The 65,279-nt window shown below is 34.2% G+C and overlaps 6 protein-coding genes and 1 non-coding gene across 10 annotated transcripts; 6 read left to right on the forward strand and 1 right to left on the reverse strand.

The window, feature by feature from the left end:
* Positions 1–1,306: 1,306 nt before the first annotated feature.
* LOC101247228 (uncharacterized) lies at positions 1,307–11,096 on the forward strand. Of its 2 annotated transcripts, none has more exons than NM_001307953.1 (4): positions 1,307–1,764; positions 7,206–7,313; positions 7,450–7,725; positions 10,569–11,096. In NM_001307953.1, the coding sequence occupies exons 1-4, from the start codon at positions 1,357–1,359 to the stop codon at positions 10,755–10,757; spliced, it is 981 nt and encodes a 326-aa protein (NP_001294882.1). In that variant the 5' UTR covers positions 1,307–1,356; the 3' UTR covers positions 10,758–11,096. The 2 variants fall into 2 exon arrangements, with proteins under 2 accessions (NP_001294882.1, NP_001294883.1); NM_001307954.1 differs by having other exon boundaries at positions 1,307–1,743.
* Positions 11,097–12,394: 1,298 nt separating this feature from the next.
* On the forward strand, positions 12,395–13,999 carry LOC101246933 (uncharacterized). Its single transcript, XM_004241508.5, has 2 exons — positions 12,395–13,235; positions 13,798–13,999. The coding sequence occupies exons 1-2, from the start codon at positions 12,597–12,599 to the stop codon at positions 13,966–13,968; spliced, it is 810 nt and encodes a 269-aa protein (XP_004241556.1). The 5' UTR covers positions 12,395–12,596; the 3' UTR covers positions 13,969–13,999.
* Positions 14,000–15,142: 1,143 nt separating this feature from the next.
* On the forward strand, positions 15,143–15,224 carry TRNAS-GCU (transfer RNA serine (anticodon GCU)). Its single transcript has one exon. It is a non-coding gene; the product is annotated as a tRNA-Ser (tRNA).
* Positions 15,225–15,774: 550 nt separating this feature from the next.
* Positions 15,775–19,134, forward strand: LOC101246638 (probable myosin-binding protein 5). The gene is made up of 5 exons (XM_004241507.5): positions 15,775–16,313; positions 16,651–17,015; positions 17,293–18,165; positions 18,387–18,611; positions 18,816–19,134. Exons 1-4 carry the CDS (start codon positions 15,943–15,945, stop codon positions 18,608–18,610), a joined length of 1,833 nt encoding a protein of 610 aa, XP_004241555.1. The 5' UTR covers positions 15,775–15,942; the 3' UTR covers position 18,611; positions 18,816–19,134.
* Positions 19,135–19,727: 593 nt separating this feature from the next.
* On the forward strand, positions 19,728–47,458 carry LOC101246063 (transportin MOS14). Of its 3 annotated transcripts, none has more exons than XM_004241505.5 (27): positions 19,728–20,270; positions 23,393–23,470; positions 23,727–23,789; positions 25,623–25,670; positions 25,749–25,895; positions 26,090–26,221; positions 28,243–28,283; positions 30,561–30,652; positions 31,314–31,441; positions 34,546–34,621; positions 34,756–34,876; positions 34,953–35,052; positions 35,282–35,363; positions 38,357–38,439; positions 39,933–40,052; positions 40,157–40,208; positions 41,272–41,427; positions 42,859–42,982; positions 43,106–43,187; positions 43,260–43,348; positions 43,430–43,504; positions 43,596–43,650; positions 44,071–44,190; positions 44,275–44,367; positions 44,438–44,583; positions 46,448–46,625; positions 46,732–47,458. In XM_004241505.5, exons 1-27 carry the CDS (start codon positions 20,148–20,150, stop codon positions 47,008–47,010), a joined length of 2,883 nt encoding a protein of 960 aa, XP_004241553.1. In that variant the 5' UTR covers positions 19,728–20,147; the 3' UTR covers positions 47,011–47,458. The 3 variants fall into 3 exon arrangements, with proteins under 3 accessions (XP_004241553.1, XP_069155510.1, XP_025887443.1); XM_026031658.2 differs by having other exon boundaries at positions 19,812–20,270; positions 25,754–25,895; XM_069299409.1 differs by lacking the exons at positions 46,448–46,625; positions 46,732–47,458 and adding an exon at positions 45,266–45,402.
* A 1,425-nt stretch (positions 47,459–48,883) lies between these two features.
* LOC101246352 (serine/threonine-protein kinase AtPK1/AtPK6) lies at positions 48,884–52,930 on the forward strand. The gene is made up of 6 exons (NM_001320212.1): positions 48,884–49,929; positions 51,442–51,524; positions 51,610–51,730; positions 51,872–52,045; positions 52,261–52,368; positions 52,463–52,930. Exons 1-6 carry the CDS (start codon positions 49,300–49,302, stop codon positions 52,745–52,747), a joined length of 1,401 nt encoding a protein of 466 aa, NP_001307141.1. The 5' UTR covers positions 48,884–49,299; the 3' UTR covers positions 52,748–52,930.
* Positions 52,931–56,758: 3,828 nt separating this feature from the next.
* LOC101261036 (transcription factor MYB1R1) lies at positions 56,759–58,966 on the reverse strand. Its single transcript, NM_001320533.1, has 3 exons — positions 58,549–58,966; positions 57,904–58,112; positions 56,759–57,439 (listed from the first exon to the last, which is right to left on the reverse strand). Exons 1-3 carry the CDS (start codon positions 58,832–58,834, stop codon positions 57,026–57,028), a joined length of 909 nt encoding a protein of 302 aa, NP_001307462.1. The 5' UTR covers positions 58,835–58,966; the 3' UTR covers positions 56,759–57,025.
* Between the last annotated feature and the right edge of the window lie 6,313 nt (positions 58,967–65,279).

Below are 65,279 nucleotides of genomic sequence, written 5' to 3' on the forward strand. Positions count from 1 at the left end.
ACTTATCAACTTTAATCCTTTAACTATGTACTTATCGATTTTAGTCCCTTAACTATAAACTTACCAATTTTAGTCATTTAAGTAATTAAAAGCTTATCAAATTTGGTCTTTATTCATTTTTTATATACAAATAGCATAGGTTTATATTAACGAAATCCATGCCTTTTATATTGTTTATCTCTCAGTTACTTTTTCTTCAAATTAATCTTATGTGACGAACCTTAATCTCCGATTTAAAATAAAATTCACGAGGAAAAAAAATATGAGTTATAATTTTATTCAACAGAGGATAAAATAAACATATTACTATTACAAATGACTTGCATATGTTAAACTTTATTATAAAAAATTTATTATCCGTTAAATTCAAAGTTTGCACTCCAACAACTTCATTAAACGGCTGTTTAATTTTTCAGAAATTGAAATTTATAGAATGATAGATTTGCAATTTTTTGAACTTTTTTTTTTATATAGATCAATTTTATTATTATATTCATTTTATTTTACGTAAAGAATTTTGAGTAAATTAAATAATATCTGCACTAATTAGCATATTCAAGTGCTTAATTTTATCCTCCGTTGAATAAAATTAGGACTTATATCTTCTTTCCTTATTGATTTTATTTTGAATCGTTGACATTATTATTCTTTTCATAAGAGTAGTTTGAAAAAAAAAGACTCGAGAAACAACTTAAAAATGGATTAAAGATTTATTTTATGAAGATTTCGATTGATAGAAATCTAAGCTATTTGTATTAAAAAATGGACAAAGACCAAACTTGACAAGTTTCTGGATACATAAAGAACTAAAATCGGTAAGTTTATAGTCAATGGACTAAAATCTATAAATGTATAGTTAAAAGACCAAAACTGATAAGTTTTTGAATAGCTAAAGAACTAAATGCTTGAAGTGTATAATTAAGAGACCATTTTAGACATATTACTATAATTAAAACACTATTTATGTCATTTTCTCATCACTTTAACAATATTTATTTATTTGTATTTGAGTTGACACACCCTTTAAAAAAAGTACTCTTTTTGTCTAAAAAAAATGACCTATTTTGATTTTAATTTTTTTTTTTAGATCTTGTGGTTCTAAATTAAAGTTATGTCAAATGTATCAAAATACTATTTGATATTGTCGCCTTAAACATGTCATGTGAAAAATTAAAGTTACAATATTACCAAAAAAAAGAGAAGAATCATTCTTTTTAAAACAGAGTAAATAAAAATGAGATATTCTTTTCGAAATGGAGAGAATACCACTTTATTATATACTCATTCATATTCGATATGTATAAATAAGAAAAACTGAAAAGGGAAAATAGAATTGAAAGGGCAAATTGGGCGAAAATGGTGGCACTATCACTGTACAAGGGAAATCTCCACAGAGTACCTGAAACTCCACGGCGATGGCTAGTGCCAACCCCCAAAATCTCTCATAAGGACTTCCAATGTCTCCTCCGTCGCCGGTCCCGAGCCCTCTCTCGCCTCCAAAATCCTCCCGATGTCTCTCCTACCACCGCCACCGCTTCAAACCCTAACCCTAACCTCAAAACTGATACCAAATCCAAACCTGAGGATGAGGTTCCTGTTTCGATTCCAGTGAAGATCGAGAAGGAGGAAGAGGATGTTCGAGTGGAGAATGTGAAAGAGCCGGAGAAATTGGTTGATTCATCTGCTGTCGTGGTTGAACCTAAGCTTGAGGTTTTGGAAAACGATCAGAAATTGGAGGGTCAGGTGAATCCCTCTGGTGTGGAGGTATTGAATTGCAATTATTGATCTATTTTGTTTGTATGGTGTTATCCATGGATTTTGCTGGCTTTAGTTATGATTCGCTTATGCATCTTTCTGTTTTCTCTTAGTAAGGAAGGGATCCCAGCCAATTCAGGGTAGAAGTTAAGGGTGTGTATACCTTACGAAGCTTTTTACCCTTTTTGCGATGAGGCTGCTCCAAGTCTGGACTCTCCAACCATGACCTACAGCTTTTCCTCATTTTTGTTTATTATGTTTAGGAATTCTTAATATATGTCAATAAAAAAATATGTATCAGATGATTTGTAAGAACTAATACTGTTTATTTCTATGGAAGAGCGTAATGATATATGTGTAGTTGGTTTAAGACTAGCATTTTTTTAGCAGAAGCGTCATGTACTGATTAGAGATGAGGAGGTATATTTGCCTGAGGGTTGGGATACTTACATTAGATCTGTTCGGGGGATACTGCTTTCAGAAATTAAGGATAAATGGAGAGACAGTGAATGCTACATGCTACATTGGATTTATGGAGATAGGGAGAAGAGTCGTTCTTTCCGTATAGGGTGCCCATGAAGGTGTGTTTCCTTGCTTGATTAGGGGCGGGTGAAGTGATATTGATGGCTGAGAACATGAGATAGAAAAGGAGCACCTATGTTGGTGTTACATCTACAGATGTTTGGGTGAATACGTAGACCTGTCTCCTGTTACATTTTCAGGTGGTTGTGCACTCATTGTTGGCAATTCTGAATCGTTTGGTGGATACATGAGTATTTGTCAGAGTTTCTCTATATCGGAAGCAATCTGTAATTCCAGACTTTTCACCTACTCGTTTAACCGGAACCCAACATACTAAATTTAAGAGAATATCAAATATGAAGTCGGTCGCTTTCACAAAACTTTAGACGTTCCCAGTTACTTCTTTACTGACACAAGCCAAAACCAAATTTACAAGACCGACACAAGGAGGAAAACTCTAGGATTTAAGCAAAATAATATACTATATTAGTCTAAATAGAATGATGTCCCATGCGAGGTAAGTGCGGAGCTTGTTAGCTCTGTGACTCTGTATGAGTCAAAGTGTCACCCTTAAATGAATTATCTTTGGGGGGGGGGGAGGAGTTGGATTCAGTTGCACTAATTGCGTGAGTAATAACATCAACCATACATTTTATATGGAGCAGGTATACATAAGGAATCATGCAATTTATAAGATCCTCAACTATGTCCTACTTAAATCAATATAGCCTAAGTTGCTCGGGTGTGGTTTCCGATAATGCGGACCTAGAGCTCAAATCCTATATGATCTAAATTTTTAGATTTGGGTATATGGATCCATGTATGGATATGGGAGCGGGGGTTCGGCTAAAAATAATTCAAATAGCTAAAAATAGAGTTATAAAGCCTAAGTTATGAGATATTATATGGACGTCTTGAGATGAAAATGTTGATCAAGAGGAGAAAGAGATAAAAGGAAAAAGAGTGACAATAGAAATTAATATATCCAAGGTATTTCATTTCTTCAATTTCACCTTAATTTTTGTTTTGCGCATATAAATCATTGAATCTGTCCAAATTTCTCCCTCAAATTTGGTTTAAGTATCCCAAATTGGTTGACCATATCGTTTACGGATGCCACACCATCACTCACACCCGTTTCGTGTCGACATGGGTGCGAGAACAAAGGCGAAGAGTCCGTGCAACTTAGGATATAACCATTGTTGTGAAAAGCGCAGAAAAAGCGCGCTTCAAAGCGACACGACCCTTGTGCGCTTTTTTATCTTGAGGCGAGGCGATCTGAAGAAAACTCTCGCTTCAGATGAAGAAGCGACCCTAAGGCAAAAGCGCAATAAAGCGCGCTTTTTATAAAAAAAAAGCGACAATTAGTTTTTTTTTAATAAAAAAATTAGGTTTTTTTTTATAAAAAAATCTGAAATATAACCTTCTCTCTCCTCACGACTCTTTTCCTTCTTTCTCTTCTCGCAACTCTTCTTTCACAACACTTCTTTCCCTTCTTTCTCTCCTCGCAGCTCTTCTTTCACAATACTTCTTTCCCTTCTTTCTCTCCTGACGATCTCGACTGAGTCTGCCTCTTTCTTCAACCTCGACTGTAGGTAACTTTTTGTTCATCTCTTTTTTAGCTAATGTTTATTAGTTCATCTCTATGAGTTTCTTTTCTCCTGAAATATCAATCTTTGCCTGTGCTTCATCTCTTCATCTCTCTGAGTTTCAACTACTCTAGTTTTTTCTTCTTCTTCTCTTCTTTTCTTCATCTCTGCTGCTTGCTCTGTTTCTAATTACTGACTGCTGCCTCCTCTGTTTTTTTTTTCTTCAATTCTTTTGCTTTTTTTTATTTTTTTATTTTGTGATCAGTCTAGCAGCCTTGTTGAAGAATAGGAGTTTGAATCTTTGTGACTTAATTATATTTTTGATTTTTTGCTTTATATGTTATGACTTATGAGTATTTTTGCCTATGTAATTTCTTTCAATCTAAGACTATATTACCTCTATTTAGTTATTTAATATTTTTTATTTTTATACTAAATGTCGCTTTTTTTTTCTAAAAAAAAGCGCGCTTCGCTTCTGTGAAGCAAGCCTTCGTAGCTTTTTTCCGCTTCTCGCTTCCCAAAACACGGATATAACAATTCGTGTGTGAAATAAATGATCAAAATGGATGAAAATATACATTTTAGATCCATTTATCCTTTTCTACTTAATATCCTTATATAGTGGGAGATACATTAACCAAAATCGATGTAAATTTGGACACCACAAGTCTATCATGGCTTTCTGACTATCCCATCAGCTAGGTTCCCTTCTAGAGGGCTCAAGTGTGATATTCATATTACTGGTTCTTTCCTGCTAGTATAGGAAAATATTATACAAGGTGCGACCATGTCTAGTGACCTCAACGTTAGATGATAGTGATCTAGCAAAGCTTACTCCTGAAGTATCTTCCTTACAACAACAACATACCCAGTATGATCCCACATAGTTAGGGTCTAGGGAAGGTAGAGTTTACACAGAACTTAACCCTACCTCAGAGGTATTGAAGTATCTTCCATATAAGACAAAATGTTGTCATATTTTTTTGTGTTAAGAATTTATTCCAATAGTATATATAGCAACTAGGTTTAAGGATAATCAATATGTCAAAGTCATTATAAAGATGATTTTGTACATTTCCAATTGTGGACCATACTTTCACTTGTTCGTGTGCAGGTAATCGATTTGTTTTTTATAAATCGTTTCAATGCAAGAATACAAACTCAAAATTATGCTATAATTGAAATTCAACTATGAAAGAATTATAACTCATAGTACTATTGCTGAAAACTCCAATTTGATAATTGCGTCGTCAAAGTATCAAATATCTTATAATAGGTCATAACTTTGTATCTTAATCATTCATAGAACTTGTGAAATTCCATGTTTTTAGCAATAAGATCTCAATTTCCCAATTCGACTCTAACATTAACTCTTAACATTAAGTCGATGTGGGTTTATTAGTTTGGCTGTATTCTCCATTCTAAAAAAAGTTTATCAGGAATCCTAAATAGCAAATGATGAAACTGCTAGTTCAAGAATAAAGACAAAACTTGTGTTTATATCATGTTACTCCGAGCCAACTTTAAATAAAGTGTTGTCTTAGCAGTTAGCACCGTTTCGGGAAAAATATATTTTCGATCATCAAGTTTGAAACCTAAATCAACTTCTTCCCCAAATTGAAAGCTTCTTTAAAATTCCAGATTATTGCCTCCTCAAATCTCCATTTATGAACAAGGTATTTTAACTTTTGATATAATGTTGAATCTAGTGCTGAATACCTCATTAATTTAAGGTCGCTTCACTCCTATTTCCTACTGTTTTATACCCTAAAGAAGAATTTAGTTAGTTGAATATGGTTTTAAAGAGTGACCTGAATTGTGATTACAGCAAAAAAATTTGCTTCTTCTCCTTTAGCTTGTGCTTAGGTTTTAAAGGTAGTAACTTCTATTTATGATCTTGAAGTTCTTCTTATTTTTTTTTTTGCTTTCTTGCTTCCTTTCCTTTTTTTTTCCTTCTTTCCTGTAGCTCTTGTTTCCCCCTTGCGAAATGCTGTTGGAAAGCTTCCTCTTAAAACCAGTGCTGCTGGCTTTTGTCTCTATTGCCAACCGCTCCTCTTCTTTTTTTCTCCTTTTTTAATAGCCGACGGGTCAAGGATAATGGGCTGGCTATTTTAGTTACTCGCTTATTTTAAATGTGCCAAGTCCAATTCTTTAAGTCATTACACACGTTGTGGGTCAGTGGTTATTTGGTCTCTTTTTTATGGTCCTATCCATTCATCTCGACATGAGCTAGTTTTTGGGGTTGAGTTATGCCGTGGTCCAATTCTTTGTCATGGTACCATAGTCAAGTCCATCCCAATTCATGTTTACCTGATGTTGGGCCTCCCATCTTATATTTTCTTCGCTCCAAAGGTTCAACCTTGAGCGCGTGCGACCGGGGTGGGTGGGTAGGGGGTTGGGGTTAAGGTTACCTAGTCTTTATATGATGTGGGCAATTCTTCCCTCATGAGCTAGCTTTAGGATTGAGTTAGACCCAAGGTTGTTTTTTATTTCAGAAGGTGAACAAGAAGATCGAAGGCGTCGGATGATGCTCCATTAGCCTTTATGTGGGTTATATTGAAAGAGAAAAAATAGGATAACATTTGAAGGGGTTGACAATGACTCTGTTAAATTAAAAAAGTAGCCTCTTGTGTATGATATCTCTTTGGTGTACCTATGAGGTTCCTATTTGTGTAGAAGACCGGATATCTTCTGTTGAGAACCATACATTTGTTTAGGTTTCTATACTTTTTGATATTTGACTTGTATTACCGATTTCCCATCATTGATAGTATTGCTTATTAAATTAATGAAAAAGGAGAAATGGTAAATGAAATTGCCTTATTGAATATATGACAGCTGTTTGAATAGTGCTAATTATGTCGTACACATTTTGATTGAACAGCCTCATTAGCTGCAAAGGCACAATATCTTATGCTAATGCCTTCCTTTTCCTCTTCATTCTTATTTGCTGTCCGTTGGTACCTCTGTTCTTCTCTTACCTCTTATTTGTGCATTCATTCATCTGTATATTATATGTTATTTGGCAGTTGATCCTCTTCTAAAATTTACCAAAAATTGATTAGCCTAGTTCTCTTGACATGGCTCATTGTAGATTATAGTGAATCCTCATATTTATGTCTGAATATATTTTCCCAACTGCCAATGTGGTTAGCAGAGAGCGATAGGATGGGGTTGGAAGGCATCTGATATGCAAAATATATGATTATATAAGTATTATGTTTGAGGTCAGGGTCAACTATACATTTGGTGCATAATTTAGAACAAGGACCAGCTCAAAATTGTTTTCTTCTTGTTTCCATTTAACTTCTTAATTTTTCTTATAACTCTCCTTGGCAGACTAGCAACAAAGAGGATGCAACTGATAATCAGAAAAGAAAGGAGATTGAGGATAAATTACAAGTTCTGAATATGAAAAAGCATGGTTTGGTACAATTACTAAAACAGGTGATCTTAATGTAAAACAATCTGAGGAGGAATTGAAACTTTTACATGATGTCTCATTTTTTATTTGTTCTTATCTGTCAAATTATGTATTACTTAGCATGATCATTTTTTGTTTACAAGTATTGGCTTTTGGCAGATTTTGAATGCAGAAGAGGAGCTGAAGAGACGAAGCATGCAAGGAATGGCAGTGCGGCCATCACCCCCACTTCAAGTGGATACAACAAACGACACTGGATCTATAACTAAACTAAACACACCTAGAATGGGCTTGGATGGTAACCCCATCGGTGAGGTGGATGGAGATGGAGGTGATGATGCATCCAACCAGAACACACTTCCTCGGAATTTGCTTCGTTTGAGCAGTACATCACCATCTTCAGATTCTCAACTGAGGAAGACCCCCTATAATGTGGTAAGTGCCCTATCTATGCGTGCATTGTTACCTTTGGCTTTCATTTGTGGCGCTACACCACCAGGAGTGGAAAAAGAGGGCTTTAATTTTTGTTTCTAATATAATTAATCTAGCAAAGATTTAAAAAGTTTTAAGTAAAGCAACAACATTCAATATGTGCAAGACTGCAAGTTAGTTCATCATATTATTGCTGGTTCACTCCCTTGAACCAAGTCTTCTATTTATCTTCTTCCTCAATGGAGCAGATCTTAATTTTTCTTTCATAGAACCATGTCCAAGGCATCTCGAAATGTGTGCTCTTGGTAACATTTGCTGAAAATTAAGGACCCCATATTGAACTTCTATTGGACATGAGATTTTGTTACAATTGTGTCTCTGTAACTAGTTTTGAGCTGTTCCAATCATTTTCTGCCACTTGTTGGACTAATTGGACCTTGCAATAAATTATGTTGCTACTTTGCACATGCCATAATAAGGGTTAGTGCTTTGACTAAGGGAAGATGATATATGTATATATATATATATGTATATATATATATATTATCTTGTTGTTGCATCAATGGAGAAGTTTATGTGCTATTTTACCTTGTTAATACTAGTTGTAAGAGCAAAAATTACTTTGTGGCCATTTTCTTCAGTGCAAACTGGGAATCAACATGTGGGATGAGGGATTATTGGAGTTATATATCAGCCTTCAACCACTTCCCCTTGATGTGAAATTTTCAGTCCCCTTTCTTTGTGAATAATGGAGTTCCAGAGAATGTACGATGTTCGGAGACTTGAACCAAGAGGTGCATCCTTAGATTACGTTAGGGCAATTAAATACATGTACTATGGAGCAAGGAAACTCAGATCACTTCTCGTTGTGATGGGGTTGCACCAGGGATCGACACATAGCCCATTTCTAGTTACTAACACGACTTATCCTAGGAAAAGTCCATGATATATGCTCTTTGCAGATGACAATGTGGTAATGAGACCAGGACAGAGTTAACAATAGGTGCCTTAACAATATATTGGAAATTTGAGGACAGACGTTGGAGTATAAAGAGTCTGGGTTGAGTAGGACTTAGACAAAATACTTGAAGTTCAAGTTCAATGACGTAAAACACATGGTAGATGTGGAAGTAAGGATTGAAACAAGCAGGGATCAATGATTCAGGAAAATAAGGAGATAGACGAAGATGTTACACATTGTATTGGAGCAGGTGGATGACGTTCACTGTCTTTTATGATAAGATTGTACCACCAAAGCCTTAAGGTAGGTATTACAAAGTGGTGGTCAGACTAGCTATGGACAGAGTGTTGACTAGACAAGAACTCGCATGTATAGAAGATGAGAGTAGTAGAAATGAGAATGTTGAGTTGGATGTTTGGGCATACTAAGATTGAGATTAGGAATGAAGCTATACGCGACATTGTGGGATAGGGCGCCTTGGTGAACAAGATGAGGCATGTGAAGCTGAGATGGTTCGAACATGTGAAGGAAACATGCATGAATACCCCGATTAGGAGCGAGAGGTTGGCTATAGAGGATGTAACATGATGTAGAGGTAGACCGAGAAGTCTCAAAAGAAATGATTAGATAGGACATGACTCATGCAGCTTACCTTTATGAGGACATGACCTTGGCCCTAGATAGGAAGATATGGCGGTCAAAAATTAGGGTAGAAGGTCAGTAGGTCGAACATTGTCTTGTTCTCTCTTACTGTCTTATTCGATTTTAGTATTACATGATTTTTCATTTGCTAACAGCTACCGTTATTTTAAATTTTTTGGTGTTGCTATTGCTCTCTTTATTGATTTCAGCATGACTTTGATTTTAGGATTACATTATTGTATTTGCTTTGCATACTTGTTTTTTATATGCTTTACCTGTGTCGTTTATCTGGTAGATACAACCTCTCTACCTTTCAAAAGGTAGGGGTAAGGCCGTGTACACACCATCCTCCTCAGACCCCACTTGTGGGATTATAACTGGCCCAGTTGAGCTGGGTATGTTTTTATTGGATCTCCAGATGAAGACCAGACAATACTTTTCTTGACAAATTGCTTTACGTGGAAGGCTGCTGATACTGCATTAGTTGCTTACATTTGGTTTTCACTAGACATCTTTTTCATATTATACATAAATATGCAGGCTACACTAGAAACTACTATATAGAATTGGATAATCCGTAGTGAATAAATTTATCTTGGGTCTGTTTTGTTTTCTCACTCCATGTAGCATGGGCACTTTATTAGATACATATTCAAGTATAGTTTAAGGCTCCACCTGCAAGGACTTTTTTAACTTTAACTTCTTCCAATTTTTGCAAAGTGGACTATTTGTTAAATCAAAAGTAGATATATATTAGCAGCTTCAAAAAAAAAAAGTAGATGTATATTAGAATCTAGCTATTAGTAGTCCTTTGTAATTATAATGATGAACAACAATATATTTTCCTAATCATATGTTAGTCGACTTACTAGTTAATTAACTAAATAGTTCTTATTGTATCCTCAGGCTACGTTCCTTTGAGGTCTACTTTGATATATAGGGTGAAATGGTAGGGCAAAGTGACAAGACACTGAAGAAAACAGCTATAAGAAGAAAAGATATGAAAGCAGATGAAGAATTAGTTCTCATAAACCAGTTAAAAAAAAGTCATGAGATTACCATTAAGTAGCTTATCTAGTAAAATTTGAGTCAGGGAGCAGGGAGCTGAACTATACACCACAGATAAAAATCAGTTCATAAAAAATTCAGCCAATTGGTTTATGAGAAAACTAATTCTTAAATAGTATGTAATAAATTTCACTAGTTCAAGAAATCCATTCTCACTTGCTGTCTATTTTTTCAGGTTCCTCTCGCTTCACGATCTGTTGGAGTTACTGTTAGTCCTTCACGGTTTGCACCTCCGGGACAGCAAGGGCAACCTTCAAGTCTCCCCCCAGTGTCCTTATCTGGAACGAACATTGTTGCCTCCTCTCCTTCTCCTGTAGCATCAGGCGGCACTTCAGCATTTCGAGATCGGTTTGCAAGCCCATGAAAATGGGAGTTGTGCTAGTTGTTACTCCTCCTGTCAGCTGGCTTTCTGTTCTCTCAACCTCATTCTAAGTTTCAACTGGCTAATCTATGAAGCTGTAAATTATTCTGTAGTTCCAAATTGGTCATTCGCTGTAACGGTAGCAGTGACGATGCAGTGTCTTTAAGTCTGGTGCCTTCTAGTTGGAAGTATAGTATTTCCGTTAATCTGGCTGGGTGTGTGTCCATCCGATACTTGTGAAGTTTCCCATGGTCATGTTTTTAGTTCTTAAAAGATGTTAGAACTGAATATCCTATGTACATATATTATGCCATTTTGCTTTTAAGTCGTTAAGTTGTATTATCGTGAGTGACGCTTTACTTGTCATCGCTGTGCAATGCCTTCTAAAATCATACAAATACAGTAGGATGTAAGCAATAGCTAGTAAGGAACAACAACTAACACAGTTTAGTTTTACAAGTGGTGTTCGGGTAAAAAAGAATATACTCGATATAGGGAACAATGCTAGTTCTAAAGTCATCAAGAAATTGATATTGGAATAGTAAAGGGGAGGGAGTATTCAAATAGACTAAAATGTTGCTCCATTTGGAGTGTACAAACATTTCAACACTCTGGAAGCAAAGTGGCAAAATTTTCAAAATTCACCAACTACTCAAAGATAGCCTCTGTCGGGGGGTTGGTCTTTGCTGACCGTTTATTTGCTTTTTGTATCAATGATTCACGGGAAACACACAAAATAATCAATTTAATATCAAAGAACAATAAATTAAAGGGATGATAAATTATTTAATACGTTTATAAGTCTGACCATATCAATTTTCTTTTGGTATCAGTAGTCAAAACTTAATAGCTCGATTAATCTGAATTCACGTCGTATCGTAAATCAGAATAACTGTTCCTCAGCCATGCCATGGTCATTTGTCAATTACTTATGCCAGTTAATCATCAACTTGAAAAGACAGGTTGCTTCCTTCAGTGGTGCACTCTTACAAGTAGGTGAAGGAAAGTAATACTAATAACAACAATAATATGCATAGTATAATCGCACTGGAGAGAATAGTATATATGCATATCTTACAACAAATCAGTATTATCATTGAAGTACAAATAAAAAAAAAATTAGTGAGACGACACTCAATTACCTACTAACCTTTTATTCAAATCCATATCTGATCTTTCATAGCGTTCTACCAAAATCATAGCTTTCTACCAAGTTAAAAGTTAGCATCATATTCCTCTAATCATCACTTCCTAAATAGATAAACAAATATATATGGTAGAAGACACATTTCCTTTTACTATTAAAACTTAATGTGAAGTAGTTAACAATGGACATCTCCTATTAGATGAACCAAATTCCAATGGAACCATTTCAGTGACTCCACATGCTTTTTGCACAAAAAAAAAGTATATGATGTCAAAAAGTTCCCCTTTCAGTACTTCTTTATTTTCTTTTATTTTTAAAAACATATTTTTTAAGAATAATTATTTTTAACTATTACTTTAAAAATAATTATTTTTTTCCAATATTTTATCCTCGCATTAAATACTTACCGTCTGAATCATTTTTCCTAGTGCTATAAAATAGTCACATCAATAATTATTTTCTTAATAAATATGTCAAGTTAAACACGTAACCTATTTCTTTTTGATTTGTCCACTTCCTATCCTTCGCACCCGGCGCAATTTAGCTTTATCTCCTCCCTTTAACTCTCTCACAAGTGTTATTCCACTTTATAACTTTCTACAATATCATATCCATCTTTGCCCCAATATCTCCGCTTCCCCTTTTCCCTTTTTACCTTCTTTCATTTCTTTTGACAACTTTATCTCCAAAACAACATGGCACACAACAACAACACCCACAGGCGCATTTTAGCAGCTCCAGACCATAATCCTAAAACTTCCATTTCCATGGATCCCACTCTCAAAAAGCAACCAAAACCCACCCCCTTTACCTCCAAGAGTACTATACACAACATCTCCAATCAATTTTCCCATCTCAATGCAAATCACAAAATCCTTAAATCTGGGCATACATCATATTCACTTGACACACACTTAAACCCCAAATCTTGGACTGATTCATCATGCTCAGCTCTCACCAAGTCAAAGAGCCAACAGGGGAAAACAGAGGCAATTATCAAGAAAGTGCCCCAAAGGGGTAAAGAGTTTCACAAAGAGGTGGATGTTAAAAGGGGTTCTGTTAATTTGTCTAAAAGTCAAGAAATTGAAAAGTTCAAGGGGTTTGATGAGATAAAAAAGCAATCTTTATCAGTTTTATTGAAGAATAATGGAAGGAGGAAATCATTTTGTGGTTCAAAAATTGAGCTGACTGATTTCTTTTCTTGTAGTGGTGTCAAAGTTGTGTCCGTAGATATGCCACCATTTATGCAGGTTCATGCTGTTAATTGTGCAAGAAAGACTCATGATAGCTTGGAAAAGTTTACATCTAAAGCTCTTGCACTTACCCTCAAAAAGGTATACTCTCCGTTTTGATGTATTTGTCTGGTTTTGATTCATTAGAACAGTTTAAAAAGTAAAAAATCTCGTGGTCTTGAAATAGTGTGTATCAAAAAATGTCATTTAATCTTATTGCGTTAAATAGTTGTCAAAACAAAAAGACAATATATATAAACATCACGTTTTAACTTGACGTCGTCAATTGACAATTATAACTTTTAAATTTGAATGTGCACAAGTAGAAATTTGTATAAAATTAAGCAAACGAATACATCCATACTACATAAAATTTTATATCCTACATGTATTATGCTACGTAGGATACTTGTGTTTACTTATTTAATTTTATAAAAGTTTAAGTATTGTCTATTCGTGTACATCCAAAGTTGGAGGATATAGTTCTTCGTTGACGTTAAGTTAAAAATCATGTTTATATATTATGCCAAATAAAAAAGAAACAACAATGACGTACCCCGTCAAATCCCATATCAATTACTCGTAGAAATAGATAGATTATTTTCGAAACGCAGATGGACTGATTTACTGGACTGAATGTGGTTTCTGAATTTTTTTTTTCCAGGAATTTGATGAAGTGTACGGTCCAGCATGGCATTGTATAGTAGGGACCAGTTTTGGTTCTTTTGTAACACATTCTATTGGTGGTTTTATGTATTTTTCTATGGATCATAAGATATATGTACTCCTATTCAAGACTACTGTACAAAAAGCAGAATCTAGTTTTAAATCTTGAGGTGAAATATAGACCAAATTTTTGGTAAAAATGTGGTGTCCATGTAGTTTATTGTATATTTGTTTAAAGGACACAATCGAGTGCAGTCCTATTATTTGCCCTACTTATAATTTCTATACGTCAATTCAATCTCGCTTTCATTACGACAAAAAAAATATTTATTCAAGAGTATGGACTCTTTGCAGAACAGTACGTACATACTCCTATAAGTAATCAAGTAGGGGTATCAAATTACCAATGATTGTGAGGGTTAAAACTCTAATCAAAATTAATTCATATTTAATTTAAAAATTAGTAACGGAATGTAAGGATTAGTGAGGAGGTGGGTAAGCATTGTAATCATTGATGATGTGTCAAATGTTTAACCCAAGTCTTTGCGGAGTCGGGATTTTCAGTGAGAGGTTCAATTTTTTTTTTTTTTTAAAAAGGCAGGTTAAGTAGCCAAAGGGGGTGAACCTATGGTATATACTTTAAAAAAATCATTTAAATTATGTACTTTCTCCGTTTCAAAAAGGAATGACATCCTTTTCTTTTTAATCTGTATAAAAAAAATAATCTCTTTCTTTTTTGAGTAACATTTTAAAATCAACTTTCCACGTGACATGTTTAGGCCACAAGATCAAAGGATATTTTTATACATTTAACCTAACTTATTTTAGGATCACAAGATACGAAAGTTTTCTTTATACTCTTAAATTCCGTGTCAAGTTAAACCAGATCATTCTTTATGAAACGAATTGAGTATAAATAATATACTTTTCCATCGAGGGGTAAATGTCATAGCTATATGGTGGCTCCGGCATTGCATTTATGATGATTTTTTTAAAAAAAAAAAATTGGACTCCAAAAAATGCATCTGGTCATAAAATCTCTGAAAATTCTGAAATTCTAACTTTTCACCATTTTCAGAAATTGAAAAACCACACAAAAAAAAATGTTCACTTTAAATTACTTACAAACATTAAAAGACAATTTCAACATTTGAAATATCATTACTTTCCTTGGAAAACAAAAACTATTATTTTTTCAAATACTCACAATTTTCATAGTCATCTATCTTTTTCATTAAAAAAGCTAAATATATCTGTATTTATTTGTTTAAGAAATTGAACCTTTGGTTCAAGTACCTCCAAAATCAGTAATTATAAGAAAATAGCAGATGCAACAACATGAAGTCGCTTTGGCCGAGTGGTTAAGGCGTGTGCCTGCTAAGTACATGGGGTTTCCCCGCGAGAGTTCGAATCTCTCAGGCGACGTTTCCTTTTTTCACTTTTTTCCATTACATGATATTGTACGTGTATTATATCATATAGAACTCATATATCTAGTTCTAATCCAGAACTCTTTCGTTCAAATAGACACGCATTACCACTAAATCAAATGCATAACTTTTATTAGAAGTATCCAACTTTAAATATATATCCTTAAAAACGTAGAATTTAACTTATATATATATACAACGTAATTTTCGACAAAGAGTGTCTTGTTGGACACCTTGGGTGGAAATAGCTACGCCCTTGATGAGGCCAAGTTAAAGAACACGTTTATATATAATAATATATTCAATGTCATAAAACAATGTATGTAAGCATTATACAAATACTTGGAGAGTGAAATTTTGAACATCTTTATTTACAAATAGTTTGAAAAATGAGAAAAGTTCACTTGTGCATTGACTTTAAAGCGAAGATAGAGGGCTACCATTAATTCATGTAAATAATCAACCAAACAATTTTAATTTCTAAAACCAAAAAAAAATAATTTTTTTTCTTCTGTATATAGCTAAAATGAATGCCACCATCTCACTTTTTTGAAACCTTTGAATCATCAATTCAGTTTTTTACATAAACAATGCAAATGCAGGAGCCACAATAATGGAGATCATGATCATCTGTTGTTGATTTTTAATATACCAACCAAGATCATGATCTGTGGTTAATTTGAATCTTGGGTTGTTTTAAGATTAAACCTTTAATGGCTTCAGGTTCATTCAAGTGTTTTGTTGATCAAAAATTGGGCAAATTTGCATTTTTCTTCTTATATGCTATTCTTGAATGGGTGTTGATCATTGTCCTTTTTGTCGATGGTTTTCTTGCATTCTTTTGTAATGAATATGCCAAGTTTTTCGAATTGAATATCCCGTGTTTGCTTTGCACAAGGATTGATCATGTTCTCGTCAATAGGAACTCGAGTTTCTATTACAATGAATCCATTTGTGAGGTTCATAAGAAGGACCTTTCTGCACTTGCATATTGTCATGTTCATAAGAAGCTCTCTGAAATCAAGAATATGTGTGAAGGCTGTCTTTTGTCATTTGCAACAGAGAGAGATGCTGATTGTGAGAGGTACTCCGACTGTCTTATCTAAAAGCTTAAATTCTTACAAGACACATTTTTAGAACGCGTCCTGTCATGTGTAGGCTGCGTGTCTGAAGTATCATGTTAAATCGTCGTAGCTTCTTTTATGTGTTTCACTTTTTCATATAATTGCATTTTCTTAGTGAAAAATCCTGACTCTGCGATTGTACTGTAGGCCTGATTCTTTTGTGAGTAATGGTAATGGTGATATTTTGAGTCGAAACTCTACTTATTTTTGATATAATGTTGAATTGTGAGACTGTCTCATCTGAAACTTAGACTTAGAGAGAGAGCACGTTTGTTTAATTAGTTATGTTTTCAACAGGTATAAATCACTAGCTGGGGTTTTGAAAAAGGACATTGATTGCTTTGCTGGAGATGATGCAAGACTTACTGTGAGAACAGGTAAGAAGGAACTGGATGAGGCCATCCAAATTGAGAGGGGCGTAGTTGCGAGGTGTTCTTGTTGTGGAGAGCCTCTAAAAATGAGGTCAAAATTTGCAAGGAATGCGTCGATAAATGGAAGGTCTTATTCTCAAGCTCCTGCTCCATCTCCTCGCGCTTCTCCTAGAGCTCCGTTACTAGGAGCATGGAGAAATATTGAGGAAGTACGCCATCTAGAATCGCCTCGCAGTGTTAGGTACACGGAGCTCAAGTTCACACAAGATGATGAAGGCCCCTCACATGGAGGTGACTCTACTAATTCTTTTCATTCATGTCAGTTATTTCCTCATCATTCTTTGCTGTTTAACAATAGGAAAAAAGAGGCCTTTTAGTTTCGTCTGGTTTGAGATTGTATGTCAGCAAAGGCTGAACTAAGATTTTGAGTTTATGAGTTCTGAATTCTAGAAACCGCAACTTAGGTTCTGCTGAACCTTGCAGGCGAGTTGTAGCTTCGCCCCTGTATGTCGGTATAAATATACAAGTGTGAGATACAAAATACTTATGACTACTTAATGCATTGCAGGTAAAGAGGATATGAAAGCTGCTACTATGCCATTGCTACCAGATTCAGAGGACACAAATATTGATTCCTCTTGCAAAACTCCAAATAATACACGAAACAGATTTTTTGGTATCCCATTATCAGACTCAGCTCAAGCAAGTCCTAGGTTCTCTCATCATAGGCCAAGGAAGTCATGGATTAGTGATAAACTTGACTTCACTTCAGAGGCTAACGACTTGAATAGTGTACCGAGTGATTTAGAAGAAGACGTCTTGAATCGCTTAAAGAAACAGGTCCGTTTGGACCGTAAGTCTCTTGTGGAACTATACATGGAATTGGATGAAGAAAGAAGTGCTTCTGCTATTGCAGCTAATAATGCTATGGCAATGATCACTCGTCTGCAAGCGGAGAAAGCAGCTGTTGAAATGGAAGCCTTTCAGTATCAGAGAATGATGGAAGAACAAGCAGAATATGACCAAGAGGCTTTGCAGTTCATGAACGATGATCTTTTGAAGAAAGAGGACGAGATGAAGCTCTTACAAGTTGAACTCGAGACTTATAGGGAGAAATATGGACTTATAAAGACAATAGGTAGTGAGGTTTGTGAAGTTGATGATGATGAAGATTATCAAGAACTGAAATCTCAGTGTTTATCATCTATTAGTGAGAGATCAGATTGTGCCAGCCCTTTTGAAGCAGATCATCATAGAGTAAACGAGCGCCTTTTTGAATGTCCCGCGGAAAATGGAGGGGTGAATGTGGAAGAATCACAACTTGATTTTGAGAAACAAAGATCATATCTTATGGGCTTGTTGACGGATGTCGTAGAGAAAATCCAAATATCTCCTGAAGAAGGACCTCATACATTAGGACCAAAGACAATCGAGCAAAAAGGTACACAAACCTATTTTCTTTTCATCATCTCATTTCGGATTCACACTCGTATATATACCGACAGTTCAGAGCAGTTTTACACTATTGGTGCAATTTAACTTGTTATAGCATGTTATCCTCTTACCAAATGTGTATAAAGACCAGCGTGGAGATGTTAAACACTTCCATTTTTCGTTTCAAAGACTGCATATACACTAACCTTAGTTTTCAAATGCTGATAGGAAATGAAAATAAGGCCGCTCTTACAAGAGAAGTGTCGTTAATACGAGAGAGGTTGAGAGCCATAGAAGCAGAAAGTGGCTTCTTAAAACATGCTGCCATGACATTACAGAGTGGTGATGAAGGAAGCAAACTCTTGACTGAGATAGCTCAACATCTGCAGAATCTTAGACACACGTCTAATACCTCATCGGAGAATGCAGATGCAGGGCATCAATCCAGTTAAGGTGATTTCTCCGCAGTAAATTCCTTCTTTTGTCTACATTGATGTATGCATTTTCCTCCCGGAGGTACTACAATTCTTCGAAGAGGATAAATGGGAAGAACGAACATGGATAGCCACGAATCATATAAATGATGATGTTGTTAACTAAACTGTATTGATAATGCAATTTCAGTTGTGGAACACATTTAACCAAATGCATTTGCAGGTGAAATTGACATGGAACCAGACAACTCTGATACAATCCAACAAGCTTTTCACCTTAGCTTAGTCCAAATGGAACAAATCGAGAAGCCATGAATCGATTGGACATGTCAATTGAATGAATTGTATCACTTGTACATGATGATCCACATTAAGAAGATCCCATTAGATTCCGGAAGCCACTCGAGTGAAGAATGAAGAGCTAATGTTGTTAAAACAGTATATATGTAAACATACATACATAGTTTTGCATTTATATTACACACACATCTCTGATCTATCTATAGATAATGAAAAAATCTCATGGTTTTGATTCTTACAAATGAGAACTTTCAAATAGGTTATGACTATTTACAAGGTTCAACTTCATAGTGCCAACTAATCCAAGTGATAGTTCTAGCTTATTTTATTGAATGAACTACCAATAAACTCCCACCCGTATATTTAACTTGAATTCGATAATTTATTAAAATCAAATTTACTACTTCTCTCTCGTAGTATGGATTCTTCTTTTGAAAAAAAGGGTTTATATCATTCAAATCATGACAATTTGATACTAGATGTAATTTCCGTTAAGGCAAGATAACGGAACGTATACATTACATACTTTAAGAGCTATAGGAAATAATCGACTAGAGTGTATATTTCGTCCATTTGAAAAAGAATGAAGGAGTTCCGCTCTAATATTTACATAAATTAAAAAAAAAACTCTTTTTAACGTATTATAAATTTAAAAGAAATTTGAATCATATATAAGATAGAGAATACAAAAAAGAACTTATACCTATGTATATTTTCTTTTTTACATTGTATAGCTGCCGCCAAAAAAATAATTGATAAATATAATTTTTTATTTTTATATATCAATATATATGTATACATTACAAATATATGTTTTCTTACATATTTGATAAGCGAATATAATTAACTTTTGCGAGTGTCGAATTAAAAAAAAAAAAGAAACCTAAATATAAAAGAAGTGTCCCAGCATTGAATATTCATTTGAGGACCAATACAAAACTAAACTAGGATTAATTACTCTTTACATTCAAAAGTTCTTCCCCCTTTCGACCAATCGAGTAGTCACTGGGAAATTTCATCGAACAGTTGGGCTACACATCCATTTCCGTGCTTTGCTCATTCAGTGACACTTGACGCAAACCTCTCGAAGGAAAGCGCCAAAAGAGAAGTCTTATCGATATACTCTGCGTATACGGAACTACAAAACCGACAACTCCTAATTCAAGCGGCGATTTATAGAAGTGTTGGGTGTGTTGCCGATTCAGAACTAGGTGTTTGGGGAGTTTTTTTTTTATCGGAGCTGAAGTGAAGAACTATGGAGCTACAGAACACAGTTAAAGAAGCCCTAAATGCACTGTATCATCATCCAGATGACGGCGTTCGAATGCAGGCCGATCGATGGCTACAGGATTTTCAACGAACTATTGATGCTTGGCAGGTTTGTTAATTTTTTCTTCCTTTTTATTGTTAGATCTTTTTTAAGTTTAATCAGAGGAGTACAGTTATTTAGAGAAATGGGATTTGAGTTTTTGATTTTGAGTGTGCCATTACTGAGCTGATCAAGAATTTTTTATTTTTATCAAGGGGGCAAGAAAAAAGCAATTTTTTTTGCGAAGTTACTGTTTATAAAAAAGAAAAGGAGTTTTTAAAAATTGACCTGAATGGAATCCAACTGATTTGGGATTGTGACATACTTGATTGATTGATTAATTTTCATTGCTCGAGTTTCATTTGTACAATTTCAGTTGAGTCTGTCAAATCAATAGTGGTTTCTTTATGTTGCTGCACAATGCAGTCCTTTTTTCCAAGAAGGCGACGTCATTGCACCATTGGGATACTTTGAATAAACTTGAGTGCATATAGGAAGACAATACTATAACGGGATTACTTTTAGCTTTGGTTGGCTCATGAAATGGAAGATGTGTTTTCTGTGGTGATTGATGGTTGGATTTGAGGAGGAATCATTGGTCAATAAATAGTCCTTTGAGTTCAGCAGCATAGAAGCCAGCACTTATTTCTGTATGCCAATCAAGTCCAGTATGACAATATTTCATGTCTTATTAAGGTATCCAAATAGCAGTTTTAGGGTATTTGGAAGGACTTGCATGTCTAATAGAAAGAGAATGTAAGCAAATTATTTTAAGAGCGTATCAAGAGTATTCTGATAGTGTCTGAATTTCGCTGTCATACTGGTTACAGAGTTGATGAAAAAAAAAAGGGAGTGCAAGTGCATCATTGATATGTATTGGTACCCATAACAAGGATTTATTCATAATCAATGTCTGTTTACATGTGATGGCGTATCACATGATGGTAAAAAGTTGTTAGCCAATTATGTCTGACTACTGCAACTTCCTTGATGACAAATGGAGACCACTCGATTCCAGTCCGATTTGTTTTGTCCGACTTCAGGGGCATGAATGCGACAGTGTTTACTATTCTATAGCAGTTTTTGGGTGTTTGGAAGGACATGCATGTCCTATAGAAAGGGAACGTAGGTAGAGATTTAATACGGAAAATTCATATTTACCCCAAACAAATTATTTAAGAGCTTGTCAAGAGTACTCTGATGATGTTTGAATTTTGCTGTCATAATGGTTACGGAGTTAATGGAAAAAAAAGGAAGTGCAAGTCCATCATTAATATGTATGTGGTACACAAAAGATTCATAATTAATATGTTTCACATGTGACGACGTATTACAGGAACCATCTATGTCTGACTACCACAACTTCCGTGTTGACAAATGGAGACCATTCGAGTCCAGTCTGATTCTAGGAGCATAAATGCGATAGTGTTTACTATTCTATAGCAATTTTTGAGCATTTTGAAGGATATCGATGTCCAATAGAAAGAGAACGTGGGTACACAATTCCTTTCATTTCTTAGCCTATTCAATGTGGTCATGTATGTGATAGATTTCAATGGGTAGACCTCCTAGTTGAGCCGGCATAGATCTCATGAGACCGCCCCTTAGTGCAAAAATCATGCAGATCTTAAAGTCGTGAATTTTTTATGGCCGATAGTTGTTTACTACCTCCTTATTAGTGCCAACTCCGCTGTATCTATCTCAAACAAATTATTTAAGATCTAAGTTGTGGAGACTCTTCACTTCGGCTCCGCACCCATACTGACACGACATGTTTGTGGGTGTGAGTGCGGTATCCATACCGGAAATAGCCCATCGATTTTGCTTCCTTTGGCCAAAATTGATAGAGAAATTCGAGATAGATACAATGGTTTCTGAAATCAAGCCAAAAGAAGGGCGGTATCATTATTTAGGCATATGTTTTTTGTATCGTAGAAGATATTTGTGTTAAGAGTTAGCAATTATAAGACGCTTTAAAGATATTTATAGGTCAACATAGTTATTGAATGTCCTATGAATCCAAGAAGTGTATCATGGCCTCTATATCATTTGCAAATAGTCATGTTACACCAAGACAATAATACGGGTATTCATTTGTACTTAATAATATATAGATTCAAAATTGCTCTCAAATATTCGTGCAATACTTTCCTAATAATTGTCCACCGTCATTTAAGGATAGTTTTATTACTCTATTTTTAGAGAATTGAATACTTTTAACCGAATACCCGTATCCATACCTGACTCTGTACCCACGAATCTTAAAATTTAAATTGTTTTCTTCCCTCTACACCGGCACTCATATCGGGCACCCATATCCGAGCAATTTATTGTAAGCTTAGTTGCGCGGACTTTTCACTTTTGATGCCGCACCCGTCTTGGATTCTTCAAAAATACACTGCTTTTGGCCGAATCCGACACGCACCCGTTGACATTTTTGAAGAGTCCGAGCAACATAGATTGTAAGAGCGTATCAAGAGTATGCTGATGGTATCCGAGTTTTGCTGCCATAATGGTAACAAAGTTAAAAGGAAAAAAGGAAGTGCAAGTGCATCACTAATATGTTCGTGCTATTCATAACATGGATTCATTCGTAATTAATGTCTGTTTCACATGTGATGGCGTGTCACAAGATAGTAAAAAGTTGTTAGCCAATTATGTCTTACTACTACAACGGTGACAAATGGAGACCATTTGTGTTCAGTCTGATTTGTTTTATGTCTGATTTAAGGAGCATAAATGTGACACTATTTACTATCCTATTTCTGTTTGACTGATTGCCTTGACCATGTAAAAGAAGCAAATAACTATCCTATTGTTGTGATTAGTCTGCGTTCTAGGAGAAAAGGTATGTCGAGCACATTAAGTGACAAGGGGGGTATTATTCTGTAAGCGGTTTAATTTTATGCAACATAGTCTCCTTTTCAGCTGCTATTTTTTTAGGTTCATGAGATGTATGTGCCCATACCTGGCATTGATGTTTCTTTTAGGCTGCCTCACATAGGGACAAAGGATATAACTGAGTCTTTTGGTCGGTTCGACCCAATAGATTGGAATGTTTGTGAGATTGAGGTGTACATTGTTGTTAGCTTCTGTTTATTTTTGCGCTATCTCTCTCCCCCTTTCTTTTCTGTAATCTGACTGGATATAATGGTGCTTGTCAATTTACGAAGTTTCTTGTATTTGATTAGGTGGCTGATAATCTGCTTCATGATGCATCTAGCAATCAAGAAACTTTAATATTCTGTTCTCAAACTCTCAGAAGCAAGGTAATCTTCATCCTGAGCGTCCATGGAAGTCTATTCACTTATTTTCAGTTTCTCTATGATGTATTTACAAGTAAAAGCTACTGATAATATCTACTGTTGTACTCTTTGCATCTTCTTGATGCCTGTAATGAAACAACTTACTTCATCAAAAAAAATAAAAACTACTGAAATGTTCGACTAAAAGATATCAGTATCCATCTCTGTCTGTATTTTCTATGAGCAATTTAATACAGGCATTTTCTATCTGATTTGGCAGGTTCAACGGGATTTTGAAGAACTACCTTCTGAAGCTTTTCGTCCGCTACGGGATTCTCTGAATGTGAGCAAGTTTATCATCTCGATATAATTAATATTTTCAACTCGGATGTCTGATATTATTGAAATTTATCAGTTTCGTTCATATTGCCAGCATATCAGTTACTTTTATTAACAACACAAAATTGTGAATCAAATCTGTAGATAACTGTTGCCTGCATGATGCTTGTAGCCTAGTAGGTGGGATTAAGTTGATTCCTCTTCATCCTTCATGGAGTATAGATTGTGTTTTGGCTTCTTTTCTGATATATAAGGCACATATTAAGTACTAACAATATAAGGAAATAGGTCCTTGGGATAAATGCTTCATATTCGCCTGATCAAAACTGGAAATTTTCTATTCCTAGGCAGTGTTGTCTTATTTAAGGTATCTTAACACAACCTTCGTGTTCCCGGATAATGTTATGGTTAATCCTTCACATGAAAGAAAGTGATTGGGAAAAAATATTACTCTCTCCGCCCCAATTTATTGGATGTTGATTGGCTTGACATGAAGTTTAAGAAAGAAAGAAAAACCTTTGAAATTTGTGGGCTTAAATAAGTCATAGATTTTTGTGTGGCCGTAGCCTGTAAATCATCTAATCAAGGGTAAAATGAGGCATTTAAAGTTAACTAAATATTGAAACTTGTCATTCTTTTTGGGACTGACTAAAAAGGAATCTGTCATTTAAATTAGGACGGAGAGACTAGTAGATTGGCTCCATTATTATTAAAAATTATTTGATGGTTTGCCTTCCATCGATAATGTAGTTTGCTAGTGTCGGGTATTGTAGGATTATATCATTCTTTTAATATTCTATCAGAACTGATAAGTAGACTATATTTTACTCCCTTTTTTTTTTTGAAACAGGTAAATTATAGTTTACACCCTTTACAGAAGAGGGTATACAAACATGTGCTCTTTATTTCTTTCTAAACTGTCTAATGAATCGTCTAGATACCTGAAGATGTCATGTATACTCCGCTAGTCGACAAAGCTGGCAAAGTCATCTGGACTTGCAACAAATTTTCTGCACCTACACCACAGTTATAAAAAAACAAATTCTGGGTCCACCCCACAGGTTTTCCTCCTAATGACCCGCTGTGTAAAGCTCCAATCTGCAAGGAATCAAAACATTACCATTATTTGAATCAGGAGAGCTTTCATCTAAATGCATTCCGAAAATACATTGGATGTTCAACATAAGGAATAATTACAAACATTATTGATATACTAAATTGGGTTGTGTTAATCAAGAAAAGGAATATGATTATAAAATGCACATTTAAAGGGAAATTGTTTTGAATCCTAACTTTAATATCCCAAATAATTGGTTTCTTGTGCTTGTTTGCAGCTCAACTCCTTTATGTGTAACTATGACCAGTCCTAGTTTAAGTGGAAAATTTTTGCTCCAATACTGTGGTGGTGGCTTAGTTGTCCAGCTTGGTAAAACCATAAAAGTGAACTGTTGTAACTTGTTCTTTTTTGGGAAGATACATATTTTTATTAATCAAACTGTTTTAACTTGTATGATGAGTTACATCAGCTGCTGTCGGTTTTGCTCTATGTCTTCATAAATTTACATATTCCACGTGAGTAGTAGCATCTTTTTCTTTATTATGTTTTGATGCATCCATGAGATCCCGCTATGTATAGAATTATGTGTTTTTTGTAGACAACCATACCTCTTTCTGAGGTTCCCCTACCTCTTGGTATACTTCTTGTATATGGGTGTTTATGCCCTTCATTAATAATATTTTATTACTTTATCAATAAATAAAGTAGAAATAAGTATGTAGATTTATTAAATGTTATATTTTACTCCTGACTATGAGTTTGATGATTTTCAAATTGCAGACCTTGTTGAAAACATTTCATAATGGTCCCCCAAAAGTTAGAACACAGGTAACTTAAGATATTTTTGTCAAATAAACAATATGTGGAATTCAATTAAAAGATTCTGTACTAAATGCTTTATTATAGATTAGTCTTGCAGTGGCTGCTTTGGCTGTTCATGTGCCTGCAGATGATTGGGGAGATGGTGGTCTTATAAACTGGCTTAGGGATGAAATGAATTCTCATCCCGAGTTTATACCGAGTTTTCTGGAACTTCTTAGAGTTTTGCCTGAGGTATTAGTCTCACTGTTTCTATTAAATCACATGGTAAACAATTGGTTTTTACTGTGCTTTTTATTTGTTGAAAAGGACTAGGTTAATTTATTTGCGTTGCAAGGTTATGTCCTTGTTGTTGCCTTTTGTGAGGAAACATTGCATCTTCTCTTTAAATCTTGAACGATATTGGTAATGGATGTGTCTTCACACAGGAGGAATTCAACTACAAGATAGCTGCTCGACCAGATAGGCGACGCCAGTTTGAAAAAGAGCTTGCTTCTGCTATTGATACCGCACTTAATATCTTGACTGCCTGTTTGAATATCAATGAACTTAAGGAACAGGTGAGCATTACTTTTTCCTTTTGTGCCTCTTGATAGTTTGATATTTACATCCTTATCAAAGCCACCAGCCAAACACTTAATGATTCTCTCTCACCAAATTGTACTTTCTTGTGCCCAGAGAGCATGGATGCCAATTTTGACTGAATTTCTCCGTTCAATATACGTCTAAATAGTTATTGTGAGCCTCTTAGGGGTCATTTGGTACGAAAAGATTAGTAATGCAGGGATTATTTTTCTATCAAGTGTTTGATTCATTGCTTCCCACCTTATCTTGTGTTTGGTGTAAACTCTACAAAAAGTTTCTTTCAAATTATACCCTTGAATTAAAAATACCCAACTTAAGACTTTTATCTTCCATAATCATTTAACCGCATTTATCAATAAAATAAATTTAATATGGCAAAATAAATTGTTTTATATGTTATATAAATATAGACCCTATAAATACACAAATATTTTAAGTTTATATGACATGAGCTTATTTTAAATTTATACAAAATAAAGTTTAATGAAAAGATAAATTTTCATAGTTCTATGACCTTAGCTTTTAAGATAATAAATTTACTAGTACAAATATAAACACAAAATCAAGAAAATAAACAAAATAATTGAAAGGATTTGAGGGTTTCTTTTGTTTTTACATGGATTAATCCCATGGTATTAAATCCTATGGATTACTAATACCACCAAATGAAAGGTATTAATTATACATCCTATAATACCATGTAAGGTTTATAACTAATCCATGGAATAGTTATACATCGGCCAAAATTTCTACAAAATATAGTACTAAATAATACCATACATAATACATGAACTATTCCTAATACATACTCCTTACCAGACGATTTTGACAATGAATTAAAAGTATGGTGATAATCAATTAACAACAACAGTTTTTGTTGTTTTCTGTATAATTTTTTCTGTTCTTTCCCTAACTTATCCCACTTTCTTTTGTCTTACCAAATTATATTAAAATTGAGAATCTTAATAATCAGTTTGTTGCACTTCATTTTTCCCTTGAGCTCTGGTTGTCTACTGGGGTGCATAATGAATATGGAAACATTATGTGCTGATGATTATTGATAGAATGCTCTTATTTGATTTGCAATTGATAAGTTAAAAAGAAAAAGGTAATGGAAAAGAGGGTTAAAACAGACTACTGCGAGTTATCTAATTTGATTATAATGTTCTACATCAATTATAAACTGGGATATCTGCGAGTTATCTAATTTGATTATAAATGTTCTAGATAACTGTTCGTAGTGGTTAGGTGTACAATTTCTGCTCAAGGAATATCTGAATTTTGAAGTTTAAATGGATAATTTTATTAGTCTCAAGTATAGAGTATTGCTTTTCTCACTTTCTGGTGCAACAATGGGATGTAAATGATGTTGATGTCATGCTTAACTTAGCTCATTAACACAAATTTGTAACATAAATAGTTCAATTGTGACTCTACTTCCAGCATTCTCTTGTTGATCAACATGTTTAGAAATATTTGAACCATTATTTAGGGAAAAAGATTTCTCGTGCTTTGTTACATGGAATCCTCATTGTTTCATTGTACACATGTATAGGTATTATGATTTATACTTGGTGCAGATTCTTCAAAATACACTAATAATTAGCCAAAAAAGTTTGATCTTTCTTTCTGTTTGCATAGCATAACCCATTTTTGATACGCACCCGATATAGAGTCCATGTAATACAGGTTTTCTACACAAGATATGGGTCAGAACCTACGTTGCCTCAGAACTGAAAGAGCAGCTGCTAGTTTATACAGATATATGTCTAATCAAAATCCAGATTATATTAGCTCTTTCTGTACACACTTTGACCCTCAATTTAGTGGGTGAATTCTCTAGGAAATGAAAAATATTATAAAGGGAAGTTGCATGTGCCTACTATCTACTATTCATTTTTATCCACTCATTAAGGTGAAAATTTGAGTTGATGACTTATGATTACTTGAGTACTTTTTCCTTCTATTACTAATCGGTTTTCCAATTACATGACAGGTCCTTGAGGCATTTGCTTCTTGGCTACGGCTAAGGCATAGGTATTATTTGGCTTCTCTGAGTCCCTTCATATTCACATGCTGAACCTAGATTTGCTTTATCACAAACTGTAATCCTTGTTTGATGGTTCCTGTGCTTTAGTTCTTTTCCCAACTAAAGTTGCAAGTTTGGGGAAGTTGGTCTTTGATTTCATGGAAAAGCTAGTACATCTTAAAATTTTGTTTCTGAACTTTATGGCGTGTCTTCTTCAATGCTGAAGATTTTTCATCTTCATTAGATATCCTTATGCTGTAAATTGTAAGTGTTTAACATTGCCCGTCATATTTATGATTGAAACATCTTTAAGAGTTGGTGGGCAGAGTGAGTGTATTTGAACCCGTTAATTGCCGAATTTTATAGAATCACACATCAGTTGTATAAGGCATCCAAGGGGGTTATAAGATTTTGAGTCACATCACACATTGCCTTAATGTTTTGGGTTTGTTGTTCCGCTCAAATGGAATCAAAGTAGGTAGAGGTTCCAAGTTTTATTTTCCATGCTACTGGTCAAAAAAAATTCTCATTCTTGTTTTATGTAAAAGAATCTATTTGCACACAAGTTGGCCTGTTGCAAACCTAAATAAATAAATAAATAAAAACAGGTGTTTTGCGTACCCAAGTAATTTTTTTTTTTTGAAAAGGTGAATAATCTTATTAATGATGGGGAGAAATCCCTGTGTATAAGATTGTATAGCTGAGCAAACAAACGATATTGTTCCCTCTACAATAACTCAACCACTTAGGTGAGTAGTTTACACAGTTCAATGTTAATAAACAAATCAGGAAGTTTTCATAAAAAGATATGATAGTTAAGTTCGACTAAGATTAAGTGACTAACATACTTGATCATAAGTATGTTAGTCAAACTTGCTGATTCGTTTATTTTTATGGGAATTGCTGGTTCAATCAGGTGTAATTACGATATCTGGACTCTGGAGATTGAATGGAGAATAGAGAATATATTCTGAAGGAAATGCTACTTTGGAGATATATTTTTGGAAGTCATGGTACGTGGTTGTGCTGAACTTTCCAGGAAGCATGTCTGGTCTTTTTCAGACAGCATTTTAAGAGAAAAAAAGATTCGGGCTTTTAAAAGGCTAGATAGATATCTTCTAAGCCTAAACATACAACATATCTTCTAAGCCAGAACATACAACAGATCTTCTAAGCTGTGTTGGATCAGGAGATGGGATAGCAGATCCTAGAAGAGATGGTGGAGAAAGTTTCTTCATGTATTTGGTGGACAATATGGAAGAAAGAAATGGGAGGTTGAGGGTAGATCCAATACATTGCAGAAGATTAAATGGACATTTTTGGTGTAAACTGGCAAATGTAGAGGATGAAGTCCGATTAGTAGATTTTTTAGGCTCTTTGTTTATTACCCCTTGGTTATAAATCTTTGTTGATAACTATTGGAGGTTTCCAGCATATATGATATGCTGAGGATTGAGGAATACAAATTACCAGTTTCGGAAAAAAAGGCTAGATAGAGATTATTCCTTCCCACTTTGCAGGTATGTGGGTCTAGTCAAGTGGATACAAGTCAACCTTGCTCAGGTTATTGACCTAACATTGATTACTGGAAGATTGGAGACCATTTAGCACCAAGATTGGTTGAGATGAAGCTTACTTCAGAAATTGTATGAACTATCTATGAATCATGTGATTCAGATTACATAGTTGTTTGACACACATACTAATTAATAGTGCTCACCACTCCAGTGTTACTATTTATTTATTTATTCTGTGTGGTAATTAGTGTGTTTTCGTTTGATTGACTGGACGGTGTTATGTTGAGCACTTTTGATGTCATATTGCAGGTCAAATATGCCATGTTTAAAAAATATTCATACTATCATGATATTAATTTGTTGTAGAGTTGGTAGACTCAAAGCTCTCAAGCGCATGAAATTGACTACCGTGCAGTTTAGTAGAATCATTTTCATGGATCTATATAGTTATATCAACACAATTTATGCAGATAAATCATGAGACAAGGTTCAGTCTAGAAATTCTTTAGGTGGTATACTTCTGTCCTATGAAAAGGAAGTATTCTGATCTTATTGTGGACTAAGTCTCTTTTCTCTCCTCTTTTTTCTACTTCTGCATGCATTGAATCTCAGTTTTTGTGGTCACAGAAATCAATCGCGTACTCATTTAGACCTGAACATTTATTTTTCCTCATTCTGTAGATCTACTTATCTAGTGTGCATCAATTTTCTATTTCCTGTGAATATAACAGAATATTGTTGCTTAATACATCACTTATTCTATTTCAGGATACCTGCATCTACCCTTTCTTCACACCCTTTAGTGCTTGCAGCTCTTTCAAGCTTGAATTCAGAAATATTGTCTGAGGCCTCCGTTAATGGTACTGTGGATGGTTTGGGTTGCTGTTCTTTCTTCTTATAAATTCGTTACTATGATCTTTTGTTATTAGTGCGTCAAACTACTATAATATACACTTCATTATAAACTGTTCAATGTAATCTATTTGGGTATCCCGTATCTGAAATGTAGTTTCAATTTCTTTAAGTCCCTTCATGAAGTGAATTGTAGCTACACTGAAAATAAATCCATGCTAAACCTTATCAAATGAGGCTTAGGTGATAGAAAATAATTTAAAAGAGAAAGCAATTTGTTAAAGAATGGCAAAAGTCCCACATTGATGGTTAATGAGATGGGTGAATTTCTTATAAGGCTTAGGCAATCCTCCTCCCTTTGAGCTAGCTTTTGCGGTTTGAGTTGGGCCGAAGACCTAATTTAGCACAATTGATGTTCAGAGGTAGTCACTGCTTAGTTGGATAAAGTTTAACCTAGTTCCATTATTAGTGGATCCGTTCTTACTGATTAATAGTCTGTTTCATTTACAAGTTTTACTGTTGTGCAGTAGATCTTGGATCATTATTGTGGATCCCTGTCCTTCTCGCTTGCTCTTTTGTACTTGTATAAATGGCTGTCATGTCTCCTGCATTTCGTCATATTTATGAGTTCGCTATGACATACTTGATGGGAAATTCGCAATGTTGCAGTTATTTCTGAATTGATACATTACACAGCAGCAAGAAATTCCGGCGGAGTTTCGTCAGAGTTGGCCTTGATTCAAGTAATTGTTCCTCAAGTTATGAGTCTGAAACCTCAGCTCAGAGATCCGTCAAAGGTATATATTTACCTTGTGCATTGAATAGGGATGTTCGATTGGTCCATTCTTTTTCGTTTCCTAAATAACATAAAGCTTAGACATCTAGAAATTTGTTGGTTTTCTTTTTTTTGGGAGGCATTTTGATGAAAATATGTTAGGTGCAGGATGTTATATGGTGATCAAATTGAAAACCAACGTGTTGTTGTGGTTATTTTGTTTTTTGGTTCTAAGAAAATTTAAATGTACTACCTTTTAAGATACTTCGAATGATTGGGTCATTTTATGGTTGGTATTTACAATTTCCATTTCCTCTCCTTCTGGAGTCCCAGTTTGGGTGATTCCCCAAAATCTCATTCTAGGCCATTGAGTTCCCTAAAAATCTTTTTACAGGTTGAAAACCTTTACAAAGTATTTTATGCTCCTAATGTCTGACATATTACTCCTCCTATGCACTTGTTTTCTTTATGTAGCGGGTAATATACTTGGTCTACTGCTGATTGTTGGGTAGTCTTCCATTACGCAGAATTGGTTGGTGGGTGATCCAGTTGCAATCAGTTGAAAGCAAATTTAAATATTATTCTTGGGACTTCCTTTTTGTTTTGATAAGTCAAGATCATTCATTGATGTCACCCCGAGATGGTGTCAAAACTTATTACACTCTTAGCGGGTGGCTCAACCTGCATTCTCTATTTAGTTGTTCTAATCATCTGGTAATCTTTCTTTTTTTCACTAAGAATATATAACTCAGGAAATTCTTAATGCATCCTATGTCCTTTTTTTTAAACAAGGTAAAATATATTATTACCAATTAGGGAAGCCCTATGTACAAGTCGATACCAAAAGAAGAGAACCTGCATCACAATATGGTTTTCAATTAAAGATATCTAATCGTCTATGCAAATAGGGACCTCACAAGTCCACCAAAAAACTAGAGATAATAATTTACTTTGCAGTTTTACAAAGTCCTGTTCTACTCGACTACATATTTTGGATGTAGTCTACCTGTAAATATATAGATTAGTGATACTATCCTCAAAAAAAAAAAACCCCACATGATTGCTAAAGGGGCCACACTTCATGCCCTTGACTTCTCCTCTCCCTCATGTGAGTCCAACTTTATAGCGCCGTTTCTGGTATCACCCATTGTTTTCCGAACAAATTAAGGATCACCTGCCATAATCGTATAGCCATTTTACAATGCAATAGAGGATGGTCTACTTCTTCACCCAAGTTTTTGCACATAAAACACCAACTAACACGTGATTTTCCTCTTCCTCATTCTTTTTGTTGTCAAGATCACAACCCTTGCTGCTAACCACACAAAGAAACACACCTTTCTTGGTGCTCTAGGGATCCAAATAGCATCATGAGGAAAAATAAGTTCCTCTCTCACCAATAAGCTAGGAATAAGAACCGAGGGGCCGTTGATAGTTGGATAAGAAACAATTTATTCTTGTATTAATTTCTTATAACTTATATTACGCTTGGTAGGTATTTTTTTTGAGAAAGATAACGTTACTTCTAAATATCCACAGGGTATAGTTTCCCAACAGAAGTATTACAACTTACAGGTTGTGCTTCAAGTTATCCCGACAAAAAGTCTAAAACATCAAAAATATCTTCTGTTTGAGCTAATCGTTTTTGCTCACACCAAAATAAAAATAGGCCTAAGCAATTCATCTTAAGAATCTGTAAGTTGCTTTGTATTCCAAAACTCCTCTTGTTCCTCTCAATCCAGACTGACCACCAAATGCTAGCCGGGACAATCTTCCATCTCTCCTCCTCCTTACTTATCATACCATCCTTGTTCCAGCATCTGAGGACACCCGCTATGCTTCCAGGTTTCACCCATTTGATCCCTTTTAGGCATATAAACATCCTCCATAGTTGGTCTGTCCACTTGCAATGCAAAAAAAGATGGCTGATTGTCTCAGTTTGTATCTCGCATAGAATACATTCAACGACTAATTGATGACCCCTTTTCCTTAGGTTTCCCTGTGTCAAGGCTGCCTCTTTTGCCAAAATTCAGGTGAAACTCTCAACTTTGTAAGGAATCTTTGGCTTCCAAATCATCTTTCAAGGCCAATCTCTTTCCTTCACTGATGCTAAATTCAGCTCCTTGTATGCTGAGTTGACAGAGAACTTTCCATTCTTGTCTTTGCTCCATTCCAGTCTGTTCTCTCCTCCATTGAGGTTATTGAAACCTGCTACTAAATTGTAAAATTCTGCATCTCTTTCCATCTCTCAATCATTCAGATGTCTCCTTAGGAATAAGTTCCATCCTTAACCAGTCAACATCATGGCAACTGGCATGTTGCTGTTGACTTAATGTGAAGAGTTCTGGATGTTGTTGTTTCATAGTTCCTTGCCCTGCCCAATTGTCATGCCAAAAGGATGTTCTCTGTCCATTCCCAATCTTCACCTTTGTTCTGATCTGCATTAATGACCACATGTTCCTGATAGCACTCCAGACTGAGCACCCATAGGGTGTGGAATAAGTATGTATAACTAATAGTCTAAAACCTCCATAACATAAGTAGATAGATTCACTTATACTGAATCTCTACATCACTAATACCTTCATAACTTTAACCAGCCACTAAACGACCCCTGATAGTATAAAACCATTTCCACTCTCCCACCACCGCCATACATCAGTAGTATTGTCTAGTGTATCCAGCACATACAATGTCTCATTCTGGCAACTAGTATTCTTGTAAAGCACATCCTTTCTCAATCTCTTATAGCCATGTGAAAGCTATGTCCCATCAGATATTCAAACACACATGCATTTTTGTTGGTTTCCACATTATAAGCAGGTGGGAATGCTTCCTCCAGAGTACTGTCACCCGCACAATCTCACTTCCATAACTTAATCATGCTATTACCAACTCTGAATTCTACCCATATTTATGATGTTCTTGGGAGTATATGCCCTTGTTTCTATTTTCACCATCTTCTATCCGTTTCTCCGTTGTGAAGGGGTTTTGCAGTGTCACGATAAGTTATTGAGCTTTAAAGTTACTGTTTGGTATTCTCTCTTTTTTTAAAAATATTGTTATGTAAAAATTGCTGTTCTCTTAATTATTTGACCATCATGTTGTTTATCTCTTCTCTTCCAGGATGAGGAGGATATTAAAGCCATTGCTCGTTTGTTTTCTGACATGGGCGATGCATATGTTGAATTGATTGCTACTGGTATCTATAGTTCCTCTCTTTCTTAGTTCCTTCCAGATGCAATTTCTTTGACTTCCCAAAGAAGTTTGGTGTGCATAAAAGTATGTGATAATTGTTCTTACTTATGTATAAGCAAAACTGACAACTGTATTCAGGTTCTGATGAATCAATGCTGATTGTACATGCATTACTTGAAGTTGCTTCACATCCTGAGTTCGATATTGCTTCCATGACTTTTAACTTCTGGCACAATCTTCAGATGATTTTGACAGAAAGGTGAATGCTGTTGGAATTTTCAAATCGGTCTATTTGCTGCAAAACAGTTTTTGCATCTAAAATTATACTTATTCAGGGAGTCATATCTTGCTTGCGGCAATGAAACTTCCATTGAGACAGAAAAAACTCGTAGATTGCAGGTTTTCCGTTCATCATATGAATCACTTGTCTCCTTGGTGAGTTCTCTGGAATTAGGAGCAGGCAGTTTGGTTTTTTACTTATCGTGCATGGCTTCATATTGATCTTAAATTATTTCAGGAGACAAAAACTAATGCAGTTTCTTCCTGGACGTGATACCCTTTAGTTTATAATCCACATAGATTGTTTGCCCATTCTCATTATCAAAAAAGATTGTTCGCCCATTATTTTCCCCTTTTATGTTTATGTTTGTATTTTCTCTTTCAGGTTATCTTCAGAGTCCAATATCCTCTGGATTACTTTGATATCTCCATGGAGGACCAGAGAGATTTTAAGCAGACAAGATATGGTACCATTATTCTATAGATCGTGCCCTTAACTCAATTTTTTATCAAGTAAAAATATATTTTCATTCATAAACAAGGCCAAACTGGCTGTATATAATGCGTACACGAAAAGTTAAAGAATCTACAAGGAGATATGACTCTACAAACTCCACCCAATTGTCTATACAACAATGAACTTTCTGTGTGCACCAAAAGAAAATAAGGGAACGGTACTCCTCAATGGAGAGAAACTCAACTCTACTCCTTCAAAAGCTCTCCTATATCTCTCCAAACAATTCAAGATAACGCAAATGGAACTATGTTCCAAGCACTTCGTCTTCTCCTCCTTCTCCCAACAAGTCTTTTACAGTTTTTATCCTTTGCCCATGGAGTGCCAATCCACCTAAACATATCCCACCATAACCTCATGGTAAGCCCACAATATGTAGGAGAAGATGATTCACATTCTCACCTTCTAAGATTTTCTGCTATCAAAATTACCCCTCTAGCGGCTAGCCAAGTGAAAAAGCACACCTCCTCAGTACCTTTGGAATCCATACTACATTCATGGAAAAACATGCTCCTCCCTTATCAAAAGCTTCTCATTAAAGATCTTCATAGAGAAAACTCTATTATTCCCTAAGCCCCACTGCCAAGCATTGGGCTTATCAACCAGATTGACTTACGTATGTAGTAAGGCTAACAATCTTTGAAACTCAAACCCTTCCCAATATTGGTATCCCCTTTTAATCTCAAGTTCCAAAATGTCTCTCCACCATGTGTCTCCCTAACTTGCTGATTGTCAATCTCTTTAGCAAGATACTCTCTAAAATCTCTGTATTTCATCCTTCGTAATATGCTGCCACACCTGCTTTGCCCACAAAACTTTACTATCCTTTCGTCTTTGACCTTGAATGAGATATTTGCCAAAAATAATCCACCCCTTCATGATATTCATCTACATACCACACCTGTAAGGAGAAGTGATATCTCTAGTTCTCCAACCCCTTCCCTAATCCCATTGTTATCAATAGGGGTGTCAAAAGTGAACCCAAACATAGGTAACCCGCCTAAAATTTTAAGGGTTGGGCTCAAGATAATTTGAATTGGGTTCATTTTCAACCCATTCAAGCTTAACCCATTTGAAGAGAATTTTCAATTGAGCCCAATTCAATCTCCAATTTAAACCAGTTATAAAACTTTTTATTAAGATATGTTCCTATAGTGAAGGTATGAATTATTATCTATTTAACATTTTTTAAGATTTATCTATACATTTGTTACTTTTTTAACAAAAAATTCTTGAGCGGGAATTCAAATTGTGATCATAAAAGTTAAATATCAATATGTTAAATTATTGAGATTAATCGGGTCAAATTGGGCGGGTCAACCCGTTTTTAGCCCATTTGAGCCCAAAGTAAACTTGGGTGGGTCAAGACCCAACCCGATTTCTATTGAACCCATTTTAATATTTCCAATTTAACCCAACTCGCCCATTTGACACCCCTAGTTATCAACTATCACCCCCTCCACAAAGCTTGTACCTCTATTACGAACCTCCAAAGCTATTTGCCTGATAAAGCTTTATTAAAGGCTTTCAAGCCTTTAATTCCAAGTCTTTCCCATTTTTTAGGAGATGTGGCAATCTCCCTCCGCACCAAGTGAAATTATTCTGCCCCATCCGCTTTTTACCCTAAAGCTATTCTGGTTTCTTAAAGTTTTTATTTCTAATGTTGTCGCATTTTATTATTAAATATCCATTATTATTTATGTCTTCATGCATCTGTAACCATGCACTTCATACCCCACCTCGCAAAAAAAAAGAAGATGAAACCCAAGGGTGTGGCCTAGTGATCAAATGAAGTGGGCTGAAAACCATGAAGTCTCGGGTTCAAATCCATCGGAGACAAAAATACTAGGTGATTTCTTCCTATTTGTCATTGCCTTGGTGGGTAGAGGCAGGTATCTCATGGAAATTAGTTGAGGTGTTGATTCAGACACCACAGTTATCCCCAAAAAAATAAAATGATAGGGTTTTGTTTTCCCTTGCATCATAAACTGGAGGTTATAGTTAGTTGGTCATGTTGGATTTTTGGAGCTTCTGGCAGTTGCTTATTATGTACTGGAGGACCCTTCCGCCCCAAATGGATTGATTGTATATTACATGTTGCCCTATTGTATTGTGGTTAGCAAACATAATTTAGGTGCTTTTACTTTGTGTTTAACCTTGGTTTTAGGATTGATAAAGATGACCTTTAGTTCTAGGGAAGTCTTGCACTAAACATTGAGTTTATAAACTAATTCTTCATGATAACAGTTATAAAAAGCCAATGTTGAAGGGTTGAGGCTAATGTAAAAAATAGTGTTCAATGACCTTATCATCATGTTCTTAAGAAAAAGTACTGCCAAAATTAAAATGCAGAAGCAATAGTAGTTTACTATGCTTGATGCCTCTCTCTTGCTAATTCTATCAAGATTTGGGACTAGTGAAGACAATTTTCTTAATATCTTGTACTTCATCGAAATATCTTATATGTGCCCCCCGCGCTTGTGTGATCACCATCCACAATCTTCTCTGTTGCGCTTTATGCCTTGATTGTTTTGATGTGGCACGTAGCTTTTTGGTTTGAATTATTTATCTGGCAATTTACATCATTTTGGCTTTCTTTTCTTTATAAAATGAAAAATGCATTTCATATATGGGACAGTAGTTGTTTGATTGCATTTATAAAGCTTATATTTGATTGGTTTATTGTCTTGCTCAAGAAAGACATAGCGTATTCTCAAAGAGCTAGTCTCTTAGCTCATTGATTTGTGTAACCTGTCTAGCTCAGTCTGTACCATCTATGTACCTTATCAGTTATTTCCTTGATGGCTCTTTCTTTATTACCATGTTGTCTTGAAATTTTGTAAAATCAATCATGAATGTTCATCAGCTATTGTGTTGAGAAGAAATGTCAGAGATCCAATTCTTCACCATGCTAACTTACTCTGTGGTTCTGCCATGCATCATCAGCTGTTGCAGATGTCTTGATTGATGCAGCATTGATCTTAGGAGGTGAACCTACCTTGAAAATTCTCTATATGAAACTAGTTGAGGTGCGTACTACTACTGTAATCCTGGAGAAATGGTTGACTTTCTCAACTTATTGTATCAAATTCATTTGATAAATGTAAGCTACCAAAATTGTGGGGACCAGAAAAATTTAACTCACCACTTCTGAGAGAGTGTAAAGTGTAAACTAGGTTAATGCGCACTTAACTTTTAAGTCTTCCCTTTGGGGTTGTGGACATGTTGACTACATTAATAAGCTTTGGTACATCGGTGAAACTGACTTATTTGAATTGTTCTGGAATTTGTGCAAACATTTTTTTTACTAAAGGGTGGTTCTGCTTGCTGAGAGAGTCCTTCGAGTTGATGTTTGCCTAAGGGTTGAGTCAGTTGTAGTGGTAACTGTAAAGCTGCTGGCCAAAAACTTGTGATTTGGCCCTTCTTAGAGGTGGGTTCATCCTGGCTTCCTTGTGTTGTGTATAATATTCTAGACGATTTTTAGGAATTTAGATATCTAGTTACCTTAGTTAGACTTTTCTTTACCTGTATATAAATTTTAAATCATTGTATTCCTTGGATAATAGATTGAAATAACTCCAATACCTTTGTTGTAACATGGTATTAGCGCCAGGTCCTTCCCTGTTCTGGCGATCCACATTCCAGTCAGGCCTGGATGTGAAGGGGATTTTGGCTTTGGGGGGGGGGTTAGAATGGGTTACATCCCACATTAGTTGGGGAATGGACGGGTGGTTTGCTTTATATAGATATGGGCAATCCTCCCCTCATGTGCTAGCTTAAGTTTTATATCTTTACAATTCTATACAAAGTCTTGTGTATAAAGACAATTTATTTTTACTCTCTTTCACTCTGAGTACAAAATTTCTACAAAGCTGATCTATTTGAATTGGATAAATGACAACCGCTTTACACTAGAACAGTGAAGAAACCAATTGTACTGACATAAAGTTGTGATAATATCAAAGAAATTGCAATCTTCTATTATTTAACATATCAAACGTTCTTACTGCAAGTAAAACCTGAAGTCCCAAGGCATATTCTGCTCATTTGGAATTGTTATTGGTTTTCTGCTAAGAAAAAAACTCTTGGATTTTATTGTACATGCACTTAGGTGTTAATTTTTGAGAAGATGTTTCGTCTTACAATTTTTCTCGCAAATTTCAAGTCAGTTCAAGTCCATGTTTTCTGTACAATCCAACTTGTTGTAGTTTAAATAAAGATAGATAGAGCAGTTGTAGAGCAAGGCAGATTGAAACAACATAAAGTGGATATAGTTGTTTTCATTTGGTTCTTGAAGATGTTGGGTGTTGTTTATTTTATAACCTCTCACTAGAGCTTCCTGACCTTGTTTTCTGCTTATGAAAATTGTGAAAGACATTAGAACATTGTGTCTCAGATACTAGATCATTCACAATTTTCGCGTAAAACAGTTTCAGACGTTCAGTTAAAAAGATCTTGGTTAACACTATTTGGCGGTAAAGTTGTTTTTCTTTTAGATATTAATGTTGGCTTATTTTAACAGGGCATCAGTCACTGTGGAAAAGATCAGAATTCTGATTGGCGCCCTGCAGAGGCTGCCTTGTATTGTATAAAAGCTATATCAGATTATGTTTCTGATATTGAAGCCGAAGTGATGCCGCAGGTTTGAATGATGACTGAAAATAAAGCAAATTCAAGTTTGTTTTACTTCAGAAATTGTGTTCATTTGATTTTTCTTCTTTGTTGCCTTACTATTTTAACTTGCAGATTATGTCTTTGCTTCCTAAGCTGCCTCATCAACCCCAGCTACTTCAGACAGGTAGTTAATTATTCCCATCAAAGTGAGGTGATTGGATTTTGTGGATATTTGGGGGATTGCATTAGGCCAGATAATAATCGGGAATTTGGTTCGTTTTATTTTTAACCTCTTAGATTATTGTAATAAGATTTACCTATTGGGATATCCTGGCTAATTAGCCTACCTATTTTGCGATTTCAGATAAGTCACAAACGTATAGAGGGTATTAACAATCCAAATAGTGGTTGAATTCTAATTGATATTGGCACCAGAGTCAATTTCCAATCTCTCCTTACTCTCCGTAACCACCCTAGACACCATTCCCCCTACTTCATGCCTTTTCCACCCCTACCCTCTCTCTCTTATTTCGAATTTCTGTGAAGGACAAGGGACTGTGAATAGAATACAGTGAGGAGATGATGTGATTGAATAATTCTTTTATCCCATATTTAGTCCAGTAATTAGGTATAGAATTCTAGTTAAATTTTTCATATGATATAATTTAATGCATAAACCTCATCAACAATAAGCAAATTGATAAAGAATAAGGAGTAATAAAGACACCATATCACAGTCTCTTAAGTACCACACTGGATACGGATATGAATGTCGTCATTCTTATCCTCTTCTTCCTGTCCCATATCCACGAACCAAACATTCCCCAAGAGTGTCCACTGTCCACCCTCTCTTCTTTGTGTGTTCCTATTTTGGTTATATGTGTCAGTTTTTTTAATTTATAACACGTCCGGGCTAACTTCCGTGCACCTTGACTAATTCCACAGAATACCTTTCACCTCCCACCAATAGTAGATACTAGGTAACTATGTCCACCAAGGCTAAGACAGATGGAATAATCACCTAGTGTTTTTTATGGTCTCATCTGAGTTTGAACCTGAGATTCAAGGTTTTCAACCACTTGGCCACACCCTTGGGTGATTTTGGGTTATATGTTTCAGTTGTTGGCAATCTGGTGTATACTGTCATTTTCTGCCCAATACTATTATAGATATCTTTCAAGTTTCAACTGCTGATGAAATACTGATTTGAGAGTTCTCATTTCTACTTGTAATTTACTAATTTCCAGTCTGCTTAACAATCGGAGCGTATTCAAAGTGGCTTGATGCTTCATCAAATGGATTTTCACATTTGCCCACACTCATTGATATTCTTGTGAGAGGCATGAGCACGTGTGAAGATTCCGCAGCTGCAGCTGCTTTAGCTTTCAGACACATATGCAATGGTAAATACTTCGTTCAGTTTCTCATGTTTGTATTTATTTTTCTTTTAGTGTTACTTGTAGTAATTCTGCCTTTTATCCAAAAAAAAATTGATACTCCACCCTTTTTGTTAAAGAACTGATTATTTTTCTATGATCATTCTATTTTATTTATTTTCAAGAGATCTCTAATATTTGATAATTGATGAAAGTTTACCACTTCATGGTTGGGCTTTGTCAACGATATAATTAATATCTGTGAGACTAGTTGGTGGATTATGATACACCTCTTGTTTCAAATTCACATCCAGTTTATCTGTGGCAGCTATTTCATAAAGACAACTTGGAAAAGAGCCAAAAATATCTCTATCCTAGGGAAAAAGGCTCAACAACACCATCCATCCACCTTTTGATCTGAATTACCCCCAATCTATTTTTTTCTATTTTGTTCGGACTCTTCAAAAATATCAATGGGAGCGTGTCAGATGTTCTAAAAGTAGTGTGTTTTTGGTAAATCCGACAAGGGTGCAGCATCGAAAGTGAAGAGTCCGTGCAACTTATATTTTATATTAAAATACCTCAAACTAAAACCTTAAACTTGATTGTTTTTCCTAATTTTTTTTAAAAAGCCATGTGATCTATTTTGATTGACCAAAATATTACTTATTTCAAAAATTAATCCCACCCATTTCGTTAATCTAAACTTGCCCCAAATAATCTGGTTCGTTCTTTATAATCTAAAATCACCCGCTGATATTTTTATTCCACCCATTTAAACTCTTGTAAATATTCTATAGAAGCCACAAAGTCTTGCAACTCTGAATCTCTCTCCTAGCCAGGTGATTGAGCCTCTGTTTTCCCCTCTTGGATCCCCAACTCAAGCTATCCAACAACTTGGAACTGAATTGTTATCTCATCTCTTTGCACATGAGCATTTTAAGCAGGATACAAACAAGAAAAGCAGTAGTGTCTCTTGTGCAGCTAGCAGGCATTGGTATTTTGAACTTGCAACAGACATCAATTAGGGTCAGATTATTAGGCGCGAGTTTGAATTAAAAAAATGGGTGGCTTTAATTTTTAAATAAAGTAATGTAAGTGGCCAATCAAAATAGCCATGTGGCTTTTTTAAAAACTAGTAAAAATCATCAAGTTTAAGGTGTTAGTTTAGGGGTATTCTTGAGCAAAAAAAAAACATATAGGTTGAGGGTATTTTTAGACCAAAAGGTGGATGAAGGGTATTGATGAGCCATTTTCCATAGGATAGAGGTATTTTTGGCCCTTTTCTGAATAGAATTTTAGGATCAATTTTTTCTTAACTTTGCGAAATTGTATCTTGGTTACTCAGTCCATCTGAAATGACCTGGTGAATTTGCTCCTTCTCAGAGTTAAACATTCTGGCCAGAGTTAATAGTTCTTTAGTTCAATCTCGTTTCAATCTTTTTACTGTCATTGTAGATTGCAAGAAGAAGCTTTGTGGGTCACTAGATGGTCTGTTTCAAATTTACCAAACGGCAGTCATTGGGGAAGGTCCCTTCAAAGTTTCCGCGGAAGATTCGTTGCATCTGGTTGAAGCTTTAAGGTATTATCTAATGCTTAGAAGCTGATCCCTAAGTTAGTTAAGTTCTTTATCTTGTTAAATCCTTACTCTCACCACCCACTTTCCAAGTAAACACACTGGTCTTTTTTCTTCTTTTTTTTGCAGTATGGTTATTACAGAGCTTCCTTCGGAACATGCTAAGAAGGCACTTGAGGCAGTATGCCTGCCATCTGTTGCTCAGTTACAAGTAAGTTTCCTTTCTAAAATTTTATGAATAACTTTAAGTATCAATTTACAAATACTTGGAGTTAACTTCCAGGAGATGATCAATCAAGGTCCCCAAGTTTTGGGGCAAAAAAATGCTCGGGAATTAACTGTTCATTTTGATCGACTTGCAAATATATTTAGGTACAGGAAATTTCCTTGTTCCGTCTTTCATCTATTTGCTTCTATTTGCATTGTCAATTTTGGGACTGAAACCATTTGCAGATATGTAAATCACCCAGAAGCGGTTGCAGATGCAATTCAAAAACTTTGGCCAATATTCAAAGCCATTTTTGATGTGTAAGAAAGCTGTATGCTGTAAATATTGCTTTTAGGATAACTCTTTGATTATAAATTTCCCTAATGGTATTGTTTGATGATATTCACATAGTCGTGCTTGGGACATGCGGACGATGGAGTCTCTTTGCCGGGCTTGTAAAAATGCTGTAAGTTCAGTTATCTATGCCATCCCCTGCCAAGGGATCCAGGAAATCATTCATCAAGCTTCCTATTCCTGAAAAATGTTGTAGTGACACAACTTCTCCTGTAAATATGTGGCGTTTTTCATAGTCCTTCGAATACTTCGTGTTCTTCTCTTCTTTATTCTTGTGCCTCTTGACATCTACATCCGGAGCTGATTTTTTTTCTTCTTTCTGTGAATTTCTGCTGACTTATGTTGCTTAACGTATGACCTCAAACTGCTTTTATGTTACTCTTTGAAATTGTGATTGATAATGTTCTCTACAGCTTATTTAAAGTGGTGTGTTCTGAACTCTGAAGACAAGTATCATCAAGATTCTAGTCTGAGCCCGACAATGAGCAAATGGTATTATGACTTTCCTAACTATGATGATTTCATCCATTAGGTACGAACTTCTAAGAGGCTCATGGGGGTTACAATTGGGGCGATGCTGGAGGAAATACAAGGACTATATGGACAACACCATCAGCCGTGTTTTCTTTATCTCTCTAGTGAAGTCATTAAGGTATTTGAGTTCTTTCTTGCATTGCAAAATTTTAACCAAATTTGCAGTTTCCATTTTAAGCAACAGTTGGACCTTCTGCCGCAGATATTTGGTTCAGATCCATCCTGTGCAAATTACTTGAAAGTTCTCATTGAGTCTCTCTTTAGCCATACAGCATGTCTTCTTACAAAGATTCAGGTACAGTCTGTTGCTTTATTTTGCATTTCACCGCTAGTTATGTAAGCTAACTCCGAAGTGTGGTTCACAGGATTTCACTTCCCGTCCGGATATAGCAGATGATTGTTTTTTGCTGGCATCAAGATGTATCCGATACTGTCCTCAACTATTTTTTCCCTCTACTGTGTTTCCATCATTGGTGGATTGTGCCATGATCGGCATCACCGTGCAGCACAGGTAAATCTCTCTATTTCCTCCTCACCCCATGAACTTATGGCCTGTTTACATCTATTTTGATGTAAAGAGGAAGCTCTGGTTCTACACGGGTAGACTGATGAAGATTTTGTATTCTGGACAATAACATAAAATTGTGAGAAATGTGAGATGAATTGGTTGAATTTGTGAGGTCAAACGTCTTATGGTTGAATCTTGGTAGCGCCAATAATTTATCTCTTCAGCGTAGAATACAATTGTTGAGATATATGCCTTCGTAGGCAGAACTTCAATTTCATCTATAACTTAAATTTTTTTTTATGGAACTATCTGGTAGACCTCAAGCTGCTGGCTGCATGTCATACATGCCATGTCTGTTACAGATGTAATTAATGCAAGGACTGCAACTGAGTTGATGACATCTGTGTGAGCCAATCATTTAATTTTATGAATTTTGTTATAGTGCCTCATGAGAGTATCTTTTCTCTGACAAAACACCAGTAAATTTCGATTACTTGACCTCTTATTATGTAATGGCTTTGGTATAACATAAAATGCAATTTAATTATTTCACACAAGTTGCATCTGACTTTGCTCTGCCAACTTCAATTCTTCTAGTAGTTTGGCAGCATGAGTCCAAGCTGCCGTAATTGTGGTGCTTTGTACACTAGATTTTGCAGTCACATTTTCTTTCTTTCTTTCCTAGGAGAAGTTGCTCCAACTAGAATGCTATACTTGGAATTATAGCGTCCAGCAAAGTTTGTCACCATCCAATCTGCACCGGTCATGTTTGATTCACGTGGAGTAATACTTCATCTGGAGCTTATTATATATGCTGAAGCCTGAAGTATGCATCCTGATGAGTATCACTAGAGAATGAAATTTGTAGTCCTAACTAGAAAGATAATATTAGGTCAGTCATTGTGAGGTAGTCTAGTTTACCAACTTCTTTTTTATCTCCCTGGAACACCAAGAGGCTCCTCTGACCTAGTAGATCGCTAAGGGGACCAAAATCTTATCTCATCATAAATTGATTTTCTTCCCTATGAGTTAGTCTCAATAATACCATGGTTTTTGTGACATTGACACATGTAACTGTCAGAAAAGTGCGGACGAAAAGCATGTAGATAACTATGATCAAGTACCTGAGTGAATGATACAAGAACTGAGTCACGGGACACGGCCAGTTTGATTAGCATGAATTACTTGATGAGACATTAACTGGTCTGATGCTGAAGGAACACATATTCACTATGTTGGTTGTCTATTTTGTTGCATTTCTCAATGCAATATAAGCAGCAGTTTGTTCCACATCAATATGGCGCTATATTTGTTTCCAAAGTCCATTGCCTACAATATGGGTTACAGAGGCCAAGTACCCAAGATATTTAGTAAAAGTATACTTGTAGTTGAATTTTAATATGTCAAGCATAGAATCATCTTTTGATTACCCCCCCCCCCCCCCCCCGCCCCCCGCTGTTTCAATTTAAGTGTGTCTTAGTTTGATTAGGTACAGAGTTTAAGAAAATTAGGGAAACTTTTGAATCTTGTGTGGCCTAAAACTAAAGACGTGGGTAATGTATCAAGATTTCTTTTGAATCTTGTGATCTTAAACAAACCATGTAAGATGGTGGAATTAGGGAGTTGCCAATGTCATTCTTTCTGAAACATACTAAGACCGAAAGTAAGGCACTTACATTAAAATGGCGGGAGTATATCATTGTCCATTCATCTATCTAATTACTAGAGAACCTATCAGGAACTGCCAGGGAACTCTGGCCCTTTTAGATTTGGATTTCTCCTTCTCTAGTAATTCTATTATCCATTTGGTATGATATTTTATTATGTTTTGATTGTTCTAAATTTCGAAGTATTGACTGGATTGTAGGGAGGCTTGCAATTCAATATTGAACTTTGTGTCTGATATATTCGATCTTTCGAACTCTACAAACGGGGAAAGTTGCCTATCCATAAGAGACAGTGTAATTATTCCTCGAGGGCCCACTATCACCAGAATTTTGGTTGCTTGTCTAACTGGAGCCCTTCCTAGTTCACGACTAGAAACAGTAAGTACAAATCATTATTTCTTTTTTATAAAAGGCAGATGGGTGAAGAGAAAGGTAGTAATAGTTTGTTGCATTCAAGAGTTACTCTGAGCTGTTTTCTTTGTAGGTAACTTACGCTCTACTGGCATTGACCCGGGCATATGGGTTGAAAGCTCTTGAGTGGGCAAAGGAATGTGTGTCCTTAATTCCATCAACAGCTGTTACAGAATTGGAAAGGACTAGGTTTTTACAAGCTTTGTCTGATGCAGCCTCTGGAGCAAATATGAACGGTCTGGTAGTTCCGATTGACGAGATTTCAGAGGTTTGCCGACGTAATCGAACTGTTCAGGAAATAGTTCAAGGAGCTTTGAGGCCACTTGATCTGAACATAGTAGCTGTATCATAGTGGAGAGGGTGCAGAAGGACCTTTTTTTAACCTCTCCCTTCTTTGCAGACAGTAGTTTTTCATGATTCTTTGGAGGCCTTATTTCATCGTTTGTCCATTGTGCGGCTTGGAAATATATACTAGTTATGCAGCAAAAGGGTGTTGTATTGTTGTTACTTTTTCTACTTGTGGGAAGTGATAGAGGAACTCAAAGCAGATGCAGTTCACTTGGTTTGGCTTTTTCACTTTTGGTCCTTTTTCGATTTGGGGGGGTTTTCTTTCGAAGGTGAGGAGTTTCCAGTTTTGAGGTTTAATCCTGGAGTTCAATGTATAAGCTTCTTGTATTTGGTAACATCTTCCAGTTTATAACTATGTATAGAATGTGCAGTTTCTTTCAGTTCAATAGATAATGAATTCTCAGGAAGGAATGTGGTATCTCTTATATGCAAATCAAACATGATGTTTATCACCTGTTTTCTCTCACATTATGGAGGATGCAATTTTACTTTCCTGCTTGGTTTCTCAGATCTCTATGTGTTGGTATCATAAATATATCTCATCCAGCTTTTTGTTGGTTATTGTGTTACTTTGTGACTTCAAAGTTTCTGTCTTATTTTATAGTTGTATGCAAATTTTCCAGTGAAAAGAAGAAGGTAGATGTTTGATTTTATATGAAACTTATACTTTGAGCAAGGGATGAATTTATACACTAATATTGGGACGCGTTAATATGTGGTTTCTTCGTAAAATTAGGTAATTATGTATATATTTTTTAAAATGATATAATATTATCTATTGGTGTACATCTTACAAAAAAAATTAACTGTGGTACTTGATTGAATGTTGAGTTATTTAACTTTATACTTTGAGCAAGGGATGAATTTATACACTAATAGTGGGACGCGTGAATATGTGGTTTCTTTGTAAAATTAAGTAATTATGTATATATTTTTTTAAATGATATAATATTGTCTGTTGGCGTAACGTTTTACAAAAGAAAAAATTGATTGAAAGTTGAGTTATTTAACTTTATACGTTTCTTTCTTAATTTTATTTAGTGGTGCACCAATGTTTTACCGAGACCTATTCCATATTCATAGGACTCTACCTAACAAATAACAATAATTTAGCTTGCTCCAACTTCTACGTGGGTCTTGAAATTAATATAGAAAAAGTTGAAAATTCTCTCTTAGATTTGAGAGTTCCACTCAAAATCATCAAATACTATTTATATATATTATATAGACAGGAGTAACACGTAATCAAGAAACTGAGAATTTTATATCAAATTAAATAATTTTAGTAGTTGAAAGAAAATTTTATATTAAATCAAATATTTTAATAGTTGAAACTAATGTGAGAATAAATCACTTGACACAATTAAGTGAAAATATGTGCATGCAAATTACCTATTCAGGTTCAGTATAAACGTGATATATGTATCAATATAAACGTGATATATGTATCAATATAAACGTGATTATATATATATATATAGCCTTAAATAAGTCAACAACATGGCAGTGCAACTAGTCAATAAATTATTATACTATTAAAGATGACTTTAAATTTTTTAATTTTAATCTTTTGATATGTTATGTTTAAAATTGTAAACATTTTTTACTTTTTACAATTTTGTTATTTTATTTTATTTTAGGTAGCATTTATGTTTTACTCAACATAATACAAAATGATGTACATCAACATCTATTTTTTCTTTTTTTTCTTCTGCCCAATATTTAGAATTCACGTTAAAACCCGGACTAAACTCATGTATCGAGGTGCATTAACATAACTTGAGTTTTATTTTATTTCTTCTAATTTTCAAAACTCATATTAAAACTCCAACTAAATTTTGTATCCTATTAGAAAGAGGTGTTGGTCAGCACAAGTTGGGCTTAGAACAATTTCGTTTTCGTGTTGGATTTCACTTCCCACTTACCTCCTCTCTCTCTCCATACTTTCATTTGTCTCTCTCTTTCATGCATCTGTAATTTGCAAAATCCCCTGTACCCATTACTTCTCTGCTCATAAATCACAGCTTCCTTCTTCTTTTTCTTCTTCCCCCATTCCAAACACCCTTTAAAGTTGCAACCTTTCACTTTCTTGATTTCTTCTTTTCCATTAATTAGTCCCTGCAGATCCCTGATGTAGCCCTTGTTCTTTCACAGCCTGCTCTGAGTTCAATCTCAGCTGGCTTTCTCTTGCCTAAATCACATTCTTGATTCACAAAAATAACAATAGTAAAGATGCAATCTTTGATATTTTTGCTGACCAATTGATAAAGGGGTTTCAAGAATTCTTGTTAATATGGCCTTTGCAGCTCAGCAGAAGAAGGCTATTCATTCCATGTTAGCAAACAAGCTGACCCATCTCAAAATCCCTGACTCTTCTTCATCATCATCTCCTCCTCCTACTGATCCAGACTTTGATTTTTCTGATGTTTTTGGTGCTCCTACCTCTCCTTCATCTTCTTCCAGTTTTCTAACTGACCCACAAATCATTCATAGTAGGTCCCACTCTTTTGTGGGTCCATCTCCAAGGATCACTCTCTCAAAACCTCTGCCTTTTCACCAAGAAGTTGATTCTGAGGGAGAAAGTGATAGTGATAAAGTTAATACTCATGTAGGTACTCACCAAACTGAATGTTCTGATGGGATTGAAGAGATTAGTGGAGATGAGGGGTCAGCTGTAACAAAATTTGGGCCAGGGGATTTTGAGATCTTGAGGATGATTGGAAAAGGTTCTTTTGGGAAGGTTTTTCAGGTGAAGATGAAGGGGTATGGTGGTGAGGGTGAGGGTGATGGAATATTAGCCATGAAAGTGATGAGGAAGGACACAGTAATCAAGAATAACCATGTGGATTATATGAGAGCTGAGAGGGATATTCTCACCAAAGTTGAGCACCCTTTTATTGTGCAGCTTAGATACTCATTTCAGGTAATAATTGCTTATACTGGACTTAATAAATTTGTCTATTCAGTTTCAGTTTAATGGATTGAAATTTGATGCATAAATAGTTTTACTATCCTGCTATTGTTACCTCTTATGCCTTCATAAATGTTGTGTTTTTTTGCTTTCTTTGAGCCGAGTGTTTATCGGAAATAGCCTCTCTACCTACACTCACCCTCCCCTGACCCCATTCATGGTACTATACTGGTTCTGTTGTTGTTGTTTGTACATAAATACAGGGATATCTTGGTGAGAATAGTGCGTCCACATTAAGGGACTTGGCTAAGTGTTATTCCAGTTATCAATCTGAACTGATGTTACTTGTTTTTCTTTTTCATGTACAAGAACAAGATAATCTTTTGTATTAGGAATTATTTGGTTTCAAGTCAGAAACTAAATTTAGTACTATGGTTATTCGTCCTTTCATTTAATTTTCTGTTACAGAAGTACTTAACAGATGAGGCTTTTCCTTGCCTCTCTCTGTGGGGAAAAGCTTTTCATCAAAAGAGGAAACTCTTTTGGGAATCTGGTTGAATTCTGGTGTCACTCATTCCTTCTTTTTTGAGCTGGGACAACATGAGCAAGTTTTGAACTTTATTAGTACTAGGAGTACTATTTAGCATCATTAATGCTAATGAAATTAATTTCAAGTGGAACTTCTGTTTTTGTCTAGAATCTAGTCAGATTGTTGATATTTGATTGGATCTTTTAGTAGATTTATTTAGACGATATCAGAGAACCTCATTAACTTTTTCTGTCGCGATTTTCTTTTTTTAGTTCCCATTATTATTTGCCTTTGATGCAGAATTGTCTTTGTTTCGGGAATGATCTTTGTGAAGGTTTTTTTGGACAATTTTTCTTTTGAACGGTTTAACTTTTGTATTATAGACCAGTACTTAGGTCGTACTGGAGAACCCATTTACAAATGAAATTATGAGAACAAAGAAGCTAAGAAAATTCAATCCTAACATGAGTCTAAAACTTTTAAGATTGATCTGCATCTACGGGAGCTCTTTGTTCTTCAATAGGAAATAGCAAAACATTGTTTCTATAAAATGCTACTTCTGGCCTCAAAATGTTTGGAATTCCTTTCTTTCCAGATAGCCCACCAATGCAAGCTGGAATGATCCTACAGTAGCTTCTATTTGTTACCCCAATCCCAGCCTCCTCCCAGCTAGAAAGAGTGTCAACAATCTTCCTGGGCATTGTCCAAGATGAATTTTTTTTTTTTTTTGGGCAATTTCAAAGTGAAGTTAATGATTTTGTAGAACTTTTGTTGGTTTTTTCTGTTTAGTTCCCATATTTCTCGATGTCTTTTTTAAGCACGGATTTTGTCTTTCTTTGGTGTACTCATTGTCATTGATTTTGCTACTGTGATTTGATTTTCGAAATCATTGAACTGATGCCTTACAGTCTCAGACCAAGCTTTTTTGCCCTTTGATGTGTTTGTTCTTATTAACAATATCAGTCCTTGATCATTTATTTTGGAATATGCTGCAGACGAAGTCTAAGCTTTACTTGATTTTGGATTTTATAAATGGAGGACATCTTTTCTATCATTTATACAGACAAGGGATTTTCAGGTACCTTTGGTATTTTTTATTGTCTAACCAGTCATAATATGCATTCTGTTCTTCTAACTTCAGCTCTTGGGTGTGCTTTGGGTAGTGAGGACCAGGCAAGGATTTATGCTGCTGAGATAGTTTCTGCTGTTTCACATCTTCACCAGAGAGGGATCGTGCATCGAGACCTCAAACCAGAAAATATTCTCATGGATGGTGATGGACATGTAATAGTCTTGCTGTACTCTACTGCAGGAACATGATTGATCCATGGAAGAAGAAACGAAATAAGAAATATGTAGCATTTTTCCTTTGAACATTGCAGTTGATTCATTCCTCTTCTTAAGCATATCATTTTCTCTACCCAGGTCATGCTGACAGATTTTGGACTGGCAAAAGAGATTGATGAATCAAGCAGATCTAATTCAATGTGTGGAACCATGGAATACATGGCTCCGGAGATTATACAGTCCAAGGGCCACAATAAAGATGCTGACTGGTGGAGCGTTGGGGTACTTCTGTATGAGATGCTGACTGGTCAGGTAATCTAAGTACTGGTTGGAACATTTGCTTGCAGTGTAATATTTGGACACTAGATTCATGCAGTGTTTAGTAATGCCAAAGCATGTGACAAGCATAGACAGTTCATCGGACATTCTCTGCAGCCTATTTTATGTGAAATGTATTATAAATTGCATTATTACTAGACTGATTTTTCTTTGTAAATTGGAACACTGTTGACTCTCATTTCTCTCAGCCACCTTTCACACATGCAAATAGAAAGAAGCTTCAGGAGAAGATCATCAGCGAGAAACTGAAACTTCTACCACGTCTGACTGGTGAAGCTCACTCTCTGCTCAAAGGAGTATGTACAAACTATCAATTGAATGCTTGCCCATACTTTCTTAGATAAGTGATTGTAATTCAACTGAATGAAAACTTGCAATTTTTTCCTTTAGTTGCTACAGAAGGACCCATCCAAAAGATTAGGCAGTGGACCAAGAGGAGGGGATGAGATCAAAAGTCACAAGTGGTTCCGCACAATCAACTGGAAGAAACTTGATGCCAGAGAACTACAGCCTAAGTTCAAACCAGATGTAATTGGCAGAGATTGCACAGCCAATTTCGATAAATGTTGGACTACGATGCCACCGGATGACTCACCAGCATCTACTCCGACAACAGGCGAACACTTTCAAGGTTACACTTATGTAGCACCAAATCCTTGGCTCTCCTCTAGTTGATTTAAGTCTTTATCCTGACAAAATTCCGAACTTTTAGTTTGCTATTGTAAGTCATTCTTTTTTAGAGAGAGGATCATGAGAAGTGTATGGATCAGATTGTATCATGATAAAAGCAAATCTTTCTAACTCTTTTTGTGTACTATTGTAAGCTCAATTCTTCTTTATGGACAAGATGTGAAATCAATCAATGACTTTGATTGTGTAGCTCTTTTCTTTACCTGCTCTTCTATGTTTTCTCTCAACCTCGTCTATTCGATGCTCTCTGGAGGTTATATTTTCTTCTATTATTTTGTACTGTTGCAAGAGAATCTAAGAATGTGTTCACACTTTTCACTCATGTGATGATTTAGTCCCTATATTTCAACTTCAAAATTGTATAGAAAATTAATCTAAGTTGTTCAGTATTCAAGAACTCGAAATGATTAATGAGAAATAGCTGTAATAAAATCATTCAAATATGTACACTGGGGAGCTGAAAAGAGAGGATGTTCCAGGGCTTTGTTTTGTTGCATTGTAGAGATTAGAAAATGCTAATGAATTCTGCATTTGGTTCAAAAACTTAATAGAGGAGCAAATTGAGGGTTGTGTTGGTGCACTAGTGATATATGAGTACATATCCTTCAGGGGAATGAATTGTCTTTTGATTTTTCTCCTTATATATTTCCTTTGGTTGTGGATGTCTGTGGCAGGGTATGCCTTATTGTTTTACAGGCTTGCACAAATGTAAACTGATCAAACTTCTGTAATAGACTTTGCAAGAGTTTTTTGTACTTCCATGTGAATTGTTTCCCTTAGAATCTGAGACTGTCCTTAAGTAGGTATTTGAACAGAAAAACTGAAGACATGCCAAAATAAGCATCCATGGATCTAACTTCCTATACTATGGTGTTTATCTTCGAAATGAGCTGTGAACAGTTGAGGGATGTGACATTTTTTCTATTAACAACAGTGTAGAGTTATCCCCAATGGTGAGATATTTAATGGTATCACTCTGGGAAGCGATGAAATATGACATGGTTATTAAAATATGAACCATATAACCATGTGGAGCAATAGTTTTGTCATTATATAAGTTCGACCTGCTCCTTTCCAAAATATGCTGGCTTTATTGTACTTCTAAGAGGCACAGTTTTGAGCTGTGAATAGAATGATTTTCAGTACATATCCATTATCTAGATATTGTGGAAAAAAGTTGCATAAAGATAGGAATCAGTGGAATAGAACTGGTGAGTGGTGACTACTTAATGAAACTTAAATAAATTATAGCTTCATATGGTATATGGAAAGTAGAAAGGCATCTCATTCCAGTTACTTTTAAGTGGATAAGTTAGCTTGTGCTCATTAACAACCACCTAGTTTGTTGGGGGGGGGGGGGGGGGAGCGGGGAGGGGAGACTCGTTAATCACGTGGATAGCTTATATGATCATTAGATATTGTTTCTTTAAGGGTTAGCTCTTGTGACAGTGTCCCAAAAGTCTAATATTGCTTATAGATACTAGAAAGGTAAGCAGCATATATTCCTTTTATTCTTCTGAGTTCCATTTGGACATATAGAAAATAGAGAAAACATCTTATTGCATGACTGAGAAAAGGATTTAGCACTAATAAAGTTACTGTTAGGATGGATGAAACTTAAGGGAGATTCTGTCTTTTTTTTTAACAACAAAAATGAGAAATCAGCTGAGCTTATACTCTTTTTAACTTTATATATATCCATCGTCGTTGGCCTGTCATATATGCAATCACCTTCTCTGTTCTTGAAAGTATTTGGCAGTTAAGAAGTTGTAGCATTTGCCATGAAGAACAAAAGCAGAAGCAACGACTCCCTCTGTGAGAAGTCAATGAAGATGGTAACAAATGTCATCCGGCTATCGTCATTCTCTATTGCCAGGATGAGCCTGGGAATCGCAACAGAACCATCACCTGGCGGTAAAATTCCTGCAACATTCATCAAAGGCTCACCAACAGCACAATTCCCTGAGAGCTTAAGGTCACAGAAGCCGGTGAATGTCAAAAAGCCGGTTGCCTACTTGATTGAGCCAACTGAAAATGGTAAATCCTCCTTGTATGCAGTTAATGATAAGTGTGTGGATGGTAGAGCCTCTGATTACATTAGAAGAGTGCATGAGAAGAATCGTCATGATTCAAACGAGGCAATGAGTTTTTCTGCATTCATCATTCCACCTCCACCTCGTTTCGTGTAGTCATATTTTGTACCTCTAACCATGTGTTTATTTCCATCTTCTACTATTTCGCGTAGAATAATTGTCTTCGTCTATCTTGGATAATATGCTTTGTTTCTCTTGAGAACAAGCTTATGATTAGTGTCATAGTGATGAAGAATCTTCTCCTTCTGTGTCCCTTTGGGCTTTGTCTACTGAAGGCTAGAAGCTTACATCTTGATATTGATCTTCTGTCTGTAATATGAGTTTGTTATATGAATCTAGTTGGAATCGGTTATATGAATCATATCCATCTTGAAGCATAACTCATTCTGATATTAAACAAGTTATCTTTTAGGTGAATTGAGGTTTCTCCAAAACTATAAATTTCTATTTTCATGCACTTATTTTGTTATTTACATACTATAAGTTTCTACATGGAATATTCAGACTCCATAAAGTTGGTTTTGCTTATTTATATAGGTCCCACTGTGTTGTGTTTTTAGCTATATTATTCTTGCAATTATGACATGGAGGTCTATAACAGTGTATTAGCAATTGAGACGGGTCGATTCTTGATTAACATCCTTTAGACTCTATCATATTTGATCTTATCCTAGTTTTCCTCTTAACGATCGATATTTTTTAACGTATAACTTAGATACTTGTATTATATGCAATTCACCAAAATCTTATAAATTAATTTGATGTATTCTTTACTTTTATTTAGTCGGTAACTATTCCTTTATATTTAGTAAGAGATTTTTTCATAAATAGAACTGTCTTTATAAAAAGCACATTATCGAAGTAAATAAAAGTTTCCTTAGAGGGAATAAATGCATATATGTGGTCAAGTGGCAAGAGAATATTGTTGAAGAAAAAATGGGAATATCTTTCTTTCACCCTACATATCCTCACCTTATCTGTTGGTCTCAAATAGAGAACCTAATTTTATTGCGTGTAAACGTGACGATCTCTAATTCACCCTTCAATTATGTAATTGCATTTCCACAACAAACCATATTTGTTAAAATAATTGATGATATCCGAGTTAACTTGTACGTGTTAGTGTTTATGTTGAGTAATTATATGCTTCAAGTTTTAAATAAATAAAAAATCAATCACCTTATTTATTTTTTATTTATTTAGTGTGTTTGTAAAATTTGAATTTCCAGATTCATTGGCCACAAATGCACAACGATAGGGACCAATAATACTGAAACCACTACTCAAAATATCTTTTTTTTGTTTGTTTGTTTGTTTATCGTTACCAAAATATTTCAATTTCATTTTTAACTCACTCATAAGCAGCATTGCCGACTCAAAAGTACTGATGTTTCAACTCATTTGACAATAAGTATAAAAAAGGCTTTATCATGTCTGTGTAAAATAGCTCAATTCGATCAATTATTTTAGACAATGTATATCAAATTGATTTTTTAATTACTCTATCATGTCAAATCAAATTTATTATTTTTTTGAAAACGTGTCTAGTACTCCAGTACTCCATTTATTTTTGAAAAAAAACTTTAATTTTGTTAACAATGATCTAATGACCTGTCCCATAAGGATCGATTTCCATGTGTCTTAGGCAAAACAATTTGGCAGCCGTAGAGAATCCAAGTAGAATCCAAAGAAGAAAAGAGGGCAAAAAGAAGCAAGCAACCAATTAGAGGAATGCTACACCGTCCTTACAACCCATACACTAGGATTCAAGAAAATCATAATTGCTGCCTAACACATGCACCCAATCAGGATTTGGATAATGTTATCACATGGTCAGCTCATACAACCACCCACATACATATCTATAGGACCACTCTTCATCAAAGATGGTATCTTCATTGTGTTTTTCCATGGAAAACTACTTTAGTAGTAGGGATTTTGATGTTATAAATAAGAGTAGCATTAAATAGGTACCACAAAGCATGACATATTTCTGGTCTGTACAAATCAGGACCAAAAGTCTAGTCAATTAATCACATATGGATATCTCCTTACATAAACTTTTCCTCAATATATAAGATTAATATAATTATGAACCCAGCTTACTCACTCTTTGTCCTAGTTTTTTCTTCTTCTTTTTTTTCTTTCTCCAGAGATCCTTTGATCTCTCTCATGCCACACGGATGATGCTTTCTCCATTACTGAAACTTGACATCACATTATATGCCGAGTGTCTAGTAGATGATGCTTGTCCCTGATCAAGTGACAATGATAATCTCAGTGACAACGACGATGGCTCGATTGTTGAATTGTGGTTGGCGTTAAGGTCGATCGATTTTGATGGATTAGGCATTGAAAACATAGGAACAGGACCAACTAGCATCGATGAATTCGCATGATCATGTCGAAACAGAGTTGGATTCTCTCTTGACTTATTAACCTGTACTGGAAATATGATAGGAGCAACAGCCGGTGCCACCGAAAATGCATTGGTTTTGGTAGTTTCTACAGGAGGTAATGTTGCTGGTGCTGGAACTGGGATTTCTTGCTTATTTTCCACCTCTTCTATTGGCATTACTGATACCTGCTTGTCATAGAAAGAGAACCTTAGAAATGGAAAATCTGAAAAACAAAATATCCAAGTGGCAGTTTGTATTCATCAGAATTCAATATTTCTATCTTTTCCAGAAGGCAAGTATAAACAAAGAACTTGACACCAATGAAAAAGAATCTATTAGAGAAAAGACACAAAAGAATAACAACAAAAACCCAGCATCAATATCAATTCAAAACAAGAACAATGAAAGAATCACATTACTACTCCTTCTGTTAAAGAGTGATAAGATCGAAGTATTAAAATCAAACCATCTAATTTTCTCTCTCTATACACAATCACTTACCACCTACTCAAAGGAAATTCACCAATAAATGGCAAAATGAGAGAAATATAATTGTAGTAATTCAAAGAAATTGTTAGATTTCACTCGATTAATAATAAGGGTGAGAAACAAGTTTGATAAATGGAAGACATGAATAAAAAATGAATACCGAGTCAGTGGTGATATCAAAGAGGCTAGATCGACGGCGGCGACGGTTGAGGTTGCTTCGCCGGAGGAAGTATTTCTGAGCATGACTTGCAACCTGTGTCGGTGTGCGAGTCTTTACGAAGTTACGAGAGATTCCTCTCCAGTCTCCTTTTCCAACTTTTTGCAATCCTAAAAGGAATAACTTATGCTCTTCCTCTGTCCACGGAACTCCTAATACAAACAAAATCAACCCTACTTCATCAGAAATCAATTTTTATGGATTCAAAGCTAAGCAGGTTAGATCAAAACCATATTTATGGTCCTGAAATCTAGACAGAGGGAAACGAGTTCCCTTCTACAGAATCCAAAAAAAATTCTACAAATTCGGCCATCATTTTTGGAATTAATTTCAAACAATTACATATAAATCACGTGATAAAACTATCAATTTGACTCTGTGCAACACAAATTAGGATAGAAGAGTATAACTCAAAAATTTGTGCATAACAGAGAAAACGATCGATGAATCTAATAGAAACTTCACTCAGAGTAGACATTAATTGACTAAGCACTGACAGAAATAACCGAATCGAATGAAAAATGAAGACGATCATAAAAACACGCCGATTAGCAACAAAAAATAGAAGAAGAGGACAGGAGATCTCACCTCTCTTACGCTCGCGACCACTGTTGGACTGATGTTGAACCGCGTCATCTGCAGAGGCATAACCTTCATCCTGCGCCACTTTAGAGGATTCATTGTTATCACCGCCGCCGTTGTTGTTGTTGTTGTTAGCATTCGGTTGCTCGTACTGTGAAAGATCGTTCAGACTCACGCTCTTCCTCATAGGATCCACTTTTACTCTCACACCAAACAACATGATTTCTCCTCCAAAACCGCCGCCGGTTACCGCCGGCGTCGACGACGACTTATCACTGCAAACGCTCGACATCTTTCTGGAAGATTCCACGAATCAATAAAAAAATCAATTTATACAAAGTGTTGATGACTAAACATACACTTCGTCAATTGAAAACCGTACACACCTATTGAAATTGAAAGGAAGAAAAACCCGAATAAAGCGGAAGAGAGTTTGTATAGAGATGTGGAATTATATAGAATGGGTGAGACATGTGTGATGGTGATAAGGACCACATCATAATATTGTATTACAAAAAATATTATAATAAATATATGATCACATCAAATTTATCTAATATTATGAATTAAATTAATATAATGTAATAAAATTTAGATATAAATTTTGTATTTAAATTAATTAAGGACGGAAAAATGCACAAATATCTCCTCAACCTATGCTCAAAATTTCAGAGACACACTTATATTATACTTAGGTCTTATTATCTTTGAACTTATTTTATAAGTAATTTTATACCCTTTTCAACCTACGTGGCACTAGGGCACTAGTCTGAAAAAAAAAAAGTCAACCAGTATTGAACCCACAAAATAGTGCCACATAGGTTGAAAAATGGTATAAAATTATTTATAAAATAAATTTAAAGGGATAATAGAACATTTATATAATATAAATATGTCTCTAAAATTTCGAACATAGATTGAGGATAGTTGTGCATTATCCCAAAAACAGCCAATTATCCCAAAAACAGCCAATCAAATAAGGTGGTAAATATGAACAAGTACTCTTCCCCACTAATAATTATTGAAAGTTGATAGTAACACGTGGCGACAACTTGACGGTTTATCCGAATCTTCGGTGTGGAGCTGAGTCTGATTTTTATGGGAAGTTTCAACCAACCCATATAGAATAAAGGGGCATACCATTTTTTATGTGGATGGGCCTATCCATATACTCAATTTTCATTCATTTATTTGGATATTCAATATTGATATCTCCACTATATCTAATTTTCTTTTCCACCTAAAAATTATTCTTAAAAAAAAAATATATGTTTATAAACTTTGTCAAATAAGTAACACTCGGTTTATGTAAAATATTAAGTGTAATTAAATATTTGAAATGGACTTAAAGAACAAATACGGCATATGAATATGGGTAACATTTTTAATTTCTTATCAAGCTCTCATAATATAAGTGAATAATATTTTAGTGGTACTTATTTTTTCCCAACTAATTCACGGACTATTTACATTTTTTTTACTAGTGATAAGTATTAAAAGGGCTCTATTTATCAAAATTTAAAATAGATGAGAAGAGATTAAACAATAATAATTTTGTTTCTACTACAAAAATTGAAGTTAGGATATCATAGTTCTCACTTCTCTCGTGATTTGATTGAAGTGTATATTTTCTTTTGTCTCGTATTAGTTAATTATCTTACTAAAAATAGTTATCTCATATTAGTTGATCATCTCACTAAATTAAAAAAGATATCAATTAAATTTTTTTTATACAATCATTGCAATTAATTTTCTTTGAAAGTGTTTATATTTATTTACGAATTTTTCAAAAAAACTTTTTAAGATGTGAATTAGTAAAATTATCTTCTTATTTATGAGTTCTTGATATGTATATAAAAAGAAAATCAAACTTATATAATGAGAAAGAAGTGCGTTTTATTTGTAAAAAAAACTTGGAAATTTAAGTACGGTATTAATACTGAAAGCTAATTAAGTAATTTAATTGCATATTTAGCTAAGATAATTGAAGCTATCAAGTTTGACTTTGTGGGCACTTGTCTTGTCGAACTTTTGTTTTGGGAAAGAGATTACTCTTAATTAACATCATATTTTATTTGTCAGACACGTATTTGTTTGGACGCAAATTGCAATTACCAGCACGAGAAAATAATGAATTTTATGTATAAAATTTTTATTTAAGAATTAAAAAAAAATTAAATTTATAAATCTTTTATTTTTTTTTATCTATACTCTAGTTATATAACGTTTTACACATAGAGCCAATCGCTTTTCTATTTCACTTTTCCTTAGTCCTTAACGTCTTTCGATTAGGATTCATCTTTGGATTAGGTTTAAACTGTTTGAATTTTTTTCATCTATTGAAGATAATTTACGTGTCAATCGTTCTCCCTAATTAGACTTGTTAATCCTTTGCTTTTTTTCCTTCTCTCTTCCATTATGGCCTTCTGTTTTATTTAACAGGACGGAGAATATCATTTTATCGATAACAAAAAAAAATAGCAATGTCAATACAAATGAGAAATATATTTAAGTAATTTTTCATGCATTACAGTCAAAAACTTGAAAGTATACTTTGATATTGACTCTCGAAAAACGAACTATTAGAAGCTAATTTTAGTAAGTTTTTAATTAGTCGGTGAATGGAATAGTTTAAAAATGGAAAAAATTATATAAATTGATATATTTTAAAAAATAATTACTGATTTTAGCAATATTTTTTATTTATTATCATTTATAGCAATACTATGTTAAACCTGTAATATGTATTAAAAAGTGAATTATATATGCAATATATTTGTATTATATAAGAATTATATTTATTTTTTAAAAATATATTATGTTTGTTTGGTAAAAAATTGACACATTGAATTAAAAATGTATTTAAATGTGTGATAAATGAATGATCTATCATTAAAATTTGTACTATATGTGAATAAAAAATTATTCTTTGTAATATGAATTAAATTTATATTATAAATGAATTAAAATTAATCAAATAAAAAAAATATTATTACTATAAATGATAAATATTTATTTATTATAGTATATTTACGTAAGTTACCTTTAAAAATGGTCAAAGAAGCAAGTTAATTAAAGAGGCCCAACTACCATTACCAAGAGATAACATTATTTTTTTTCTGAAGATAAAATTTGACTTTAATTAATAATAATTAGTACTAATTAATTAAACTTGGATCAATACTAACGTGATTTGGTTCCATCATGCACAAAAATCAATGTTGTACTATGAACTTAAAATAATCAAATTATTGACACAAGTGGATGGTTTAATTAAATAAAAAATTAAAGAATCACGTGAAAAAAGGAAATGCTTAGTGATTGATTAACTGACAAACTTGTCTAATTAAACTTATTTAATTAAGTTGATTAGTAGTAGTATTAGTTAGGTACTTAATTGAAACCTTTACAACACAACTATGGATGGTTAGCTGTGTTTCTTCCTCAATCATTTGATTAGAGATAATAATGTTAATTATCTTGCTAGGGCCTCACTAATTAATTACTTATGAATGTTAAATACCTTTCAATCCTTTATGGAGCGAGTTTATCCACCGCACATTTGATCAAATGATATGAATTTTATACTAAATATTTTTCTTTTTCGATAACTTGATATAGAATAAATTCCGAAGATTTTATATTTAGTGAATTAGTGAAACTGACGTGATCATTTATTCTTAAACAGATCTGAAGAAAATGTGTAGACAACCACTTGAAACATCACTATTTAAGATATATCCAATATATTATTATTATTATTATTTAGTCATTTTTTATTTTGATTGATCGAATTAAAGTTGAAAAAATTAGGTATGAAACTATATATTATGCTAAAATCCTTCTTTAAATTAAGTATGGGTTATGTATTGGCATATTATAGGTGAAAAATAAACTATAGTATTAATTATCTTTACTTTGAAAAGATGGGTTATTCTTTACCATGATGAAAAAGATAAGAGTATTTGGGCATTAATCATTAATAGCTACACAACAACTTCCACACCTAATTGAAGATTAAAAAAATACTTAGATTTTTGTTATCCTAACACCAAAACTATTCGATAATTACATATCAAATATTTGTAGATATGATCTTTATGGATTTGACTACAACAATATAACTTCCAATCAAAAAATAATATTTCTTTGAATATGACAAATCAATATAAATTATATATATAATCACGCAAATAGTAGAGTTTTTTTCATATTGATTAATTTTTTTTAAAGGAAAAGGCTAGATATATGATCGAACTTTGAAAAAAAGGTTAATTTATGTTATCGGTTAAACGTTGATTCATACATGTTATTTTTATTTGATAAAATGTTCATTCATGTCATAATTAGTTAATTGAATTTTTTTTTCTTTTAGCGAAGCTTTCTTTATATGTGGTTAATTATGATTCTGCCACGTCATTTTATAAAGAAAAAAATCAAATATTCATCAAGCTTTGCTCAAAGGCTCATATATGTTATCAATTAAAATTTTAATTCATCTACACTATTTGAGTTAATAATTACTGACGTAGACGAACCTTTTCTCTAATGAATCAAAAATAGTATTAATGAGCTGAATTTTTAACGAATTTTTTCTCAATTTTGATGATATTTTTTTGAGCTTTTTTCCCTTTTTAATGGTATGCTAGATATATACAATGCCTTTGTCAAATGCCCCATCTCTTAATTTCGTGTGACGGAATTAAAATATTCATTGATATAGGTATATTTGATGAATAAGATATATATATATTTTTTTAATTATAATTTTAATTAATTGCAGACAATAAATAACTAAACAAAAGTAGATGATGGGCCTCACATCTCATCTGGATAACTAGTATAGAGATAGAGGTGTCTGTCTTGTCTCCATTTTATGCATGGACCCCTACCACTTAATTATTATTTTTTTTATTTTTCATTCGATAAATTTATATTAAAATTTTGATTAAATTTAAATTTAGTTTTTGAGATACAATTTTGATAAGATAATTATTAGGTAAGTATCTTCAAACAGAATATAAATGCTATCCACGCATTAATTAAAGAGAATTATAAAATGTAATTAATACTCACTCCGTCTTATTATACTTCATCCAAATTAATTTGAGGCACTTCTTAAAAAAAATATTTTCTCTTTCATTTTTATTTATTTATATTTAACTTGATGCATTTCTTGTTAAATAATAAATAAAATAATAATTTTGATATATTATTTATGATTGTTATATAAGTCATACTATTGACAAATGATATAGAAATAATTAGTATTTAATTAAGTAAAATGTATGTAAGCTAAGAATTCTTTAAATTGAATTAGTAAAAGTGAAAATAAATATTTATTTTTAATAGAAATAATATGTAAAAAAATGGATGAAGGAAGCATTTACTTAGCGGTGCATTTTTCTTTTATCCAATAAGTAACTATTTTTATTTTTTTACATTAAAATTTAAGAGATATTTTATCATTTTATACTTATTTTACCCTTAACTCATGTGCCAATGCATTTGTCAAAATATTAATTATATAAAAGACACTAAATACTAAATTTGGCTCCTATATCAAAATTAGATATTTTATTTATTTGTCCAATTAAGAAAAATCGAGACACTTCAATTATATTTTTTCCTTATTACCGTTAATATTAAAAAACTATATAAAGTAATATTAGTCAAATATAAAATTTCAAAGTATTATTAATAAGATCAGCTTGAATAAACTATTTTCATACTAAAAGATTCTTAAAAAGTGCTAAATAAACGTGAGTCAAATATATAATATATGAAACAATGAAAGTATATATGGTTTTAAATTTTAAATTTTACCGATAGTAATTTAAAATTCGTTAATCCAGCTCATTATGTTTCTAAACTTCATTAAACAACCATTGTTTAAAGACATAACGCACTATAATTATGGACTACTTTATAATTATCATCATCCATTTCAATAAATATGGCACTATATTGTGATCTCGAGGTAATTTTTTTTTTTAATTTCTCCTCAATGAAAAATGAACTTACAGAATATCATTCTCAAGTTTTTCTTTATCTGCCATTTTTATTATAAATAATTGATTCAGAACATTTATCATTTCATAAATCAATATTCTTTTCTATTTTATCCTTATGAGTTATAAGCTTTTGTAGCTTATCAATAAAATAGTCTCTGGACTAAAAATTTAATTAAAAAAAAGAGTAATTAAGCTTGAATATATATATATATATATAAATTAAGTGAATAATCTATGTTTATCAATCAAATTAATTTTTCAAATTAACGTAGTTCAGATACACTGATTGAAAAGTTCACTTCAAATTTTTTTAAAATAAAAATAGCGTAATAAAATTATATAATTTCTTAATATGCGTAAAATAAAAAATACTGATATATAAATAGAAATAAGAGAATATAACTTTATCATTTGCGTGACCAGAAATAATAGAAGTAAGAGAAAAGTTCAAAAAGGTCCTTGTAGTTTGCAAAATGGTCTATTATTGCCCTCCATTTAGAGTTCGAGTCATTTTATGCCCTTGTTATTTCAAAACTTTTAACACATTTGGGAATTGACATTGTATATATTGATACTTTTTTTCTACTAGTTTTTTATTTTTTAAAAAAATAAGGTTAATTCATTACATAAGTCATTATGGTAAATGCTTTTAGACCTTCAAATTTGTAGGGCCTATTTCTATCAATAGTTATGAAAAGTAAAGTAACGTGTGTAAATTTCTTT

The sequence above is a fragment of the Solanum lycopersicum genome, chromosome 6 (assembly GCF_036512215.1).
Source record: "Solanum lycopersicum chromosome 6, SLM_r2.1".
NCBI classification, from domain to species: Eukaryota; Viridiplantae; Streptophyta; class Magnoliopsida; order Solanales; family Solanaceae; genus Solanum; species Solanum lycopersicum.

Bases quoted from the DNA above. Each gene is read 5' to 3' on its own strand.
- LOC101246638 (XM_004241507.5), top strand. From the start codon at position 15,943: ATGGCTTCAGGTTCATTCAAGTGTTTTGTTGATCAAAAATTGGGCAAA. The intron at 16,314-16,650 runs GTACTCCGACTG...TGTTTTCAACAG, and splicing joins AGAGATGCTGATTGTGAGAG to GTATAAATCACTAGCTGGGG. The intron at 18,166-18,386 runs GTACACAAACCT...AAATGCTGATAG, and splicing joins AAAGACAATCGAGCAAAAAG to GAAATGAAAATAAGGCCGCT.
- LOC101246933 (XM_004241508.5), top strand. From the start codon at position 12,597: ATGGCACACAACAACAACACCCACAGGCGCATTTTAGCAGCTCCAGAC. The intron at 13,236-13,797 runs GTATACTCTCCG...TTTTTTTTCCAG, and splicing joins TTGCACTTACCCTCAAAAAG to GAATTTGATGAAGTGTACGG.
- LOC101247228 (NM_001307953.1), top strand. From the start codon at position 1,357: ATGGTGGCACTATCACTGTACAAGGGAAATCTCCACAGAGTACCTGAA. The intron at 7,314-7,449 runs GTGATCTTAATG...GGCTTTTGGCAG, and splicing joins TGGTACAATTACTAAAACAG to ATTTTGAATGCAGAAGAGGA. The intron at 7,726-10,568 runs GTAAGTGCCCTA...CTATTTTTTCAG, and splicing joins GGAAGACCCCCTATAATGTG to GTTCCTCTCGCTTCACGATC.
- LOC101261036 (NM_001320533.1), bottom strand. From the start codon at position 58,834: ATGTCGAGCGTTTGCAGTGATAAGTCGTCGTCGACGCCGGCGGTAACC. The intron at 58,113-58,548 runs GTGAGATCTCCT...TGTTTGTATTAG, and splicing joins TGGTCGCGAGCGTAAGAGAG to GAGTTCCGTGGACAGAGGAA. The intron at 57,440-57,903 runs GTATTCATTTTT...TATGACAAGCAG, and splicing joins TTGATATCACCACTGACTCG to GTATCAGTAATGCCAATAGA.
- LOC101246063 (XM_004241505.5), top strand. From the start codon at position 20,148: ATGGAGCTACAGAACACAGTTAAAGAAGCCCTAAATGCACTGTATCAT. The intron at 43,651-44,070 runs GTAAGTTCAGTT...TTCATCCATTAG, and splicing joins GCCGGGCTTGTAAAAATGCT to GTACGAACTTCTAAGAGGCT. The intron at 44,584-46,447 runs GTAAATCTCTCT...ACTGGATTGTAG, and splicing joins GGCATCACCGTGCAGCACAG to GGAGGCTTGCAATTCAATAT.
- LOC101246352 (NM_001320212.1), top strand. From the start codon at position 49,300: ATGGCCTTTGCAGCTCAGCAGAAGAAGGCTATTCATTCCATGTTAGCA. The intron at 51,731-51,871 runs GTAATAGTCTTG...TTCTCTACCCAG, and splicing joins TCATGGATGGTGATGGACAT to GTCATGCTGACAGATTTTGG. The intron at 52,369-52,462 runs GTATGTACAAAC...TTTTTCCTTTAG, and splicing joins CTCACTCTCTGCTCAAAGGA to TTGCTACAGAAGGACCCATC.